Genomic DNA, 72,089 nt, shown 5'->3' with positions numbered 1-72,089 from the left:
GAGCAGCAAATACAGATTTATACCACAAATCTGTATTCGTGGGCAGCAAAGGACTTGCACAGGAATGTAACCATAATAGTCAAAACCTAGAAACAAGCCAAATGTCTATTAGCAGAAGAATTAAATAAGCTATGGTATGTTTAAGCAGTCAGAACAAATGAATTGCTCCTATACCCTGAAATCATGGATCTGTATGATTTGAATATGAGATATACCCAATTCTTATTTTTGAACTTGGTTGCCAGCTGATTGGCTTTTGGGAAGTGATTGGATACTAGGGCCTCAGATCTAATCAACAGATTAGTGCTTTAGGTACTATAATGTGATGTTATTATAGGAGAGGTAGCAAAAAAAATAGGGCCTATGTAGAGGAAGTAGAGTGTTTAGTTCAGATATTTGTCATGGTAATAAAGCCTCTTTGCATGAATCATGGAAATAAAATAAGCAAAGAAACCAGACAAAGATGATGGATGGGTGGATGGGTGGATGGATAGATAGGTAGATAGATAAATGTGTCTATTGCTTCTGTTTACTCAAAGTTCAAAAACAGAAGAAACTAATCTATAGCAAATTAAGTCAGGAAGTTGCTACTTTTGAGAAATGATGGTATCTAATAAAAATAAGAAGAGCTGTGAGGGCCCCCATTTATCAGGATCTACTATTCCTCAAGCTGTTTCCAGTATGTATATTTCAACTAAAAGGTGTAAGGGGAGAAAAGTAATTGTTTTTTTCAACTCTCACAAATTCTTAGTTTCAAAAGAAACATTTTTTTGGAGTGAACCTTTTATTTTGACAAAGAAAACAACTTCAAAATCAGATTCTACATTTTTAAACTTTGAAACTCTCAGTCACAAAAGTGAAAGAAAAGGCAACAGAAACTTATTTACAAGAGAAAATAGTTTATTAACATTTATTTCACACACATACACACATATGTGTACGAGTAATTATTTAAAAAGTGGGTTTGAATTCAAACTTGAGTATTATCTTCAAAAAGAAGGAGAAATATTTAGAGAAGTATCAAAATGAAGTCTCCAGGGACAGCAACTTTAAGAAAGGAGAATAACTGGTATATTACAGCTAATTAGTAAAGCTTGTTTGTCAAGATTCCTCTGCTCTCATCTCTAGACCAGAAAGATGTCTGCACTGATTAGCCTTTTTCCTCTAGAAGGTAGGACATGATACCTCTGGGCTTTGTAAAACTATATCCTCCTTTTAGGCTCACAGAAGCAAAGAAGTCTCCTTATATTTCTCTTCATGACATATTTTGGTCTCTTACAAAAGGTAATTTAAACATGAGTAGCAAAGGTGAGACAACTACCTCTAACTTTGATTCATGGTCAGCGTTTCCCTTATCACTGCATAGTGAACAAACTCCACATTCTCCTTTTTTCCATGAATTCCCCTTGATCATTTCTTTTTTTCTTTTTTTTCTTTTTTTCTTTTTTTTTTTTTTGGCCAGTCCTGGGCCTTGAGCTCAGGGCCTGAGCACTGTCCTTGGGCTTTTTCAAGGCTAGAACTCTACCACTTGAGCCACTGCACCACTTCTGGCTTTTTTTTTCTACGTATGTGGTACCAAGGAATCGAACCCAGGCCTTCGTGCATGCTAGGCAAGCACTCTACCACTAGGCCAAACTCCCAGCCCAATCATTTCTTTTTGCAATGTTCTTTATCCACATTTCCTGGCCTTTCCCTGGTATCTATCTTCTAAAGATCTTCAACTTCAAGGCCCATGCTTTATTCTTTAAATTGTGGTCTATAAATTGAAAATATTAGTAATAATTCACTCATTAAGGTGCGATTTATATCTTCATTGAGATATAAAGCAGTATTCGGGTATAACTGGAAAGCTAAACCTGCAGTTTTAAACCTCAATTTCTTAATTTATTATTACTATTTAATTCTATTAAAATTATAAAGACATTTTAAATGGCACAGTGGAGAGAAAGTAGGTCAATTACATTTCCACTAATTAAGCCAATGTGGTACAATGGCATCATAATATAATACCAGAAGCAAGAGTAAAAGTCTTCTCAAAATACAGTGGCCAGCATCTCGAGAGCAAAAGTTTCCCACTAATTATCACTCTGTCTTATTCAGTTATCAACAGATCATTAACTTTGAAATGTTAACTTACACCCATGTAGAACATTTAGGAAGGCCATGATGTCAAAAGCATAAAAATCTTAATGTTCAAAAAAATGAAGTTAAAAGCTAGGACAATGAATCCTTAACCATAGTTGGTATCACTCTTTAAATATTTGGGGCTTACCACAGACCACTATAATAGGACTTTGTGGAGATGAGAGCCGAGCATTATTATTGTTTACCAATCACTTGAATGATTGTAATTCAAAGAGTAAGTCCCATCACAGTTCTTTCTTTCTTCTTTTTCCGTCTTATCACACAATACTACTTTGTCAACAGTTGGCTCTCTGTACCCATTGCTTTTACTATGAAATATACAGGCCTTCCTGAGTTGTTCCAAGGACCTTCTAACTGTTGTGCCAGAAGACCATATTGTCCTTAAAAGGATCATAATAGAAGAATCATTAACTCCCCCTATTTCTAAAATAAGCATGATGAGATTCCTAGATGATTAAAATATGATTGTCATCCATTTAAGATAACTTACATTTAAACTGACTTGCTTTTGAGCTTCCCATTTTTCTCATTTTCTCATTTATTTCATTGCATCTAGAAATAGAAAAAGCTTTTCTTTTTTAAAATTTACATAAAGTTTCAACTTCTGTTTCTTTTTTTTCATTTTTGGTACTTTTATTGATCCATGTTTTTCTGTTCTTCTTTCTCAGAAACACCAAATATGCACATTGGTTGTCTTCTCACTCTCATGCATTTCATCATTATAAAATTTATATTGTTCACATGTATTTTATTTTGTTAGACATTTTTCCAAACCTAGAGCCTATGCTTCTGACTTTTTCATATTTTTTATTATAATTAATAAAAGGGTTACATTATATTTGCCAGATAGAAGGTGCATTACTTCACAAATATTGATACTCTTTCTCATGTCTTGGTCCCCATTTCACTCTCCCTACTCCTACCCCTCATCTTCTTTTCCCTTTTTTCCCTTCCCTATCCTATTTCAAATAACCAAATAAGCATATCTTACAGATTGCATGACAGGAAAGTGAAGCTAGGACATGTCAAGCATTTGTCTAGTGTCCCACACTTAATTATTAATTGTGCTGGGTAAGAAGCTTTATTTAGAAGCCAGCAACTATTTATTAGATACTGACCTTGTATTGACTTTAAAACATTTATTACATCATCCAGTTCCTTTTTATGTAACCTGAAATGTGTTAAACACTTTCTTTTTTTCATATATTTTTTATCATCATTGTTTGACTTTTTATTTTTATTTATTTTTTCATATATTTTTATTGTAATTAATAGAAGGGTTACATTATATTCACCAGATAGAAAGTACATTACTTCACAAATATTGATACCATTTCTCATGTTCTGTTTCCCATTTCCCTCCCTCCTCCCCACTCACAACTTGATTTCCCCCTTCCCTCTCCTATTTCAAACAACTAATTAAGCATATATAAAATATATCAGATAACAAGGTGAAATATTGTAACAATATGAGATAACCAAGGGACAGTAAAAGAGATGAGAGATAACATAGTACATCAAGGACAGCAATCACTCATTATATGGCTTTTGTTTCTATATCCTGGAAGTCCTTACATTTAGTGTCATACACTATGGCCTTATGTATCTAGGTTTTGTTCTATTGTGAATCTCTGCTAGGAGAGCCCAAGGTTTCTACTGATTATGACAAATGAGGGAGACTATTGGGCCTATGTTCCTTTGAGTCTGGCTTACTTCACTTAATATGATTTTTTTCTAAGTCTTTCCATTTCCTTACAGATGGGGCGATGTCATTCTTTCTGACAGCAGCATAGAATTCCATTATGTATAAATACCAGATCTTGTTGATCCACTCATCAACTGAGGAATATTTGGGTTGGTTCTATATCTTTGCTATGGTAAATAGTGCTGCAAGGAACATTGTTGTGCTAGTGGATTTAGTATGTCCTTGTTTCTGGACAATTGGGTAAATGCCAAGTAGTAACATTGCTGGATCATAAGGGAGTTCTATATTTAGTCTTTTGAGGAACTGCCATACTGCTTTCCATAGTGGTTGAATGAGTTTGCACTCCCACCTACAGTGTAGTAGTGATCCCTCCTGGCCACATCTCTACTAGCATCTGTTGTTATTAGATTTCTTGATCATGACCATTCTAACTGGAGTGATGTGGAATCTTAGAGTTGTTTTGATTTGCATTTATTTCTTTTATGACCAGAGATGTCCAGCATTTCTTCATGTGTCTATTGGCCATTCTAATTTCTTCTTCAGAGTAGACTCTTTTTAAGTCTTTGGCCCATCTTTTAATGGGATGGTTGTTTCTTTGGAGATTAGTTTTGGAGTGATTCAATTTTTTGAGCTGTTGATATATTTTAGGTATGAGGGCTTTGACCATGACCTCTGTGTTTTAGGGCAATCTTTTCCTCATTGCTCTTACTCAGAGACTCATTCCAACATCAACTTCTGTTGCTTATTTTTTCCTATTTCACACACTATCTCTCCTCAGACAAAATTCTATATTTTAAGATCTTAAGCTTTAAAAATTCTGCTGCATAGGGCTGGGAGTTTAGACTAGTGGTAGAATGCTCACCTAATATGCACTAAGACCCAGGCTCAATTCCTTGGTACCACATACATAGAATAAAGCCAGAAGTGGTGCTGTGGCTCAAGTGGTAGAGCTCTAGCCTTGAGAAAGCCCAAGGACAGTGCCCAGGACCTGAATTCAAGGCCCAGGATTAGCAAAAAAAATTATTCTGCATAAAACATTGGCTTAAAATAAGGCAGTAATGCACACTTAAGTTCCTTGAATTCTAATTGTACTGTTACTCCAAATAAATTATACAGAATATTTATAAAAGTGCATAGTCCAAGAATTTAAATTGGATTTGAATCTGTGGAGGAAAAGTTCTCAGACTATATGATAGAGATAGCGATAGAGATAGAGATAGAGATAGAGATAGAGATAGATCACATCTATATGGTAGATGGTAGATGTATACATTAATGTTTAAGAGCTTCCTGGTTGCTATTTTGTTTCTTTTGTTTATGTTATGGCTCCCAAAAGGGTGTCAATTTTTTGGTGGAAATAAGTTGTTATATTGAAATAAATGATCAGAACACATGTAAAAATCAATTGATCCATTAAGAAATTCTTTTCAATAGAAAGGCAATAATCGAAGGAAGTGTGGACAGCATTAAGGAACACCTTCTTTTTGATTTGTGTTTTGTGTTTTGTTTTTTGTTTTGTTTTCTTTAATTACATTTTATGCTTTTCCTTTTTTCTTTTGCCAATCCTGGGAAAAATTAAGAGTTCAGAGAAACTTCCATTCTAAGGAGACCCTTAAGTAGACTTGTTAAGCAACTTGAAATTTATTAAAATCATGACACATTAACCAAAATAGTTTTTTTACAAAAATAATAGTTTGGAATCAAAGAAAGACAAAAACACAGTCACTGGGATTCAAGTCAGAGAAAAAGAACAGCTAAAATGAAGACAGTGAATCATTTAAACTGAAGGACAAGCCTCTCTGGGTAGAAGAAAAATCTTCCCTCCTTTTCTATCACTTGCTTTCACACCCAAAGTTTGGAGTTCTATTTTAATTTTTCAAAACCTTTGGAATTAGCTTCTATGTGAAGTCAGCCTCTTCAACAAGTGGTGCAGGCAGAACTGGTTAAGCACCTTCAGACAACTGAAGTTGGATCCTTCTTTGTCACCCTGCACCAGGATTAACTCCAAATGGATCAAAGACCTTGAGGTAAAAGCAGATACTGGAAACTTTACAAGAAGGAATAGGAGGGCTGGCAGTTTGGTCTAGTGGTTAAAGTGCTTGCCTAGCATGCATGAAGACCCGGGTTCGATTCCTCGGTACCACATACATAGAAAAAAGCTGGAAGTGGTGCTGAGGCTCAAGTGGTAGAGCTCTAGCCTTTAGAAAATCCAAGAACAGTGCTCAGGCCCTGAGCTCAAGCCCAGGACTGGCAAAAAAAAAAAAAGGAATAGGAGATACACTAAGTCTCCTTGGCACAGGTCAAAACTTTCTTAATAAGGACCCAGAAACACAACAAAAAAAAATCAGAGAAAATCTGGATAAGTGTGACTGCATTAAACTACAGAGTTTCTGTATGTCAAAGGACATAGCTAACAAGTTAAATGGAAAGCCCACAGAGTGGGAGAAGACTTCACTAACCATACAACAGACAAAGGCCTCATATCTAAAATATATTAACAGCTCAAAAAATTGAATCCCTCCCAAACTAATCTCCAAAGAAACAACCATCCCATTAAAAGATGCACCAAAGACTTAAAGAGAATCTTCTCTAACAGCTCAAAAAATTGAATCCCTCCCAAACTAATCTCCAAAGAAACAACCATCCCATTAAAAGATGCACCAAAGACTTAAAGAGAATCTTCTCTGAAGAAGAAATAAGAATGGCCTATAGACACATGAAGAAATGCTCGACATCTCTGGTCATAAAAGAAATGCAAATCAAAACAACTCTAAGATTCCACATCACTCCAGTTAGAATGGTCCTGATCAAGAAATCTGATAACAACACATGCTAGTAGAGATGTGGCCAGGAGGGATCACTACTACACTGTAGGTGGGAGTGCAAACTCATTCAACCACTATGGAAAGCAGTACTGCAGTTCCTCAAAAGACTAAACATAGAGCTCCCCTCTGACCCAACAATTCCACTACTTGGCATTTACCCAATCATCCAGAAAAAAAGGCATACTAAATCCACCAGCACAACAATGTTCATTGCAGCACTATTTACCATAGCAAAGGTATAGAACCAACCCACATGTCCCTCAGTTGATGAGTGGATCAACAAGATCTGGTATTTATACACAATGGAATTCTATGCTGCTGTCAGAAAGAACGACATTGCCACATTTGTATGGAAATGGAAATATTTAGAAAAAAATCATATTAAGTGAAGTAAGCCAGACTCAAAGGAACATAAGTTCAATGGTTTCCCTCATTTCTCATAATCAGTAGAAACATTGGGCTCTCCTAGCATAGATTTACAATAAAGCAAAACCTAGATACATAAGGCCGTATAGTATGACACTAAATGTAAGGACCTCCAGGATATAGGAACAAAAGCCATATAATGAGTGATTGTTGTCCTTAATGTACTATGTTATCTCTCATCTCTTCTGCTGTCCCTTGGCTATCTCATATTGTTATAGTATTTCAACTTGTTATTTGATATATTTAATATATGCTTATTTGGTTATTTGAAATCAGATAGGGAAGGGGGGAAAACAAGATGGGGAGTGGGAGTGGGGTGAAGGAAATGGAGACCAAGACATGAAAAAGGGTATCAATGTTTGTGAAGTGATGTACCTTCTATTTGGTGAATATAATATAATCCTTCTATTAATTGTAACAAAAAATATATGGAAAAAAAGAACTCCGCAGTGATACTCACTGGACACCATGTTAGAAATAATGTATACACCATGGAATTCTATGCTGCCATCAGTAAGAATGACATCACCCCATCGGTAAGGAAAGGGAAAAACTTGGAAAAAATCATATTAAGTGAAGTAAGCCAGACACAAAGGAACTTAAGCCCAATGGTTTCCCTCATTTGTAATAATTAGTACACATCTAGGACTCTCATAGCAGAGGATTACAATAGTTCAAAACGTATGTATATAAGGTCATGTAGGATGAGACTAAATGAAAGGATCTCTAGGATATGGAAATGAGAGCTTTATTTTGTATGATTGTTGTTCTTAATGTACTGGTATTTCTCTTCTCTTTTTTTGCCCTTATGGTTAATCTCATATTGTTACTCCATCTGCCTTTATTCTGGCATATTGTATATACGTTTATTTCTTTATTCGAAATAGAAAAGGCAAGGTGGGAACACAAGATGATTAGGAGAGGATGGGGCAAGGGAAATGGGGACAAAAACATGAGAAGGGTATCAATATGTGAGAAGTAATGAATCTACTACCTGACAAATGTAACTGTAACCCCTCTATATATTAGAAGAAAATGAGGGAAGGGGTAACACCTCAGAAGACTTACATAATTTTAACCCCTCTGTATATCACCTTTATAATAAAAAATTATGAAAGTAAGAAATATTTTAAATATTTCCTCATTTAGACATTATACATTATAACAATAGAAATTTTTAACCTTCCTCCACAGCTGTATTATGAAATATTTTCTGCTGTTATATTCTGCTAGAAACATTGACTTTTGAATCAATACATTATTCTGCTCTAAACAAATCTAATTCACTAATAATAGGACATAGAATGCAATCTTTAATTCCCAGGAAAAATGTTTAAGCTGATTTTTTTGCCAGTCCTGGGCTTAAGCTCAGGGCCTGAGCACTGTCCTTTGATTTTTCTCAAGGCTAGAACTCTACCACTTGAGCCTCAGCACCACTTCTGGCTTTTTCTAAGTATGTGGTACCAAGGAATCGAACCCGGGTCTTCGTGCATGCTAGGCAAGCACTCTACCACTAGGCCAAACTCCCGGCCCTAAGCTGATTTTTATATTATCATCCCATATAGTATATTTTTGGTGACAACATTTGCCATGACTCCAAGACATAATACTCCAGTTAGCTTCTACAAATTTGGTTAGTAGTATTGAGTTTGGTGGGGCCAAGGGCTTGCCAGTCAATTGCTTTATCACTGAGCCAGTCTGCCCAGTCTGCCTTTCTTCATACTTCTATATGTTCATGAATCCACACTGTTTTCATGTGGGTAAATATCAATATGTAGTAACATGACATGTTTTTGGATATATGTATTTTTTGCTCAAAGTTACACAAGCTCACTGTTGACCTTACATTATGTTTCTTTTTGTTGCTGTCACACTATCGTGAATAATCTACCCTGAAGAGTTTTTTTCCTGTGCCCTTGAGTTTATGAGTTTAATTTTCTGTGCATGAGTCTATTTTTAGGCTTTTGTGGGTCATGGGCATCTTTTGTTTCCTATTACTGTACTGCTTTCTATAACATTTAAGTTGGCATTTACTTCCACAGACTGATTGCTATTATTTTTAATAGCTCTATGTTTCACCAACATGATGCAATTTCCTTTTTTCTTTTCTTTTTTTGAAAATTATCTTTAAGTAGTTGTGCAAAGGAGTTTCAACTCAACATCTAAGTTTGTAAGTGCAGTGCACCCATCTTTCCCAAACCTACCCTTCCCTTCACATTACTTGATTCTATTTTCACATATGTACAATAAATATTCTGACTGTGTTCGCCCATGCTTCCTCTTTCCATTTACCTGTTTCCTGTCCCATTAAGCCCTCTTCCCTTCCTGACATAATATGTTTCAGCTACTTGATATTTATTTCATTAAATTGTAAGTTAGTTGTTCAAAGGATTTAAATCATTGGAATCCTCCTCTGTGTACATCATTTTCTAGTTACTTTTTTGGTGTATCTATGCACAATAGCACTGGATATGTTTTCATATATGTTTATAATTGAAATCTAACTTCTGCTTATAAGAAAAAACATGAACTCTTTGTCTTTCTGAGCCTGATTTATGAGAAAGGATTACAAAATGATACTGCTAAAACTGCAGAATCAACAAAAAGTTTGGATGTGTACTTATTTATCTCACCAAGTCTACTCCTAGTAATTTATCCTGAAAGAACTTGCATCATTAATATCTAGTCATAAGTGAAATATGTCTATTTCAGAAAATTAAGTGTAGCATTACATGGTAGAGCAAATTTGAAAGAAAGTTATTATATATGATTGCAGATTTATAGAATAATGTATCATACATATAGTTTTTTATATTTTTTGCCAGTCCTGGGGCTTGAACTCAGGGCCTGAGCACTGTCCTTGAGCTTTCTCAAGACTAGAGCTCTACCACTTGAGCCACAGCACCATTTCTGGCTTTTTCTATGTATGTGGTACTGAGGAATCGAACCTGAGTCTTCGTGCTAGGCGAGAACTCTACCACTAGGCCAAACTCCCAGCTCCACATATAGCTTTTAAAATTAAGAAATTATATATACATTGCCAAAGGGAAAAACATTACACTTAAGATACTTTCTAAGTGAAAAAAGAAATGTGTCAATCAATATACTTCATAATGTTTAGATTGAGAATAATCCCATCTATTATATCTTGTTTATTATATGTGTATATATGTTTAATGATATGTACTTATACCCTTGTTACATAATAATGAATAATAATAATCTTGTACTCAATCATGGATTAGATAGAAAATTGAATGACTGGATAGATAAATAGATTATATTATTCCTTTTATTTTAATCTCCTATTTTTCTTCCTTTCCTCAGTACATGGTAAATAGGTGGTCTTTGGCTAAAAGGGCAAAAGAAGAATTTATTAGAATGTGACACTTCAAAGTAATGAGAGAAATAAAAACAGAGACATATGTAGAACAGCTATACTACTGTGAAAACCTAAAACCATACATCACTCCCGGGGAAGATTTTCTGGAGATTTTCCAGTGAGAAGCAAGGTATTGCACTAACCTTAGAGTTTTCCGTTCTTTATAGTGGCTCTTTATAGTGGACAGAGGGACAGCAGTAGGGTTGATGGAATAGGAAGAAAACTAGAAGAGTGATGTCAGAATTTAGTGCAGGCAGACACTGAGCAAAGTGTAATGAAGAACTACCTTGCATCATTTTGTTCCCTTTTCTAGTGTATTTTCACTACCCAGTAGGAAAAAAGAGTTGTTTTTTTTACCCTTTCTCCAGTTTTGCAGTATACCTGTACCCTTCCCTGGATGTTATAAAGAGAACATGATCATCTCTCTGTCTGTGTAGTTAGGGAAAGAATCTGAACTGGTTCACTGAATTATTAACATCCCAGAGAACAGAATAGAGAAGATTACAGAAGTTTATCTGCTTCATTCACTTTTACACTTTTCAACATTTTTCATGTGAAAACAAATTATTGGGGAGAAAAACCAAGTATGCCCATGTCTTTTCTGATTCTGCCTTCCTTTGCAAAGTGTTGCAAAGAGATGAAGATTTGATTCTCACCATTTAATTATTTTCATCATTTAGTAGAAGAATATGTAGCATTCAACATATATTTATAATATGCATGTCACGTGACTAGCAGTTTCCTTTGAACTATAGAGGAAAAGCTCAATGCTAGACCATAATTTGGGAAAATTAGACTATATACATAAAAAATGAAATATGACCAGGAGAAAGATAATTGCATCACTTGTTGCAGACAAATATCCATTAGGGAGTTTTGAGTATACAATGTCACCAATATATGTGGAAAAATTGGCTATAGGTAATTGAAAAGGGAATGGGAAATTTTAAGTAGAAAAGCATCAAGTCTTAGTTGGGGTCAAGTGAAGAACTTCAATAAAATTCTTCTCTTCATAAAATCATAGAAATTTAACTCTGGCAATAATCTGCTCAGTGAGTCCCTCCTGTTTATATGTATCAATATACAAGACCTAGGCCTGGAGTTTGGCCTAGTGGTAGAGTGCTCACCTAGCATGCATGAAAACCCGGGTTTGATTCCTTGGTGCCACATACATAGAAAAAGCCAGACGTGGTACTGTGGCTCAAATGATAGAGCTCTAGCCTTGAGAAAGCCCAAGGACAATGCTCAGGCCCTGAGTTCAAGCCTCAGGACTGGCAAAAAAATAAAAATATACAAGGCCCAGAGAGGCTCAAAATAACTGAACAAAGGTCAATTAGCCAATGACTTAAGGCTAGAATAGAAACCTGTGAAACTGATACCACTTACAAGAATTAGTACCTCATATATTGTATATACATTTATTTGTCTATATGAAACAGGGAAGGGAAGGGGACAAAACAAGATGATTGGGAGAGGTGGGGAGGGGAGATGGGAGAAAAACATGGGCAGGGGTATCAATGTTCAAGAAGTAATATACCCAATATCTGCTGACTGTAACTGTAACCCCTCTATAAATCACCCTAACAATAAAATATAATAAGTAATTAGTTTGGATCTATGAAACCCATAAAGTACACATTTTCACAATTCTTAGAACCAATTTGATAATGAAAATAAATTTCAGAGATTACCATCAAACAAGTTATTCAGATACCTCTCAGGGAGTTCTTATCCTCCTAACACTTGGTTATTCAGAAGAGGATTAATTATTATCAGTACCTATCCTTGCTTCTACTGAGATATTCAAGGTGATCACAAGAATTTAAGAGCTTTCCATCTGCACCCATTACAATCAATATGGGAAAAGAACTCTGGTCAAGTAAAACTAAGTCAGACTGACTAACTGGCTAAGATATACTAATCCATAAATTCCCAGAGCTGGGAATGAAAATATTAAGAAAAACAGAAGCTCACACCTGTAATCCTAGCTATTCAAGAGGGTGAAATCTGAGGATTGCAGTTCAAAGCCAGCCCAGGCACTAAAGAATGTGAGGCTCTTATCTCCAATTAATCACTAGAAAATGGAAAGTGGGGTTGTGGCTCAACAGGTAGGGCAGTAGCCTTGAGTTGAAGAGCTCAGGGACAGCACCCAGGCCCCAAGTTCAAGCCCCATGACCCACAAAACCAAACCAAAACAAACCAAAACAAACAAACAAGAAAAGCAAGGCACTGAGTGAGAATCTGCATAAAGATGAGGAAGGCCTCATCTTATTGAGCTTCAGAATTCAGATGGATACTTCTCAAACAGAAGATAAGAGTAAAGAGACAGATCTAAAAGAAGCATCCTTAGAGATTTACCTCTGAGATGTGTGAGTGGTCAGGGTTCAAATTGGTCAGTCTTCAGTAAAGTCCACAAGTTAACAAACTTAGCCCTGACACAGGAGTATCTAATCATCTTGTTAACCATAAATCAAGTCACCAAATATTACCAGATTTTTAAGAAAGATTCAATTATGACAAGATAGACCAAGAAAAAATTAAGGTGCAGGAAATTCACCCGAAATTAAAATAGACAAATAAAAACTTTTTTAAACTCACAAGAAGTGATTGCCCCGTGATCTCCTCCCGCCCCCCACAAAAAAATTAGAAAAAAGGAAAACTTGTAGGTTTATAAAAGCACAGATGAAGCTCATCTCAATGTACATTCCACATAAAAACTCACACACTAAATTTCTATGTATAGAACACTATATTTAGTTAAATTTGAATTCATATATAGGAAGAAATAACTGGCCAGGACATCTCTAGCTGGTAACATCAAAATACTAGGAAACAATGACTTACTGAGTCAATTGTACTATGATGAAAAATTGCTGTGTAGAAAGGAAGAAAGCAGCATGTATCATTATGATCAGTTCAACAACTGAAGCCATAGTTGAAGCCTAAGCACATACTTTTGTGATTTTTTTTCTGGTTGTTTCATTCTCAACTCATAAATAATTTCTCAGTGGTTAATTCTTGCCTACTTTAATTGTAGATGATAGATGACCCACAATTGAAATAGAAGAAAATCAGAATCACAGAAGCCAAAAGGATTGAAAAAGTAATTTTTCTCCTGAAATAAGCAGCCTAATCCAGAAAAAAAGAATGTAGTTAAAATAAATTCTGTTTCTCTATTGCATTGAATAACTGATTTGCCCTAGAAATCATTTTGCAGACTACTTAGAGTAACTAGCTAACAAACTGTTAACAGACTGTTAACTTCAATTATTCCATTGTCACCATTAACCATACAGACCTTTGCTTCCTCCATAATATGGCACCAGGACAACAGTTGGAGTTTTAAGAAACAACTTGAAAGGATTCCAAGTTTAAGTTCCCTTGGGTTTCACAATTTCAGATCTATGAAATTAGTATCTATTGAGATTCATTAACTCAACAAACATTTGTTAAACTCCTTGGTGACAAATAATACTCTCAACTATCATACATGATGAAGCTTAGTGGAATTTTGCTGTTTGTATCCTCTAGACAAGATAGCCCTTAAAAAGGATGGTAAAATATTCACTGAGCTCAACTTTAGGCACTTATTTTAACAGTAGACCCAAAAAAGTGCCATTACCAAAAAAATATGTAATCTTCAAAATAATATTCTGGGAATGTTTTTGCCTCACAGTATCCAAACATTAAAACAAAATCACCCTTGCCTCTGCATATTCTAAGACCATAATACAAGTTCTTGTTAAGGTACTTCTCATTCCCTTTAGAGTTGCAGACAACACTGGAGTAACCAAAGCACATATTGTGCTTATTTAAATTCATCATATTGAATTCCTGAAGAACTTTCTTACTCCTCAGAGGGCCCAGATCATTTGTTAGATGGCTATCATGGTCTTTTCAAGCACTTACTTTTCCAATTACATCCACAAAATACACTAGTAAACAAGTTTCTTTCTTTTGTGGTTTAAAGTTTCTTTCTCTTTCCCTATCCCATAAGGGCTAAGAGTAAGATAGAACATAAATATTTTTAGAACTCATTAGTAATACATTTGTGCCATTGGTACACAGCTCTTCATTAGATATAGGACCCATTTTCAACTTGATTTGCATCAACACACACACACACACACACACACACACACAAACCCCAATTGGGGCAGATTCAGGCTGCACACTCTTCTGTTGACTGTTGATCTAACGCTACGGGTTTGGGCATTCTTACTGGCTTACAATTCCAAATCCCATTTCAGTTGAAGTACATACCTCTGTGTCACATCTCAAACCTCAGCCCTACATCCCATCCCATTGATCTTACCCAACACCATACCATAAGAGAGATGAGGTGACTTAGCACCCGGTGTGGGATATTCTACACCCTACACATGAAAGTCACCTATGGGCTGCCTGTCCTAAGTCACAAAATGGACATAGGGCTTAGTCCCTGATCCATCAGTGAAATTGATGATGAGAGTGGCTTTGCCCAGGAGGCACCACCATAGATGTCTGCTGACTCCTTAACCCTCTAAGCAAGGCCCACATTCTCACTATTGCCTTCTTCTAATACACTCCCCACTGCCAGTTTTCTGTCAGATTTTCGTGCTCCAATTCTCTGATGACAAACATTCTTCTACGTGGTGACACTACTACCCATCTTCACACATGCTTTGTTAATTATATGCTCTCAACAATCTAACTTCCCTACTAAAATGCTTAGTCTACTGGTTAAAATAATGTCATTTGCTTGTAGCCAGTATCGTATCTCTTACAACTCAAATTATAGTTGTGCTACAATCCAAAGATACCAATGGACCAAGGGATGGGTGGTCATGGATTTTGTTTCAGTTGCTACCTCACTATTCATTTCAGTCTAAGTTATTTGAAACCCAGTAAACACTAATCACCTTGGCCTTGCGTTTTGTTCTTCATCCCATCTACACCCCAAACTGCTTATCCTACAACTGCTGACAATGATAAACATGGAAACCCTAATGGTCCACATCAGAATTTTATGATAATATTCCCTTCACATGTTATAATAATATTCACTTCACATGCTGTCCTTTTTGTCAGGGAGGAGGGCTGCTGTTGTTGCTTTTAGTTCTAGCCCTAGAGCTTGATCTCAGAGCTTGGGCACTGTCCTGAGGCTAGTGGACTACCACTTGATCCACAGTTCCACTTGTGGCTTTTCTTCCTTCCTTCCTACCAGCCTGCCTGCCTTCCTTCCTTTCTGCCTTCCTGCCTCTCTCTCCCTCCCTTCTTTATTTTCTCTCTCTCTCTCTTTCTTCTCTCTCTCTCTCTCTCTCTCTCTCTCTCTCTCTCTCTCTCTCTCTCTCTCTCTCTCTCTCACTTTTTCTTTTTTTATCTGTAGTTAATTGCAGATAAATGTCTCATAGACTTTCATGCCTGGGCAGGCTTTGATGGGTGATCCATAGATCTCAGCCTCTTGAATAGCTTGGGTTACAGGCTTAACCACAAGCACCTAAACTGAACAATCCACCATCCCTGATAGAAAACCAAAGGAGCAATGCCCATGAACCTTAGTAAAGACACAATAATGCCACTTCTGTTTTCTCTCTCTTCCTCTCTCACTCCCTCTTTTTTCTCTTTACACTCTCCTTCCCTTCTCTCTCTCTCTTCCTCCCTCTCCCTTCCTCTCTCTCCCTCTCCCTTCCTCCCTCTCCTGCCCCCCTCCTCTTTTTTCCCTCACCTCAGTCTCCTTCCCCCCTCTCTCACTCCCCTTCTCCCTCTCTCTTTCATAATGCAACAGAAGTAGTAGCCAGCTCCATTCCAAAGCAGGGTGGGTCCCCAGATGACAGTTGTGCAGCAAGTCTGGAAAACAACAGTGGAAGTGCCTCCAGAGTGGAGGTTTGGGGGAAAGAGTACTACAAGCAATCTGGATATGAGAAGCAAATCCACGAGGTGGCAGTCCTTCTTGGGGAAGGATCACTTTAGAATAGTCACCTTCAATTGTTGAACAGATTCTGTACTCTTTCCAAACTGCTTTCACATAGGAGAATTAAATTTCCTCTTTGCTTAAATCCTTAGGATAATTGCATGATACAGAATGGGTTTAGACTAGGAAAACAGTGGGGAAATTGACCATGACTTTCCATCTTTAACTCTTATTTCACTTGGTACTATGTAAATACCTTATTTTGGTTTTTAAATATTTAAATAAAGATCATTGCTTTATTGTTACTTTAATAGGATCACTATATCATAATATTCCATGTTTACAAACCTTCCCTCTGAAACCCCTTATGTTTTCACAAGAATAATTATACTTTTCCTTCAATGGTTTTCTGAGGAAAAAAAAAATTTAACTTCTTGGAGGAATTGTCTTTGGCTTCTTTGCAGAAAATAAGGCACTGGTTACCTAATTCCTACCCAGGAAGTAATTTTTAACATAAGACTGCAACAGTCAATATTGTTGGGTTTTCTTCATCCTAAACTGAATCGCTCAAACATGCACTTAGCTTTTGATTGGATCCATATGCTGATGTCTTCAAACCTATATCTCTGTTCTTGAATTGCTAGAAACTGATTGACAGCTTCAATGCATGTCACATTGAAAGTTCACATACTGAGTTCATTACCAGTCCTTACGAAATTTTTCCTATGCTTCCAATTTCAATAAAAAGAACTTCCATACTCCTAGTCCTAAAAGGTGAAAATCTCAACAAAATATAATGATTTGGCTTGCTCATATCTCCTACCTCCCTTTGAGTACACCTTTTTTTGCATTTCCTTGCAAATGCTTGAAAACTAAAACTACACTTTTTAAAAGATATCTCTACGATAGCTCAGAACAGCTATTAAATACTGCCAACTGGAGAAGCAGACTCACGTTGTTTGGGAAGACTGTACTTTTGGATATATTACTTTTCAAATAAATAGAATGGACACACTAGGTCTGGCACATTTCCTTGTCTGTTCTTCAGTTTCTTAAGTACTGGGGGAAAAATAGTATGATAGTTCCAGCACATTCTGAGGCCCAATGATAGTTTAGTCAGTAATGTCAGTTTAGTGAACGAATCTGAAGCATGGTTCAGATTTGAAGACACAAAAAGCAGATTAACATTGGTTTGGGGTTCTAATGTAAGAACCTTTACAATGATCACAATGGAGAAATTTAAGTATCTGTTGACTTCTTCCTCCAGTGATATTTTCTGACCATACAGTGTTTACATCATGTCACACAGTAAAATAATTAGCCTCAAAACACACATTCTATTGATTTTTTTCCTCTCTCTAACAAATAAGTACAGTAGATATTCTGGAAGTTTCTTATATAACAAACACATGCAAGCATTTCTATGTGTAGAGAAAATTGATCATGGAAAAGTAGAATTTTTCCAGTTTCAGAATTTTCAGGCTGTCTAAGCATTATTAGCAGGAAGCAACTGAGGCTGAATTGTCCTGGGGTGTAAATTAAGAAGGAACAGTAACAATGATGAGTCCTGAAATACCCAATCACTTCATAGGGAGGTGGCCGAAAAGTCAGTTGTAGATATGAAGGGGCTTTGACCCTGATGAGATGAGAATTAAATCAGCGTTGGAGTCTTGGTCAGTGAAAGAAATAAACATTGGTGTCTCTACTGTTCCTGGCTGAATCAAGTCACAATGCCTGAAGACTCCTGAAGAAACAATTCCAAGTTCATAGCTTTCAGTATCCAGAAGCTTAAAAGTGGGTGAGTGCTCTGCATTTAAACAGATGAAGTAACACTAGAAGACTATAATACCTTTAACAACTACTAAAAAACAAATATACTAAAACAAAGTAATTTGACAAAGAAAAACTTGCCCCAACAAATGCTGCTAGAGCAACTGCATATCCAAAAGCAAATAACAAACAAATTAACAAGTACCTTGACCTAAGTGTCAGACCTATAGAAAAAAAAATTAAACTCAAGGTGACTTATTCACTTAAACGTAAGGTATAAAGCAATAAAATATTTAGAAACAAGTTGGAGAAAAATCTAGTGATACATAGCTAGGTAGAGAGTTTTGGACTTGACACCAAAGTTTAATTCATAAAATCTAATCCAAATTAAAATTTTCACTCTGAAAAATAGATTATGAAAACAATGACAGGCAATCTACAGCTTAGAAGAAATATTCATGAACTATATTCTTCTCAAAAGATTAATATGCAAAATACATAAAAACTCTCAAACCCAGCAATAAAATAGAACAATGTAAGTGGGAAATAGCCAAGATCTGTTCATATTTGTTCTCCCAAAGAGGAGCTGTAGATTGTACATGAAAAGATGTTCACTGTGACTAATCAAGAAAGAATGTAAATTGAAACCATTGTAGCATCAGAGATGCCTGTAAGTCCAAGCTACTCAGGATGTGGAGCAAGAGGATCACTTGAGCCCACAAGTTTAAGACTACTCTGAGCAACATAACAAGATCCCATCTCAAAAATCAAAACCAGAGAAAAAAATCACAAAAGTTTTCACTATACAATGTCACAATCAGAATGGTTCAAATAGGGCTGGGAGTTTGGCCTAGTGGTAAAGTACTTGCCTAGCATTCATGAAGACCTTAGTTTGATTCCTTGGTACCACATAACAGAAGTGGTGCTGTGGCTCAAGTGGTAGAACTCTAGCCTTGAGAAAAACCAAAGCACAGTGCTCAGCCCCTGAGCCCAAGCCCAGGACTGGCAAAAGAAAAAAAAAGAAAAAGAAAAGAATGGCTCAAAATGACAATGTAATATACTAGCAATGTAGTGGACAAACTGAAACACTCACACTGGTTAATGAATGGCCAATCTAGAAAAAAGCTCAGCAGTTTCTTCTAAACTAAAAATACATATAAACACCTGTAACAGTTATATACATGAAATGAAGGCTTAGAACTTGAAAAAGAAAAGTTCAGGGTATGCATGATTAAACAAATTGAGGCATACCTATGGTCATGGAATAAAAGCCCTGGTTGAAAAAAAAAAACTATGTGGTAATTATCTATACCGGCAGCAGGTTATGATACTGCTCTATAGTTTTAAATGCTACAATGGGGGGAATTGGTGTGAAAATTTTTCCGTATTTCCTACAATGACATGTGTACCTATAATTATTGAAAATAGCAAGGATTTTTTTAAAGTAAACAAAGAAGATTATTGAACAAAAGGAAAAAAAATCTGTTTTTACAGCCAGATAACATTCTTCATTATCTTGCAAACTTTCCATGAAAGAATTCTTCAAAACTTGAACCTATCTGAGTACAGTATTTTGAAACATAGTTGAATGAACAACACCATTGCCTTTCCAAATAGAACTGTAGCTCAGAAAGCTACAACTTACCATCAGTTGTGTGTTTGGTGTGTGTGGAGGGGGGTGAGGGGTAGTACAATGTCTGCTTCTTCAGACATCATTTGTACATCTTACTAGTATTTTGGTTTGTACTTTTTTTACTCCCATCTGTTCCATGATATTTAAAATTGAACTTCTTTCCTCATCAATAACTAGTATTTTAACTTTTTTTCAGGTTTTTACAGTTTATTAATTCCTTTGTGAAAAATCAGTCATCACTGCAGCTCAAATCATTGCTGTATCTTCATTCTTTGGCTTTTTGCCAGCTCCAACATTGGCTTTTGCAATTCCTCTGACTTTCTTCATTCTGTTTTTGCATTCCTTTCACTGTTTCCTTGACGTCTTTTTCTTTTCATACAGACCATGTCTTGCAAGACTGTGTTTGGGTTCATTTTTCTTTGCATAATCTGAAGAATCATGAATCATGCCAAAGCCAGTTGTCTTCCCACCACCAATATGGGTTCTGAATCCAAATACAAAGATGACATAGGGTGTGGTCTTGTACATTTTGGCAAGTTTTTCCCAGACTTCTGTCTTAGGTACGGTTGCCTTTCCAGGGTGAAGGACATTGATAACCATTTGCTTCCTCTGAAGTAGTCGGTTGGTCATGAACTTCCTGGTCCAGATAGTTACTGTGTCATTCAAGATGGTGGCAGAACTTCAGACCTAGTATTTTAACTTCTATGAAAACATCTTGTTCTTCTTTTTATACTTTTCCTGACTGAAGTATAAACTGTTAATGCTATAGCTTAGCTTTCCAGGCTTTTACACTGTGTATAAATGAAATTCCTCTCCATACCCCTTAAATCTGGCTCCTTTTGTAAAAGACACAAAAAATGTTGAAAAGAGCCAGGCACTGGTAGTTCACTCCTGCAATCCCTTTGAATCAGGAGGCTGAGATCCAAGGATTACAGTTTGAAGCCAACCCATGCAGGAAATTCTCTTAGTCTCTAGTAAACTTCCAGAAAGCTGGTAGTGGAGCTGTGTGGCTCGAGTGGCAGAGCATTATTAGCCTTGAGCTAACAAAGCTCAGGAACAGTGCCTAGGCTCTGTGTTTAAGCATCAGGACAGGAACAAAATAAGAATGAAAAAAGTTACTGACATAATTTCAATGTCATTTTTGAAATTCACCAAGGTTGTAATTTATTCATTTTTTTCATCTATGTATTTTCATATTGCATACCTACCCTTATCATTATTTATTTGACAATTATAAATCACATAAATTATAAACTGAAGGGTATATATATTTTGGTATGTGAATATGTTGCAAGAAAGCTAAGCTCTCTGCTAATACTTACTTTTTCTTATTCATTATCTTGGCAAAGAGACCTTCCTAAGGGATATAGGAATGATACAGAACTTGGAAATCCTAGGTAACATCGAGGAGCTTTGGAAAGCCTTCAGCTTAGGTGGGTGCCTTAGCCATCTATTCATTTCAGGAGCTTCTCCCCCTCATTTTCTTTTATTTTCATTCCCACTCACATTCTAAAAGCCATCCGTCTACAGCATATAGCATTCTTTCATGGCAATCTTTTTGGCAGAAAGAGCAGCTCTGAGTTGTGTGTTGGAAAAGCAAGTACTGTCCAGAAGCAAGGATAGATTCATTCCCTCTTTTGGCCCTCTTAAGTTTTAAGGATTTTTTTCTCCTGTTTCTCTACCAGCATCTTTTTGTTTGTAGATATGCTCCTTCAGGCTCAGCCTCTGGATTTTGGACCCTTCTTTTTCCTTTGATGCTTTACAACCCTCTTTTCCTTTGCCCTCTATTTGAACACTGTCTCATATTGCCTGAAAAACTAATGCAGAAACTCTGGGGACTCTGGAAACGCAGCTATGATGTCCTTTGAAGTCTGGAAATTTCCGGGAGGAATGTTCTTGCCAAATCCCTGCTGTGCCATTTCAGATGATGATGAACACTTCTACTGATTTCTCATTGGCAACATGAGTGCTCATTGTTCCAATAAGAAATGTCTTTGTATTGCTTGGTGATTTAATAAGAGGCGGATTAGCAAGTATACAGAAGAAAGGGACATCATCTTGGAAAGGAATTTAATCTTGAGATGAATAATAATTCCTTTTCTTTTTGAATTATATTTTTGTTATGTTTAAGTAGTTGTACAAAGGGATTACCATTCAACAAATTAGTTTACAAACATCTTAATTAATATGACCCCTTTCTTCATTCTCTCCCATCTCCCCCAGCCCAACCTAGAGGAAATTTTCATTATCATTATCATCATCATTATCATAATCATTATTAATACTTCATTGTACAAAGGGGTTACAATTCCACATGTCAGGTTATGAGTATAATACTTCTTGGTAAGTGTTACCCCTTCCTTTATTCTCCCTCATTTTCCCTCTCCATCTTACCCTCAATAGTTCCTTTTCACAGATTCATTTTATTACTCTCTAATTGGAATCTATACTGTGTCACAGTATATAAAGGTTTCCAAGTAAACTTATGGGTTCCTTTTTCACCAGGCACTGACCTCATATTTCCTCCCTAACATATATGTGCACACACATCCATTTATCTATCTTTCCTTTCCACAAAGTGCTGTGGCCCATTTAGCTACATAAAAATGTGGAAATAAAATCAACTGTCTTCTCTTTAATCATTTTCTCTATTTATGTCAAATATATATACATACACATATATATGTATATATGTACTCATATATACATACATACAGGAGTTTTATACTTCTACTTTCAATTTTAAATGAAGTCAAAAGATTCCTACTTTACAAAACATTTTTGTGTAATACATAAATACATAGTCAGTAATTTTCCAAGTCAGTCTTTCTTTTTGACTATGTATCATAAATCATGTATATTATATGCTATGGTTTGCATTTGATTTATCCCCATGACAGTTCATGATAATCTCTAGTGTGACAGTATTGGGAGGTAGAGTATTGGGTCAAGGTAGTAAAGCACTCATGAATAGATTAACCCTTTCCTTCTTCTCCTAAGAAAACAGGATGAATTATAAGCTATAAGAAAGTGAGCCCACTCTCACACTTGGTGTATTTTATATGTTTGCTTCTACTTTCCACTATAAGGGGCTTCTCTTATATTGGGTATGAGGTACAATACCGGTCAAATGCTTTTATACCGGTCAAATGCTTTTAGATTTCCTAGGCTTGCAGTAAACCTTTTCCACTTGTAGATGAGCCAGTCTCAGATATTCTATTGCAGAGACAGGAAAGAGAGTAAATTACCATATATCCTCAAAGTTCTATACATTATCAGAAGGAGGCACAATGGGTATCTGGGCAGACAGAATGAAAATTACCATGTTCTTATAAAATAATTATCATGTGCCTATCAGTTTTATGAATGGCATTTGTCTACAGTTTTCCTTGTGAGTGTGTGTTACAGGGAATTGAATTCAAAGCCTCATGCTTGATATGCAAGTCTACTACTTATGGAACATGGCTAGTCCTACAGTTTTCTTTTATGCAATAATTTTATTAGTTTTTGCTATTATGTGATCTCATAATAAATTGAAATGTTCAATTTTCTGGAGTAGCTTGAATAGAATTATAATTAGCTGTTTCTGAAAGCATCAGGTTCTATGCTTTTTCGGGAGTAATATTTACTCTTTATTTTCTTACATTGTGGCTGATTTCCTCAAATTGTAAGTTTATTTTTGGAATGGCTATGCTAGCTATGTCAGTTATGGTAGTTGGAATAGTTATGCTAGTTTATTTCTTAGCAAATGTTTTTTTACCTATATGCTTCCAAATCTGTTGCAGTAGAATTATAAATAGTACAGTACCAGAATTAGTTCAGTCATATTTTTGTGACTTTTCCTTAATCTTACAACCTTGTATAATGTTATTCTGTGTTGCTTTATCCATAATAGGATCTTTTTTTACTTTGTTAATGATATTTTATTTTTTCATATGTTTTTATTGTAATTAATAGAAGGGTTACATTATATTCACCAGATAGAAGGTACATTACTTCACAAATATTGATACCCTTCCTCATGTGATGGTCCCCATTTCCCTCCCCTCCACCTCCTGCTCATCTTGATTTTCCCCCTTCCCTATCCTATTTCAAATACCACATTAAGAATATATAAAATATAACAGATAACAAGGTGAAATATTGTAACAATATGAGATAACCAAGGGACAGCAAAAGAGATGAGAGATAACATAATACATTAAGGACAACAATCACTCATTATATTGTTTTTGTTTCTAGATCCTGGAGGTCCTTACATTTAGCAAACAAAACCTTTAATTACCATAATAGGATCTTAATGATATTCATTCTTTTTTATTTTTCAAAGAAGTATTCTTTTAAATTCTTTTGTTTTGTCATATAGGATGATAATTTCAGTAGCAATTTTTCTCTTGTTATCATCTTCCTAACTCATTTGGTGCTGAGTCTGACCCAGCACCAATCTGTAATTATTTTTAAGGGGAAAGGAAATTGGGAGAGGGAAAAGAACCCATTGCATCTATATTTGCTTAGCCAAACTGAAGATCTATTAATACTGAAACCTATTTCTTCCTATGCCTGAGGGCTCAGGATTGGCAGAAGACAGATCGAAAGTTTGTCTGAAAAGTCAAAAAACAAACTTTCTATTTATCTACAGTAAGAAGCCTTGGGGGATTATTAGCTATCACAACTCTTTGTTTTGTGCAAATATAGCTTTTTACAGTGCAATATTAGTATAATTAACAATGACATAAAATGTCATGCTAGCATTTTTCAAGGTTAGACTAGAAAGACATTCTTCTTGTGGTTTCCATCACTGGCCAAGAATTCCTGATCAGATATTGCACCTAACCTAACTGTTTAAAGCATAGATTTATACAGACTCTTGACTCATATTATATTCTTTTATTTAGTAATTATATTTCCTTGGTAAAGTTATTTATTTGCTATATAATTGAGACCTTAATTTACAGATGATGTCTTTATTTATATCTTAAGGATATTGTAATGAGTAAATGATATGATATGCTTGCATTTTATACAATACCTGCCACCCAAAAACCTCCTAATAAGTAGTAGCTGCTGTGGTAGCCAGTATTAATATTGCTACCAAACACAATCAAACTCTAGTTTTCTCATCTTAAATTGCAGTAAGTGGAAGTTAACTTAATTGCTGCATGTGTGAAAAGTACATATCCAGATTTATTCTGCCAGCCTTCCTAGCTCAGGTTTATTTGAATCTATTTTAAATGTTGTCTGACAAGGTATTGGTTCCGTCCCATACTGGCTTCCTGTGGTGCCTGATACTTAGCTCTTACTAATTACTCTAGCCCACCTAGGACTTAGAACAGCTCTCTTGTAGTTCTGCTTCAGATACAGAAGGAGGTACTGGGGGCTAGGGAGAAGGGGGTCTTTTGTTTTCTCTAAAATAAAATAAGACTTAAAAATAAACTCAAAACAAGCATATATCTTTCCCTAAGGAGGTGGTATTTAATTATTTATAAGGTATGCACAAGGAACATTTAAAAATACTGAAGTCGCACTTAACTGAAGCATGTAAAAGGAACAAGTCCCTTTTCCCACATGAACACAGAGACAGTGTAGAGCCATGTGAGGACTGAGGTAGAACTGGGAGGTGGGGAGCATAGCCCTTCTGACATCTTGTTTCAGACTTCTGTGCCTCCAGAACTATATGAGAATAAATTTCTGTTGTTTGAGCCACCAGTTTGTGGCACTTAATTGAGTGGCCCTAGGAAATGAGTGCATCACCCATTAATGATTCTACCAGTAAATCACTTTTTAAATTCATCAGTAACCATTTGTTAGGTGCCCACTGCTGCTTCTCAAGGCAGAGTATTCAGAATGCGAAGATTAATGATATGGTGCCACCATTTTTAGCACTCACAATCCCAGGAAAATTGGCAGGAGATGGAGGGACGGAGGGGCCAAGGAAAGATACATGATGTAAGACAGGTAGCTAGAAAAGACTATAAGAGAAAACATATGAACTGTGCCCAAAGTAATAGGGGAAAGTTTTGTTGAGGTGACATTTAAGCCAGATCTTAGGAACAAAAAAAAATTTTATAGAAATGGGAGTAACAAGAGTTTTTGGTAGGCTGGGCACAGTGGCACAGGCCTGTAATCTTAGCTACTCAGATCTGAGGATTGCAGTTCAAAGCCAGCCCCGGCACTAAAGAATGTGAGACTCTTATTTCCAATTAACCACTAGAAAACCAAAAGTGGAGCTGTGGCTCTGGGGGGTAGGGCGGTAGCCTTGAACTGAAGAGCTCAGGGAGAGCGCCCAGGCCCAGAGTTCAGGCCTCATGACTGACAAAAAAAAAAAAAAAGAAAGAAAGAAAAGAAAAAGAGTTTTTAATGTGTATTATGAAAGGAACTCACCATAAGAATTTGCTGGCATTCAGAACTGTTGGTGGGAGTGTAAACTCATTCTACCGCTATGGCAAGCAGTATGGCAGTTCCTCAAAAGACTAAACATAGAGCTCCCATATGACCCAGCAATTCCACTACTTGGGATATAGCCAAAGGTCCAGAAACAAGGACATACTAAACCCACTAGCACAATGATGTTCATTGCAGCACTATTTACCATAGCAAAGATATGGAACCAAGCCAGATGCCCCTCAGTAGATAACTGGAAGAAGAAGATGTGATAATTATACAAAATGGAATTCTATGCTCCCAACAGAAAGAATGACATCGCCCCCATTTGTATGGAAATGGAAAGACTTGGACAAAATCATATTAAGTGAAATAAGCCAGACCCAAAGGAACATAGGCTCAATGGTATCCATCTTTTGTAATAATTAGTACACAACTAGGACTCTCCTAGCAGAGGATTACAATAGCTCAACACCTAGATACGTAAGGTCGTATGGGATGAGACTAAATGAAAAGATCTCTAAGATATGGAAACAAGATCTTTATCTTGTGTGATTGTTGTTCTTAATGTACTGTGCTATTTCTCTTCTCTTTCTTTTCCCTTTGGTTAATCTCATATTGTTACTGTCTCTGACTTTGTTACCTGTGTATATTGTATATATGTTGATTTGTTTATTTGAAATAGGAAAGGGAAGGAAGGGGAAACAAGATGTGTGGGAGGGGGTTGGGGGAGGGAAATAGGGATGAAAATCTGAGAAGTGATATCAGTGTGTGAGAAGTAATGCCTGTACTACCTGGTGAATGTAACTTTAACCCCTCTATACATTATCTCGACAATAAAAAATTTAAAAAAAATTGCTGGCATGGCCAGTTAAACTATGATCCACATTAAATCCAAAGGAATAATTTCCTAAATAGACACTGTGAAAATAAGCTATGTAGTTTTTAACTTGTAAATATACACAGTCCCCTTAAAGTACCCATTTGCTTTCATTGCTCAGAACAGAAAACTATGGTAAAAATGACAGAGCCTTGAAAAAGCTGTTTGATCAAGTACGGTTTACCATAGCACAATTCTACTCACTAAACTGATCATCTTAAAGAACTATGTTACCATCAAACACCTTCTGGATAAACAGGACTCAAAACACACCACTGCCAGGTATCAAGTTCTAGTGCTAGGGTAAAGTGGTGCTTTTGATGCTACCAGGACTGGGAGAGGATTTCTTGTATTTCTTTTCCTCAGATAGAATGGCTGACTAGGGGAAGTCATTTGGACTAAGTGAAAGTTAAATGGTTCATTTGTGTGGTGTCAATCTGTAGCAGACTGATTCATTTGGTTTTTATGCAGAACTCCAAGAGAATGATGCCAATTACTTCCACAAATAAACAGGAACAATCCCTGTGAGGAGTGGCAGCACACTTAATAGAATGGGAACTTCGTTCTTGTTTCTTTTCTCTGATGCCCTGCTAAGTTCTGCCTTCCTTCTTGGCCTTCCTTTTTCCTTTGGTAGTTAAAAAGCCAAACGTTTAATATCAGAAGTTCACGTTCTTCCTAGGTCTTTGTTACAATGAACATAATTAGGATTATCAATCCTTAACATTCATCCCTACTTTTCATCAACTTCTACTCCTACCAACCATTTGAGATAGGTATTTTCATTTTCTGTTGTGTTATATGTAAGAAAATTGAGATGTTATGATGCTAAGCAACTCACAATAGAAAAATTGGAAGAAATAGGACAGAATTCAAAAGCAAGTCTGTCTGATCTCATAACATCTCTGCTGATTGTGATGCTAATGCTTCTTAATGGGCATGGAAACCATATGAGAGGCGGTTTAGATGCTAATGTGGGTTCTGCATGCCATGTGAATATGGGGCCTAAGATTCTGCATCTCTAAGAAGCACCATATCAGAAGAACTGATACTGGCCAGTGGCCTTCTTTTGGGTGCAGTGACTATGTGATTTACTGGTGTAATTCTGTGCTCCAGCAACCATCCACCTGTTTCTTAGTCCTACATTTGTCACATGAAGAATGTAGCTAGAATTATACAGCATAAAGAATCTTTTCAGAATGGCTTCTTCATTCTTTCAGAATGCCATATGCAAATAAGTTTTTCTCCATGTCTTTTCATAGACTGGCCTCCATTGTCTGCATCTTGAAATCACTACTCATCTTTTAAAATGTTGCCCTTTAATTTTCTGTTGCTCAATTTCTTTTAGTCAATCCTGAAATAACCCAATTTAATCCTTACTTCATTGGGAGCAGGCTGCTACAAAGTATGATACCATCATGTATACAGTGGGATCATTTTTGTGATAAAACATTGTTGAACCATATCCATAAAATATAAAATATTTTTGCAGCCTCTGACTTTATGAAGTCATCACAGCTGGATTTTTGTACTTGCTTGGTGTAAGAGGCATAGAACTGTGGACCTCAGGTGATATATGTTCATATCACTAAGGCCAACAAATAAACAGTTCTTTGGTAATTACTTCCCCTGAAATTGATAAGGTCTCAAAGGGCTCTCCTGAGATTTGTCTCTTCTGGCCTTCCACACTCTTTCCATTTCCTCAATAAGCAAAAGTTCTCAGACATTTTTAGATAAAAGTATTTGTTGGTATCTTGTACGATGGCTTTGCTATAAAACAAAGAAGAAAAGGCCAAAAAGCAGGAAGTCATTTTGAGAACTACATAGCTTAACATCAGTACCTAGTTATTAGTTGCAGAACTGAGAGCTGAAAATTGAAGTGGTACCAGAAGAACTATGACAGCCAAATCCAAACATAAAACCTCTAGAACAGAATTTAACAATTGTGTGTTGTGCTCAACAGAGCTGGTTTGCACCTACAAAGTCATTAGCATTTTACATAACAAGCTCTGGACACTGCCAGGTTAATCACCAGACTTGATTATTTTCCAAAACAGAACACATCCTCAAAGGAAGACGACTCAGAGGTACAGATTAAAGAATCACTGATAAATATTCAAAAGGATTTTCTAAGTAGATTTTTGTCTTGAATTTCTTCTGTGTTTTCCACATAATATGCATAAAATAACACAATTAAGCTATAGATATTTTGATAACCATTGCAGTTAGAGTAGTATCGTCTGTCAGTGAGGGGTGTTTTACTTCTAAATTAATATAATTGAACCTTCTTTCTGCTTTAATACCTTTGCCCTTTCTGTATCGCACTGAAGTTTACATTGTTCCTGAGATAATAAAATGAATTCCTAGGGGTGGGGAGTTTGACCTAGTGGTAAGAGTGCTTGCCTAGCATGCATGAAGACCCAGGTTCAATTCCTCAGAACCACATATGTAGAATAAAAAGCTGGGAATGGTGCTATGGCTCCAGTTGTACGGCGTTAGCCTGGAGAAAGCCCAAGGACAGTGCTCAAGCCTTGAGTTCATAGCCCAGGACTGGCAACAAAAAATGAATTCCTTACCATTCCTATAGCAAAAATTTAGACAACAAATTTGTCACTAAAGCTAAGCCAGCCTGAAAGAGCTCAAAACAGCAAACAGATTGGCTACATGCCCACATTATTAATAATGAACTATTCATTTGTCTTTTTAACTTTTGTTATGCTCAAGGTTTCTTTAGGGATTTTGACTTTTCATTATGCCTTCAGGTCCCATTGAAACTGTACTATGAGATGAATGATATATCTACCTCCATGATTTTTATGTCAAAGGCTAATCCCCAATATTTCTGTGTTTGGAGATATAAGACTTTACACATGCAATTAAGATTCAATGAGATTAGGGTTCTGGCAACTTGATCTTAAACTTGTAGTACCTAGGATGGCAAATTAGAATTTTTGTTGTTTAAGCCAACAATTTCATACAGTAAACTCTGAACTGGTTTGCAACAAAAGACTAATAAAAGCTTTAACTTTGCCTCTAAAGTTGATGAAGTCCCATTTTTTGTGAGTAATACTACCTTTTTGATAAATTAGCTTTTAGAAATGAAATGTCTAAGGCCTCAAAAGAAAGGAAATACTTCAAAATTAATTAACTTAATCAAGGGGGTGGAAGACCTCTACAGTGAAAACTACAAAATGTCAAAGAAAAAAATTGCAGAGACAAGATGGTAAGATTTGACTGTTCCTGAATTGGAAGAATTAATATTGTGAAAATGACTACACTATCAGTAACACTCTACAGACTTATTAAAAACCCACCCAAATCTCAATCTCATTATTTATAGGAATATAAAATGTAATACTCATATTCATATGGAAACACAAAAGGCCTCAAATAGTAAAAAGTAATCCTAAATAAAAAGACTAGAGATAAAGGTATCATACCTGACTTCAAATTACAGTACAGAGCCATAGTAGCAAAAAGAGCATGGCACTGGCACCAAAACAGAATGAATGATCAACGGAGCAGAAAAGAAGATACAAGAATAAAAAAACACCCAGTTATACCCATCTGACTTTTAACTGAAGAGACGAAATCATACTGTAAAGAAAATACACATGGGGGTGTGGGGGGGAGGGAAATGGGTACCAAGACATGTGAAAGGGTATCAATGTATGTGAATTAATGTACCTTCTATCTGGCAAATATCATGTAACCCTTTTACTAATTACAATAAAAAAAGAAAATACACATGCTGATATGCAGAAGATTGAAACTGACCTTTGTGTAAAAGCTGAAAGTTTGAAAGTACTGCAGGAAAACATAGGGGAACTCTTCTTGGGCAATTATTTTCTGAGCAAGATTCCAATTGCCCAGCTAATAAAGGCAAAAATGGATGAGACCTATTTCATCAAATTGAAAACTGTTTCTGGATCTCAATAGAAACAATTATCAGAGGCTGAATGGGAGAAAATCTCCACCAGCTATTTGAAGAATAAAGGCTTCATAACCTGAACATATAATTTATTTCAAAAACTGAAACAGAAAAAGAATGGCCCAATGGATGAATGAACATTAGTTGAGAACAGACAGTTCTCAGAAGAAGAAATATAAGAGAAAAAGGGAAGAAAAATAAATAATAGACACATAGGGAAGTGTCCAATGTGTGTAGCCATAAAGGAAAAGTAAGTTAAAACTACACTAAAATTCCATCTTCCTCTTTCAAAATAGCAATCATCAAGAAAATAAATGCAGATGAGGATGTAGGGAGAAGGGACTCTAATATATTTCTGGTGGGAATGTCAAGTAAAACAACCACAATAGAAATCAGCACAGTGGCTCCCACCTGTAATACTAGCTATTCTGGAGGCAGAAATTGGGGGAACATGAATTAACCTTAGCCCACGTAGAAAACACTGTGAACAGGCTCTTTTCTCAATTATTCTCCAAAAAACTAGAAGTAGAGGTGCAGCTCAAGTAGTAAAGCACTAGTCTTGAATGTAAAAGCTCTGAGATATTGCTCAGGCACCAAGATCAAGCCCCAGGACTGGCACATAAAAATAAAAACAAAAACACAGGAGTTTGGCCTAGTGGTAGAGTGTTTGCCTAGCATACACGAAGACCTGGGTTCAATTCCTCGGTACCACATACATAGAAAAAAGCCAGAAGTGGTGCTGAGGCTCAAGTGGTAGAGCTCTAGCCTTGAGAAAGTCCAAGGACAGTGCTTAGGCCCTGAGCTCAAGCCCAGGACTGGCAAAAAAAAAAGACGTATTTTATAATCCTACATCTACTCTTGGAAATATATCTGAAGGAGTGTAAATTAATGCACCAGAACATATAAACAGCATATCTGTTTATTGCAGTTCTGTTAACAATAGCCAATAGTGAAACTTGACACCATGCCCAACAACTGATGAGTAGTTGAATCACAAAAAATGTGATATGTATTCACCACAAAATTTTGCCTGGCCATACAGAAATGAAATTATGCAGGAAAAAATAATCATAAGATTATCACACTAAATGAGATAAATCAAGCTTGAAAAGCAGTATGCCAACTATTACTCATTTATAGGCTCCATGTCCAAAGACAGATATATACATATACATATATAAATATATAAACATATATACTGATATACATACACAAATAAAACATGACTGCATATATAGAGCTGCTTACAAGGATAAGAGGGAGAAAGAAAGAGAGGGATTGAGGAGGATTAATATCAAGATACCATGTGTCTAGGTATAAAGATTACATAAAGAATCTCACTGAAAGCTATCAGTCTCACTAAAAGCTATCCTGAAGTCAGAAGACATCCTCCCATACATGCAAAGGTAAGATCAAACCTTCCTCTTTCCCTGTTTTTGAGCAGGGGGTAAGGGGGAGGATTAAAACAGCGGGAAATCCAAGTCCAGCCAAATCCAGTCCATTCAAATATTTTTACCATAATCTTTTAGTAATATCTTAAAGTTGGATGGCTTTTGGGTGAGCTTGTCTTAGAAGCTCATCATGATATGCATTTTACATGTAATTTTTATTTTTACTATTCATGTAACCTGGAACTTAATTCTCCTTTCAGTTATCTAATGTGAACGGCAGCCTTCACTGGAAATGTCATTACTGTGCACAGTTATTTCTTAAAGTTGCTTAGCAACAATTATTCAAAATATAGCTCATTTCATCTTTTGTATTATAATAATTTGAAACACTGAAAAAGGTTACTATTTTCAGTATCTAGCAATGAACCCTATTATTTCTTTACTAAAACAGCACAAGTTGATCCTCTGATTTGTACAAAAATAATAATTTCTAAAAGCTTATCATAATTGCTAAGTGATCTCAATATTTCTGCATAATATCATAGGTCAGTCTCAGAAATGTCCAAACAAGTAACTAGTTGGAATAGTGAATTTATGTTTCAAAAACACTAATCTCAATAGTCAAGAAACTGAAAATGAAAGGATGAAAAATGTACTTAGATAATTTACCAGCCTCTTCAAATGCTTCAAAGTGCAGAATTTTATATGCCTCTAATTATATTACAAAAGTTTTTTCCTTCCTTCCTTTCTTTCTTTCTTTCTTTCTGTCTTTCTGTCTTTCTGTCTTTCTTTCTTTTTTCTTTCTTTCTTTTTTGCCAGTCCTGGGGCTTGAACTCAGGGCCTGAGCACTGTCCTTGGGCTTTCTCAATGCTAGAGCTCTACCACTTGAGCCACAGCTCCACTTTCAGCTTTCTTTCCTATGTATGCAATATCAAGGAATCCAACCCGAGTCTTCATGTATGCTAACCCATTTTTCTGTGTGTATTTTAAAGTTTCTAAATTAAGAAAACATTTGAACTTTTGATGATAGTGTTGAAAATAAGGATTTTTTTTCTGAAATACCATGGGTCTCTTTTTAAACATAGAAGTGGTTTTACAAAGGAGTTGCCATTCAACAGAGCAGTTTATGAACACCACACATCTGGGTCAATGTCATCTTTCATCATTCTCTTCCATCCCTCCCAATCCTATCCCTTCCTTCAATTTTCTTGATTTGGTAAAATATGCATTGGATATTATGACTGTAGTCTCCTCTACAATTCCTCCCTTCATTTATCTATGCCCCTCCCCTTAATCCCACTTGCCTTTTCTAGTACCTGTTTCCTGTGCTGTGAGTTATTCTTAAGGGATCACACTGTTTGAGCTCTATCATATTTTCATTAATACCTTTATGTATGTTTGGATACCACCCTAAAGTGCTTACTTATGTGTTTATGAATTAATTCTAGCTTCCACATATGAGAGAAAGCAGGCATCCTTTGTCCCTCTGAATCTGGCTTACTTCACACCTAATTTTATTTCAGGTCCTTACATTTCTTTGGAAATAATGCAGCATCATTCTTTCTAATGGATGAGTAAAATTCAATTGTGTATATACACACCATTTTCTCTTTATCCCTCTGTACACTGAGGGACATCTAAGCTGATTCCATACCTTGGCTATGGTGAATAGTGCTGCAATGAACATAGTTTTGCTGGTGGCTTTACTGCATTCTAATTTGTTATCTTTAGCATAAATGCTCGAGTGAAATCACTGGATTAAAGGCTAGTTCTATGTTTAATTTTTTGAATGACCTCCATGTTGCTTTCCAGAAGTGTTGAACAAGTTACATTTCTACCAACAGTGTAATAAGGTTCCTTTTTGCCTACATCCATGCCGGCATCTGTTGTTTTCTTCATGATGGCCAAGATGGGGTGAGATGAAATCTCAGAGTTGTTTTGATTTACATTTCTTTTATGGACACAGATGTTGAGAGTTTCTGCATACATCTGTTGGCCACGTTTACTTCTTCTAAGAAGTCCCTAGTTAGCTCATTTTCCCATTTATTAATTGTGTTGCTGATTCTTTGAAGGTTGCTATAGTAATGAAAACAAGCTGGAACTGGCACAATAACAGGCCTGAGAATGTATGGAACAGAAGACCCAGAAATAAACTCACAGATCTATAGCCATCTAATATTTGATAAGGGAGCCAAAAATATAGGCTGGAATAAAGACAGCTTTCTACAAATGGTGCTGGGGAAACTGAATATCCACATGCAAAAACATGAAACCGGATCCCTATCGATCACCTTGTACCAGTATCATTCAAAATGGATCAAAGACCTCGATGGGAGAAATGAAGCCATGAAACTATTACCGGCAGCAATATGAGAAACACAGGGAACCCTCAGCACAGGGAGGAACTTTCTGAGTAAAGATCCAGAAGTTCAAAAAAATCAAAGAAAGAATTGTTAGGGGCCAGGAATGTGACTTAGCGGTAGAGTGCTTGCCTAGCATGCATGAAGCCCTGGGTTTGATTTCTCTGGTACCACATACACAGAAAAAGCAGGATGTGGCGCTGTGGCTCAAGTGGTAAAGTGATAGCCTTGAGCAAAAGAAGCTCAAGGACTGTGTCCCAGACCTTGAGTTCAAGCCCCAGGGCTGGCAAAAAAAAAAAAAAAAAAAAAAAAAAAAAAAAAAAAAAAGATGAACGGGATTACATCAAACTACAAACTACTGTGTCAAAAAACACAGTTAACAAGTTAAAAGAACACCCTACAGAATGCGAAATCTTTGTCAGCTACACATGAGACAAAAGCCTAATATCTAAACTATTTGGCGAGCTTAAGAAACTACAGGACTTTTAATGATAAATTAAAATGTGTATAAAATTGAATCATCTAGTCTTTGAGCATTCAGTGCCTTGAAGTCTTCAGCAATTTTAAATGTTAAAAAGTTTACTATGTCTACCAGAAAATCCTTGGTTGTCAGTAATTGCTTAATATTTGTTGACAAAATACTTTTCTATAACTCTGCATGCTGTGTTGCCATTAGGTAGAAAAGCAGTTTATTTTGTATAGCAATATTTGCATCTAAGAAATGTACTAAACTGTCGTTCATTCAAATAATTTGTAGATTCACAAAAAAAGTCCCACATAAAATGCTATTTTCTGAAAGAGTAGTTTTAGAAAAGAAGTGATGACAAATATCTTTTCTTTGGTCTCAAAGAGAATAATCTCAAGGATTTCTTGTGGTTGGTGCAGATGTTTGATGGAAACCCTGTAACTGGATTGAAAAGTGCCTTTCATACTGAGTTTGAGTGTTTTCATTGGGCCAGCAGCCAGTGGCTCATGCCTATAACCCTAGCTAGTCAGTAGGCAAACATCTCAGGACTGAGGTTTGAAACGAGTGTGGGCAGAGAAGTCTTTAGCTCTTATCTCCAATTAGTCACACACACACACACACACACACACACACACACACACACACACACACGTGCCAAAAGTAGAGCTGTAGCTCAAAGTGATAGAGGGTAGAGCCAGTAATTTTCCATTCTCAAGCTTTATTTGGAATCAAATATTTGCTGATCTGAGCAAATGGATTAGCGATTCTGCCTCTTTATTCTATTGTCTATAAAAACTTAAATTTAGTCCAGAATATTTGATAGTATTAACAAAACAAGTTATTTAGGCTTGGAATTTTCTTATTTTTCCATATATTTTTATTGTAATTAATAGAAGGGTTACATTATATTCACCAGATCAAGGTGCATTACTTTGCAAACATTGATACCCTTTCTCATGTCTTAGTCCCATTTCCCTCTCCCTACTCCCACCCCTCATCTTCTTTTCCTCCCTTCCCTATCCTATTTCAAATAACCAAATAAGACTTGGCATTTTCTTTCTTGAAATATTTTAAATATTGACTTAATTTCTTTCATGGCAACAAACTATCCTTAAGACTATTTATTTAATCTGCATTTTTAAAAAAATGTTGATGTATCCTCATTTCTTTTTTTTATAGGTGTGTGTTCTTGTCTTTTTTTCTTGATTAAATTTTCTAGGAGTATATAACTTTTATGTGCTATTAACTGAGAAGGTACTTTGTTAGGCAGGATGCAAGTCCACAAGCACACATGTATGTTTTACTTTTTGAGGCACATTCAAACTATTTTCTTCAATGCTTTATGTTTTATAGTCTCAACACGAAAGAGCCAGGCTTCCAATTTCTTAATGTCCTTACTAACACTTGTTACCTTAGGGGATATTCCAGAAGCCAGACTGGTGGTTGTGAAGTAGTACCTTACTGTGGTTTTGATATTTTATTTCCTAATGACTGATAGTGTTGAGTATTTATGTTCTTTGGAGACCTTTTCACAGTTGACTTTTATCTGGTGTTTCTATGTGTGCTGTCTTGAGAGAGCCATTTGTCTTTTTGTTGGTGAGGTATAGCTTTCATTAAGTATATCTAGATACAAGGCTTATTACATATGATTTGCAAGTACTTTTTCTCATTCTGTAGTTTATCTTACATCCTTGATATTTTCCTATAAAAGTTCTAAATTCTATTAAAGTCCACTTGGTTGGGTTTTTGTTGTTGCTACTGCACAGGCATTTATTATCATCTCTGAGACTCCATATTTCTTTCTAAGAGTCTAAGTTTTGTGGTTTAATTGTCACATTTGTCTTTGATTCATTTTGAGTTCATTTTTGTATATGTATCTCATTATTTATTAGGAAAATACAATTTCATTCTTTTGCATGTGGAAATCTTATTTTCCCAACAAAATTTGTTGAAGAAAGTTTTCTTTCCTCCATTGAGGCATATGTGCATTTATTATGTATTTCATTTTTTATTTTATGAACTTATAAATCAATTAAGTATAAAGTTTTTAATTTCCCCAACTACTTAAACAATAGTTATAGTTTACAAAACAACTACTGACAATTTTATTTAAAGAGTTGTTTGTTCTATACATTGTGGAAACATATTTTGTATTATCCATTTTACAAATGATAGCTTAATAGTGAATCTTAGTGAATAAACAGTGGTTCAGAAGGAAATATTCTGAATGATAATACATATTATTATAGTAGAAATGATGAAAATTTCAGAATGACAATATGTCTAATAAACTATAGAAAGTTATTAACTGATGAAGTTAAAGAAAATCCATGAGGATAATAGAATAGCATTTATAACTAATTTATATACAAGAAATTATCAGGAAAATTTGTCTGTTTTTAAGCTTTTCTTGTTTAGTCCAAAAATAAATTTCCATCCAAGATCTACTGCTTGCTATATGTAATAACATGCTCCAATTGCTTACTAGTGATTCTGATCTATATTTTGCACTCATATAACCTAAAAATAAAGAAAAAATATTCAAAATGGAAATAATGAACTTCAGCAACTCACACAAAAGTAATACATTTTCAAAGCCAATGCTAATGGAAACAGGAAGTTCTAGTTTTTATGTCTTGTTGAACTTTATTGTATTTACTAACACGTCGGCTTTGAAGACTCAGGAAGACTAAATTGCCTATTGGGTTTAGTAGTTTCTTGCATCAGCTCCTGCAATTGTCCAATCTGCTCATCACTAAAGTCATCAAGTTTTTCTTCTGGGAGAGAAGCGCCAAAACATGCTTTTCCAGAATTTTGTTTGTTCTCTTTAGCTTGTTGCCATAATACTGCTGCATATGCCTAGTAAAAAAGAGAAAGGTAAATTATGATATAGATCAAATCAAAGTATGACTTATGCTCCTTAGTCGGTCAGATGAATTGAAGAGCTCTAATTTTAAGTTGGTTATTTTCCTTCATCACTATATTTTCTGCATTTGGTTAAGAAGATATCTGCACTATTCAGTGCTAATTTCAAATATGCCTTATTAGCCAGGCATGGTGGCTCACACCTATAATCCTAGCTACTAAGGAGGCTGAGATCTGAAGATCAAGGTTCAAAGCCAGCCTGGTCACAAAAGGACCTGACACTCTTATCTCCCATTAACCTCTAGAAAATGGGAAGTGGGTCTTGGCTCAAGAGTAGGGTGGTAGCCTTGAGCTGAATAGCTCAGGGACAACACCCAGGCCCAGGGGTAGGGCAGTAGCCTTGAGCTGAAGAGTTAAGGAACAGTGCCCAGGCCGAGCTCAAAACTCCATGACCCTCCCCCAAACCCCACCCAAATATGCTTTATTATCAGTACTTTAAGGGTTTTGATACATTTTTAACAATATTCTTAACCTTCAAATAAGTGACAGAAGGAACCAATGGCTTTAGAAGCATGTGGGTACTGCTAGGTCTGCCTGGGAGAAATGATTCCTTCCCTTGGCATTCTCCTGTGCACCCTGGAAATCCCTGTCCAGACTGTAACCTTGTCAAATAACATGTCTGGAAACAGTGGGAGGTCCCCCAGTCTGAAGTATTTCTTCGTCCTCTGAGGTCGCATCCGCTTCCACTGTGGCCATACTCCTCCCTCTATAAAATCTCTCACTTCCGGCCATAAGGCCCTTTTTCTTCCTCCTGACTCCATCTTGTGTGGCTGTAGGTCTGTTCTCTCTCTCTCTCTCTCTCTCTCTCTCTCTCTCTCTCTCTCTCTCTCTCTCTCTCTCTCTCTCTCTCTCTCTGTCTCTCTCTCTTTCTCTCAATAAACCTTCACCTCTTAAACTGCGTGGAGTTTCCTTTCGGCAAATCTTACAGGTACCGGCCAAAACTATATGTAAAACTGAGCATATACAAATACATATATGGTTCTGGGGCTACAGCTTTCATCAGACTTCAAAGGAAGGTCATGGGTCCTTAAGCTTAAAAGTGGTTCTCAATATTCATTAAATCTATTCCCCTACTGTTCCATTAAAAATTTTAGAAAAACTACAAATTTAGCCCTCAATATTTAACTATCATTTTCATCAAGAAAACAATCTATTTTTTCATGAAACTTTATTCTTATGCACTCATCACTCTGAATAATGCTGCTGCATGTTTTACCATTGCTATACTACCAGCATCATTCAAATAGCTTTAATTCTAATCCCAAACTATTGGAAGTGATATTTTCTTTATATTTTACAAAAATCTATTTCATAAAACAGCAAAACAACACTGTACATACCATTACCTTTCTAAGTTCCACTAAGGAATGCCTCAGATACTTAAGATTTCTCATTTCTCAGTACTGCTGCTATAGTTGGTAATTTGGGAATTAAAATTTGGGAATTTGGAAATTTGGGAATTAAAATTGTATCTACAACACTTCCTCAGTGCTGCTAACCGTAGACTTGTCTAACCACAGGCATGTAATCTATGCAAAAAAAAGCCTTCAAATTCACAGGTGAAATTTAAAAGTGACTGGATTTTAGGTGAATGGTATTTTTTTTATTTGTTTGTTTTTTGTGGGTCATGGGGCTTGAACTCTGTGCCTGGGAGTTGTCCCTGAGCTCTTCAGCTCAAGTCTACAGCCCTATCCTTGAGCCAAGCCCCACTACCCCTTTTCTAGAGGTTAATTGGAGATAAGAGTCTCAGGTCCTGTTGTGCCCGGGCAGGCTTTGAACCTTAATCCTCAGATCTCAGCCTCCTGAGTAGCTAGATTTACAGGCATGAGCCATGGCACCCAGGGTGAATGGCATTCTTACATAATTAATTCTGTTCATCTAATTTGTTTCTAACTTATGTGAGATAGGTATGTATATATATATACATATATGCATATGTATCATCCATACACATATATGTATGTGTATACACATATTTTCTTAAATCAGTGGAGAAAATTTAAATATTAATGGGAAATTTATTTAAATTAATGGGAGAATTTGTAACATATGCATATGTTCAGAAAACCTAACACTGTCATGTACCTACCACTTGGCTTAAACATCCATCAACTGGTGGCAAATCATGTTTTATCTTTACTCTTTTTTTTTTTGCCAGTCCTGGGCTTGAGATCAGGGCCTGAGCACTGTCCTTGGACTTTCTCAAGGCTAGAGCTCTACCACTTGAGCCTCAGTACCACTTCTGGCTTATTTCTATGTATGTGGTACTGAGGAATCGAACCCGAGTCTTCATGCATGCTAGGCAAGCACTTTAACCACTAGGCCAAACTCCCGGCCTCTATCTTTACTCTTATCTCTTTTCTTTTTCCAGATCATTTCAAAGCAAAACTAAAACAAATTTTATTTACAAATACTTTATAATCTAACTCTTAAAGAAATTCTTTAAAATCTACTCCTCTTCCATGATTTGTCTAAATAGAAGACACAAAATCAGTTTGCCTATTGTAATTAATACATTTGAACCCAAATGTTAATAAAACTCATTCTTTTTTTTAAATTTTTTTATTGTAATTAGTAAAACGGTTACATGATATTTGCCAGAGAGAAGGTGCATTAATTCACATACATTGATACCCTTTCACATGTCTTGGTACCCATTTCCCTCCCCCCACACACACCCCACCCGTCTTGGTTTTCCCCCCTTCCCTATCAAATTTCAAATATCCAAATACAAATAAATTCAATATATCAGATAACAAAGTGAGATACTATACCAATATGAGATAACCAAGGGACAGCAAAGGAGATGAGAGACAACATAGTACATTAAGGACAACAATCATTCATTATATGGCTTTTGTTTCAATATCCTGGAGGTCCTTTCAATTACCTTCACATTATATGGCCTTATGTATCAAGATTTTGCTCTATAACAGATCTCTGCTAGTAGAGCCCAAGGTTTTTACTGATTATGACGAATGAGGGAAACCATTGAGCCTAAGTTCCTTTGAGTCTGGCTTACTTCACTTAATATGATTTTTTCTAAGTCTTTCCATTTCCTAACAAATGGGGCGATGTCATTCTTTCTGACAGCAGCATAGAATTCCATTGTGTACAAATACCACAACTTGTTGATCCACTCATCAACTGAGGAACATCTAGGTTGGTTCCATATCTTTTTTTATGGTGAATAGTGCTGCAATGAACATTGTTGTGTTAGTGCATTTAGTGTGTCCTTGTTTCTGGATGGTTGAGTAAATGCCAAGTAGTGGAATTGCTGGGTCATAGGGGAGCTCTATGTTTAGCCTTTTGAGGCACTGCCACACTGCTTTCCATAGTGGTTGAACGTAAAACTCATTCTTTTTAAAAATGAATCTGCCTAGTGTTTGTCTTTCTTTTTTAAAAAATGGCAATCAAATGGCCCAAATGTAAGTCAGACTATTTCAGTTGCAAGAAAACATGGTATATGAAATCCAAACTCTATAAAGGGAAATCAAATGATTTAAAATTCTTCATAATCTTCCTAATACCATATTCCTCCTTTTAGTAGTGACATATTTAAAGTTATCACTTATACAAAATATAACTAAATAAAATATATAATACGTAACGCCAATACCATTACAAATCTGACATGTTTCATATTTTATAGTAATTAGTTTCCTTGACAAAGTAAAAAAGGCTTCAAGTTAGATAATAAAATGCTACCCTAAATTTTCTATATATCAGAATCAGAATTAGGCTGAAGAATTGGGTAATCAATATTACTAATTCCCTTAAAAGAATTATGCATTAAGTATTTACTAGCACTGGTAGAAAGCTAAAAATAATATTTTTTACAGTTTGGTAGGTTATTTGTACTCCTTCACATAAACACCCAAAAAGAAAGAAAAATATTTGATGTAAGGGGGAAAAAAAATCATCTTTCTCCAAAAATTTACTCAATTACTTGAAAACCCTATTTAACAACACGGAATCACCAAATTTGGTGTGTAGCTGTCCCTAGAGAACTCATTAAGAATTACCTCCTGGAAAATGGAAAGACTTAGAAAAAAATCATATTAAGTGAAGTAAGCCAGACCCAAAGGAACATAGGCTCAATGGTTTCCCTCATTTGTCCTAATCAGTACAAACCTTAGGCTCTCCTAGCACAGATTTACAATAGAGCAAAACCTAGATACATAAGGGCATACAGTGTGACACTAAATGAAAGGACCTCTAGGATATAAAAACAAAAGCCATATAATGAGTGATTGTTGTCCTTAATGTACTATGTTATCTCTCATCTCTTTTGTCGTCCCCTGGTTATCTCATATTGTTACAGTATTTCACTGTTATCTGATATATTGGATAAATGCATATTTGGTTATTTGAAATTGGATAGGGAAGGGGGGAAAACAAGATGAGGGGTGGGGGTTGGGGGAGGGAAAGACATGAGAAAGGATATCAATGTTTGTGAAGTAATGCACCTTCTATCTGGTGAATGTAATGTAACCCTTCTATTAATTACAATAAAAATATATGAAAAAAATTATTCACCAGGGCTGGGAGTTTGGCCTAGTGGTTAAAGTGCTTGCCTAGCATGCACGAGGACCCGGGTTCGATTCCTTGGTACCACATATATAGAAAAAAGCCAGAAGTGGTGCTAAGGCTCAAGTGGAAGAGCTCTAGCCTTGAGAAAGTCCAAGGACAGTGCTCAGGCCCTGAGCTCAAGCCCAGGACTGGCAAAAAAAAAAAAAAAAATTATTCACCAAAAAAAAAAATTACCTCCTGTAGGAGTAAAACAATACCCCCACTTCCAGTAAGAAATCTAGACATTGCCTGAATCACAATAACTAAATTCAAAGACACCTTCAGGATTTGAAGTGTATCTGCTCAAATTATTGACCCAGAATCTCTCATGTCATTGTGGCAAAGATCATAAATCTGGTTTCTCAGATTTTCAGATCTTTTGAACAGATTTCATGATCTTCAAGTCCTCACATACTTAAATCACGTCACTTCACAGAATACAAAACATAGTAGAGTATTACTGGTGTCAGTTTTACAGGTTCCTCAGCTCACTACAGTAAATAAAACTCAAGATTCACCTATGATTCTAAATTTCAGCAAAAGGTGTTAGTTACTATTTACAGCACAGAAAAAAAATAATAAAAGAACATGAAAAGTTCTTGGTTAAGAAAGTAGAAATGGTAAACAAGATCTGGCTCACAAATATTCTTTATGATTCTCTACTTTGAATTTCGTATGTCCTTGACATTAGATGTATACAGAATAAAATAAGCTATACCATCAGAAATGAAAAGTCACTGCAAATAAGGACATGAAATTCATCACAAAGTTCCTAAAAACCTAATACTAGCTTTGTACTTGAGGTACATTGTACTTAAGGTATAATGGATCTTACTGGTATCCTGGGGTTCACACCTGTAAACCTAGCTACTCAGGAGGCTGAGATATGAGGATCATGGTTCAAAGCCAGCCAAGGCCAGAAAGTCCATGAGAATCTTTTTTATAAATTGTGATTAATAGAAGGGTTACATTATATACACCAGATAAAAGGCGCATAACTTCACAAACATTTCTCTCCATGAGACTCTTATCTCTAATTAACCACCAGAAAATTGAATGTGATACTGTGGCTAAAAGTGGTAGAACTGGCCTTGAGCAGAAAATCTCAGGGGCAGCGCCCAGGCCCTGTATTGAAGCCCCCAAATGAAAAAAAGAAAATTATTTTTTAGTGATAACTCTTACCTTATAAAACTGCGTTCAAAAATTGCTTCCTTTATGACTCTAGACATGTTTTATTACATAGATTAATATTTATCTATGACATACAAACCCTCAGCCTAATTTTAATTATGTTCTAAAATCTAAGTGCCAGTGATTGTATATAGATTCCCTTCTTGAATACTTGTCTGTTAAACACGTCATTTGAAATATGATATAAAAATTAATATTAATAAATTCTTTAAAAAATTGCTTAATGGTTAGTTTGCTGGTCATTTTTTCTTCTTTTATTGTCATTTGTGGAGCTTGAACTCTGAGTCTGGGCACTGTCCCTGAGCTCTTCAGCTCAAAGCGAGTACTCTACCACTTGAGCCACAGCACCACTTCCAGTTTTCTGGTGTGGAGAGAAGAATATCAGGGACTTTTGTACCAGAACTGGCTTTGAAACACAATCCTCAGATCTCAGCCTCCTGAGTAGCTAGGATTACAGGCATGAGCCACTAACATGCAGCAATTTCTTGGTCATTTTAAAAATCATCAAGCTAAATGGACTATTTGTAAACTTCAGGTTTTACAGAGTAAAATCTTTCTTGATAACTTATATGAAAAAGTTTTATAATACTTCATTATGTTACAGATACTAAATCTATAATACTATGCCCATTAACACAGGGCACTGAAAAAATGTTAAGTGTTAGCCAGCATTCAGTTATCTGGGCCAGTGTTTACAGCACAGTAATGATATCTGTGCTGCCTACCTTACAGGACTGTGGTGAAAATTAAAATGGTAGTTTCCTTCCTTCTTTCTTTCCTTCCTTCCTTCCCTCCCTCCCTCCTTTCTTTCCTTTTCTTCCTTTAATCTTCCTCCTCTTCCTCTATCCCCTCCTTGTCATCCATTTTTTTTGGCAATACCAGAGTTTAGACTCAGTACTTCCTTAGCTGCACACCCGAGCCACACCGTAAGTCCAGTTTTGTATTGCCTTTTTGAGGATGAGTCTCCCAGACTTTTCTAGTCATGTTTGGCTTCAGAGTTCAGTCCCCTGAATCTCAGCCTCCCAAGTAGCCAGGATCTACAGTAGCTCCTTTGTAAGCTATCGGTGCTTGGCTGGTTGATATTTCAAAAGGTATACACAACTGTGTAAAATTCCAAGTTCTCTTGTTATTTTCTTGATGTTGTGTACCACTGTGAATTCTTGTTTATTTCCTTGGAAGGCTTCCCATCCCTCTTGTCACCTGAAATGGCTCATCCTGGCCTTCCTGACTAACTCACCTATTCAGTTTTATTACTCTTCCTCAGCATCTTGTATTTTCTGTTCAGAACTCATCCCCATCTTACATTATTTCCTTTCCCTCCTCTTTGAAGCCCATGAAAAATAGGGATACATCTATTTTCTTTTTTTAATATATTTTTATTGTAATTAATAGAAGGGTTACATTATATTGGCCAGATAGCAGGTGCATTACTTCACAAACATTGCTACCCTTTCTCATGTTTTTGTCCCCATTTCCCTCCCCCCACCCCCCCACCTAATCTTGTTTTCCCTCCTTCCCTATCTTATTTCAAATAACCAAATAAACATATATACAATATGTCAGATAACAAGGTAAGATACTGTAACAATATGAGATAACCAAGGGATAGCAAAAGAGATGAGAAATAACATAATACATTAAGAACAACAATCACACAGTAAAAGGCTCTTGTTTCTATATCCTGGGGGTCCTTTCATTTAGCCTTATCCTATATGGCCTTATGTGAGATACATCTGTTTTCTTGCTACTCAATGTCCTTCATCTAGCATAGCAATTTGGAACAAAGACAGGAATGATCATACTAGTTACAGACAAACAAATTTTGTCAAACACTGACAAAAACAATTCCTAAAGCAGCAAAGGCAATGTTAATTACTTAATTTTCATAAGTCAAAACCATGTCAAATGTTTAATCTTCTAGATTTTAATAAGGATCAACAATCTAAGATTATATCATATTTGTAAAGCTCACACTGATGGGACAGCACAATTTTCAAATTTCCAAGTGAGTTATTTACTTTATGTGAAACAGCAGGCTTACTTCATTCACTCTAGAGAAAATGTCAGATGAATAACTATCAATTTTTCTTTCAGGTGAAAATAGTATAAAATGAAAAAATGACTAATCTAGCTTTGCAAGTCAAATATTTGCACAAGCATGTTTGTTCAAGACACCTGCCATACTTTGGTATAATGCAGAATTGCCTTATGAGCTTTTTCTAATTCTCATGGGATTTTTTAAAGATATTTACTCAAAAGTCAACATTGAATAAAATTACTATTTACAGTTTTTCCAAGCATGATCTTAAAAACTGCAGTACTGGTCTTTAAAGAAACTGTAAGTGCAGGTGATGGTGTCATAGCCTCAGTCTGAGCTTAAACTTCTCCCATTTTATCCACCACGGATTTTCAACCATTGACTGATGTTCCAGAACAAAACCTTTCCTGTGGCTTTCGGGGACTTTTAGTCTCATTAAATGTTCTTCCTTGGAAAAAGATAACTTCTGTCTCCATATATAGAGAAAACAATGCATCCCATACTCTACCCAAGGGATGAATTCCTATTAGTGCATGAAACGTTCAAAAAGTTTTAAGAGAAAACAAAACTGTAAAGTTTGTATAACATCAAGCTCTCTACAGAATGTTTTAGATAGATTTTTTAAAGCACACAATTGAGAAAATGATACAATAACTAGGAATTTTCATTTAAAAAATACAACACGCTTCAGCAAAAGAACCCCTTAATCTTTGTGACTTTGCTTTTTTTGGAGGGGGGGAGAGGGAAGAAGGGGACTGGACTGGTTCTGGAAATTGACTCAGGACCTCAATGCACTGGGCTATTTTGCTCATGGTTGGTACTCTTACCTTTTCTTTTTGTTTGTTATTGTTGTTGTTGTTGTTGTTTGTTTTTTTATTGTCAGGGTAATGTATAGAGGGGTTACAGTTATATTCACCAGATAGTAAGTGCAATACTTCTCACACATTGATACCCCTTCTCATGTTTTTGTCCCCATTTCCCTCCTCCCAACCTCTCCCAATCATCTTGTTTACCCTCTTCCCTTTCCTATTTCAAATAACAAATAAATGTATATACAATATACTAGATAACAAAGGCAAATACAGTAACAATATGAGATTAACCAAATGGAAAAAAATAGAATAGAAATAAAATAGTACATGAAGAACAACAATTACACAAGATAAAGCTCTTGTTTCCATATCCTAGAAACCCTTTCATTTAGTCTTATCCTATATGACCTTATATACCTAGGTTTTGAGCTATTGTAATCCTCTGCTAGGAGAATGCTAGAGATGTACTAATGATTACAAATGAGGGAAACCACTGAGCCTATGTTCCTTTGGGTCTGGCTTACTTCACTTAATATGATTTTTTCCAAGTCTTTCCATTTCCTTACAAATGGGGTGATGTCATTCTTTCTGGTGGTAGCATAGAATTCCATTGTGTATAAGTATCACATCTTCTTGATCCAATCATCTACTGGGACATCTAAATAGTGCTGCAATGAACATCGTGGTGCTAGTGGCTTTAGTATGTCCTTGATTCTGGATGTTTGGGTAAATGCCAAGTGGCACTCTACCTCTTAAGCCACACATCCTGTCCAGCTTTTCTGCTGACTAATAGGAGAAGGTAGTCCTTGAATGTTCTTCCTGGGCCAGCTTTGAACTACAGTCCTCAAATTTCACTATCATCCATATGGTTCCTATATTTCTTAACTAGTTTTTCTATTTTACTAAGATTAGCCCTGGATTCCAAAGGGTATGTCTAATCTATGGTGAATACAGATAATACAAGATCTAATATTCATATAAAAGAACATAAACATTTTATGTACATATTCCAAACTAACTTTTTCAACATTAAAATTGACCTATAAATCTCTATACTGAATTAGTACCTATACAGACTGTTAGCTTTGTCTAAACCAACATGCTAGGATAAATGTTTTTGGTGCCTCTATTTTCAATAATATAGTCTGTAATATATCTTCCTTCTCTAGTTAAAAAGTAAGCCTTTGGAATATGAGATACACTAGGTCTCCTTAGCACAGGTCGAAACTTTCTTAATAAGAACCCAGAAATACAACAAATCAGAGAAAGTCTGGATAAGCAGAATTGCATTAAACTGCAGAGCTTCTGTATGGCAAATGACATAGCTAGCAAATTAACTACAAAGTCTACAGAGTGGGAGAAGATCTTCACTAACCATACAACAGACAAAGGTCTCATATTTAAAATATATCAACAACTCAAAAAAATTGAATCACTCCAAAGCTTATCTTCAGAGAAACAACCATCCCATTAAAAGATGGACCAAAGACTTAAAAAGAGTCTACTCTGAAGAAGAAATAAGAATGGCCTATAGACACATGAAGAAATGCTCGGCATCTTTGGTCACAAAAGAAATGCAAATCAAAACAACTCTAAGATTCCACCTCACTCCAGTTAGAATGGCCAGGATCAAGAAATCTGATAACAACAGATGCTGGTGGAGATGTGGCCAGGAGGGATCACTACTACACTGTTGGTGGGAGTGCAAACTCATTCAACCACTATGGAAAGCAGTATGGCAGTTCCTCAAAAGACTAAACATAGTGCTCCCCTATGATCCAGGCAATTCCACTACTTGGCATTTACTCAATCGTCCAGAAACAAGGACAAACTAAATCCACTAGCACAATGATGTTCACTGCAGCACTATTTACCATAGCAAAGTTGATGAGTGGATCAACAAGATGTGGTATTTATACACAATGGAATTCTATGCTGCAGTCAGAAAGAATGACATAGTCACATTTGTAAGTAAATGGAAAGACTTAGAAAAAAATCATATTAAGTGAAGTAAGCCAGACTCAAAGGAACATAGGCTCAATGGTTTCCCTCATTTGTCATAATCAGTAGAAACCTTGGGCTCTCCTAGCAGAGATTTACAATAGAACAAAACCTAGACACATAAGGTCATATAGTATGATGCTAAATGAAAGGACCTCCAGGATATAGAAACAAAAGCCATATAATGAGTGAATGTTGTCCTTAATGTACTATGTTATCTCTCATCTCTTTTGCTGTCCCTTGGTTATCTCATGTTGTTACAGTATTTCACCTTGTTACCTTGTATATATGTTTATTTGGTTATTTGAAATAGGATAGGGAAGGGGGAAAAACAAGATGAGGGGCAGGAGCAGGGGGAGGGAAATGGGGACCAAAACATGAGAAAGGGTATCAATGTTTGTGAAGTAATGTACCTTCTATCTGGTGAATATGATGTAACCCTTCTATTAATTACAATAAAAATATATGGGAAAAAAGTAAGCCTTTGCTTTGGTATAATACACTAAGGAAGCAATTAAAACTACCATGATCATACCCTTCAATTTCCAGTCTAATTATGGGCAGATTTTTTTAAGAATACGAAGATCGCCAGAGAAAAATTATGTTGAAATTCCCAAGCATTAACGAATCAGCCTATATTATATTTTAAAATACACTTTTTCAACATAATTGCTTTTTTTGTAGTTTCAAATAGTTAAAAATCCATATCATTGCATCCTGGTAATTAGCAAAGAACACTGGAATTTTTTTCATAAATTTCATAAAGTTTTATGCTTGTACAGGGCATTAAATACGAGAGAAAAAAAAGGCTGAAAACAAAAAGAAAATAAAAAATATTAGGGAATAGAAGATTAGTTTATTTGAAGTATTTAGATAATAGAAAGTTAATATTTGCAAAATGGATGTTCAAGTTGACTTAATAAATTAAAAAGTTCTTCTCTTAGGGCCAAGAGTTTGGCCTAGTGGTAGCATGCCTGCCTGGTATGCACAAAGACCCAGTTTGATTCCTGGGTACGACATACATAAAAAAAGCCAGAAGTGGTGCTGTGTCTCCAGTGGCAGAATGCTAGCCTTGAGCAAATTAAAGTGTCCAAGGACAGTGCTCACGCTCTGAGTTCAAGACCCAGAATCAGCAAAAAATAAAAAAAAACTCTGCTCTTATAGACTTGGCAGAGTGAAGAAAATGTTAACAGGAAATAAAGACAACATTGACTACAGTAACATGCCTTTAATGGTTTGATACACATTCTGAAAATTGTGCTCTTAGTTATTATACACCTCTGCAAAGATGGCCACAACATAACCAGGCAAAAAAATCTTATTGTAGTCCGGGAGTGTGGCCTAGTGGTAGAGTGCTGGCCTAGTATGCACAAAGACACAGTTCGATTCCTTGGTACCATATACACAGAAAAAGTCGGAAGTGGTGCTGTGGCTCAACTGGTAGAGCTCTAGTCTTTAGAAAGTCCAAGGATAGTGCTCAGGCCCTGAGTTCAAGCCCTAGGGATGGCAAAAAAAAAAAAAAAAATCTTATTGTACCACCATCTTATAGGTAGCTCTGAAATGACCAAAAAAATGACCATTACTATATTCAGTTCTTTCTTACTTCTTTTGGTAAAAAAATAAATGGTCTTGATAAACCTAAGCAGGTAAACACTGATGTTTTAGTTTTTGTTTGGAAGAGTTGTTCTTGGCAGTGTTGTGGTGTGAGGACTGCCTACCTGCTCACTAACTGCTATAACAGTTAAGCCACATGTCCAACCTTTTTACCGTTCATAATTTTTGAGAACCAGTCTTACTTTCTGCATAGGCACATACTTGGACACTAACACCTGGGAACCTTCTATCTATGTTAGGCTTCTTGATAGCTGGGATAACAGGCACACGCTTCCACCACAAGCTCTATATTGAGAAGGGGTCTTTAAAACTTTTCTTTCTAGGCTGATCTTGAGCTGTAATTCCCCCAAATCTTATCATTCCAGATCTTGTATTACATTAGCATTTTAATTATTCCTTCCTTCAATCGCAATTATCAGTTAACTGTGAAGCATAATCTCTCAAACTCTTCAATAAAGAAAATGATTTCTTCTTTAAAGAAAATGATATATGAAAGAATGACATTGCCCCATTTCTAAGGAAATAGAAAGACCTGGAAAAAAAATCAGATTAAGTGAAGTAAGCAGACCCAAAGAAACATAGGTTCAATGATTTTTGTCTTTTATAATAATTAGTACACATCTAGCACTCTCCTAGCAGAGGATTACAATAGCTCAAAACCTAGGTATATTACCATATATGTTGAGACTAAATGAAAGGATCTCTAGGATATGGAAACAAGAGCTTTATCTTGTGTGATTGCTATTCTTAATGTACTATGTTATTTCTCTTCTATTTTCCCCCCTTTGGTTAATCTCATATTGTTACTGTATCTGCCTTTGTTACCTGGTATACTGTATATATGTTTACTTGTTTATTTGAAATAGGAAAGGGAAAGGGAGAAAACAAGTTGACTGGGAGGGGGTGGATGGAGGGAAATGGGGATTAAAAACATGAGAAGCAGGGCCAGGAATTTGGCCTAGTGGTAGAGTGCTTGCCTAGCATGCATGAAGACCCGGGTTCGATTCCTCAGTACCACATACATAGAAAAAAGCTGGAAGTGGTGCTGTGGCTCAAGTGGTAGGGCTCTAGCCTTGAGAAAGTCCAAGGACAGTGTTCAGGCCCTGAGCTCAAGCTCACAACTGGAGAAAAAAAAAAACCCACAAAACCATGAGAAGTAAAGCACCTACTATCTGGTTAATGTAACTGTAACCCCTCTATGCATTATTTACCCCAACAATTAAAAAAAAAAGGTATAATCGAAGTTGTAGTGTAATTCAGTGGTAGAGCCTTTGTTAGTAAGCATGAATTCTTGGGTTGCAATACCAAGCACAAAACACACACACACACACACACACACACACACACACACACACACACACACACCCTATCTACGAAGAAACTGAAGCAAGTAGAAATTAATGCTGACCAAATACAGTTTTCTGCTTTACAAAAGTAGGAAAAGAAGCCAGGTGCCAGCTGCTCATGCCTGTCATTTTGAATCCAGTCCAGGCTGAAAAATCTATCGCCACTTAACTACCAGAAAAGCAGAAGTGGAGCTAGGGTCCAAAGTGAGAGAGCACTAACCTTAAGCAGAAGAGCTAAAAGAGCACCTAAGCCCTGAGTCCAAGCCTCCCAACTGACCAAAAAAAAAAAAAAAAAAAAAGGTAGAAAAAGAGAATTCCTATTCCACAAGTTTCTTTACTGACATTGTCATTAGTCTCCAAATCCAATCCCTCATCACTCCTTTGCTGTTTCTTCCAGTCACTTTCTAGTTCCAGAATTCAGCAACACAAACTCAAGAGCCTAATTTCCTGGACACTCTGCCATTCACCACAACCTCATAATTACAATTGTTAACAATGTCACCAGGACAGAACCATTCACAAACAAAAATCCTAGGACTCCTTCTGGGTGCCAGTGGCTCTTCCCTGTAATTCTAGCTACTTGGGAAGCTGAGAACTGAGGATAAGGAAGTCCCTGGAACTCTTATCTCCAATTGACCACCAAAAAGCCAGTAAGTGGAACTGTGGCTGAGATAGTAGTGTTAGCCTTAAGCAAAAAAGCTAACAGTACCCAGGCACTGAGTTCGAGCCCAAGGACTGGCAAAAATAATCCTAGGATTCAAATAAACAAACAAACAAAAACCCATATGGTAGAGCAGGGAATTTTAATGGGGTATTTATCCACAAAGCAATAAATAGTAAATTGGCAAGAACTTTAAAAACAAAGAGAAAGCTGAAATTGGGTAAATATTTGGTGAAGAGAAAAGGGCTGAATAAGAGTGTGTGATATCTTAGTCCACTCTGATCCCTTCCTATGTACCCCAGGGTGAGCAATAGTCTTCAACATACCAGCTCACTCTGCCTGAAAGAACACATGGGAAGAGATGTAAGAGAAAACCTAATGCATTTGATTTCCTAGGAACTGAGGTGAGTCATGCTGATCTGTTTGATGATTAGAAGACCAACTCAAGAGGATAGCTTTCATCTTGCATTGCCTGAAATGTTACCAATTCTGAGGTAAGAACAGTACCCAGTGCTGGTGGCTCATGCCTATAATCCTAGCTATATTTAGGAGGCTAGGATGTGAGGTTTGCAGTTCAAAAGCCAGCCTGGGCAAGAAAGTCCACAAGACTCAACTCCAATTAACTACCAAAACAACCAGAAACGGAGTTGTGGCTCAAAGTAGTAGATCACTGTTGCGCGCACGCACACACACACACACACACACACACACACACACACACACACAAAGCACACAGGCTTTGTGTATGTGTGTGGGGGGGGATGGGACTAACCAAGCATCCACATATTTCTCAAAGATCATACCCACACTACAGGTCTAAATTGCTTATCTACACCTTCTAGAAGCAATGTTTTTTGTTTATTTTTCCCAGTCCTGATTTTAGGGCCTGGGCTGGCTTCAAAACCTCCAATCTCTGCCTCCTGACTAGGACTACGGGCGTGAACCACAGGGACCAGGCCGAATTTAAAATATTTTACATAGCAAAAGCATTCTTATTAGATGCTATGAACATGAAAACTGGTTAGAATGTGAAATGTCAAGTACAAAACATTTTCTAAATTTTACACATTTAAGTTTTTCCAGACAAGGATCTTCTGCCATCCTGTGGAAATTTTTAAAATTACACAAGCATTAAAAAATATATCTGACTAGAGTGTTAATAATGTAAAAAGTCAAATCTCATTGTAAATTACTGTAAACATTATTTTAAAAGTGAATAAGGAACATGGACAAAACTGTAAGGCTATACTTGAAAGTACTAGCCAGTAAACATGCTGTTTTTTGGAAGGCTCAATTCAAAATATGTACTGTGAAACTAGAACAGCTACCAGCCTTGTTTTTGCATATGAGTCTGCTATGCCACCTGCTACAATTCTTAGCCTGGGAATGACAGTATACAAATTATATGAATTTTATATGAATTACTTTTATCTTTGAGATAATTTTTTGTCAGTCCTAGGGCTTGAACTCAGGGCCTGAGCACTGTTCTTGGGCTTTCTCAAGGTTAGCACTCTACCACACAAACCACTGTACCACTTCTGGCTTTTTCTATGTATGTGATACCGAGGAATGGAACCTGGGTCTTCATGCATGTTAGGCAAGCACTCTACCACTCAGCCAAACTCCTGACCCTTGTGAGATAATTTTTAAGAAGCTACATATCTGTTCATCCACAAGAGTGAAGAGTCACTTCCTCAAAGTGTAGAAACCTTTGATAATGAAACATAACGTGCAAACTTCTAACATGTTTTTGTTCTGTGTTTATAATGAAATCTTTTAATGGAAAATAAACCACATTGTATTTTTCTTATTGCTGTTGAAATAAAACATAAATGTTTTAGCATTTTAGAGCTCAGAAAATGAAGCATACTTTAGAAATGTTTCAAGCAATAGTCGGTTAGGAATAAAGATAGCAAAAACATGTCAACACAATATGACTTTCCCTTGGGAAATAAGCTAATTAGAACTAAACACAGTAAGAAGAATCTGAAATCTCTTGGGCCCAGAAAAAGTGAATTAGGCAGCCTCGGCTATGGATAGGCACAGTGACAGTTTCAACAGAAAGAATGTAATTAGCATTAAAACATGGGATTAAGGGAAATTTGCTACTATATGATCAAAACTGTCCAAGAACAGCAAAAGAAGCTGTGACACCCACATAAATGATTCCTGATGGGGACTAGCTCAGGCCCACCTGTTTTTCCTCATTTTGATTTGCTAAGTCAGTCTCAAAGAGAACCTGACAGAGGCCCACAAACCTTTTTTCCAATTTTCACATCAAAAGTGTTCTGAATATAAAACCTTTCAAAACTTATTTGGCAGTGAATCCTGGCACAAATGGACATACAGTCTATCTACTTCACTTAGTGTTAATAATTCCATTTTTTCCTGCAGATATACTAATGCATTTAATTATAGGTACTATCCCAGATCCTACCAGAGTACTCTTAAAAATGACTGAATGGGGAGCTGGGAACATGGCATGGCCTACTGGTAGAGTGCTTGCCTAGCATGCACAATGCTCTAAGTTTGATTCCTTAGTACGACAGATACTGAAAAAAGCCGGAAGTGGTGCTGTGGATCAAGTATTAGAGTGTTTGCCTTGAGGAAAGCCAAAGAACAGTGCTTAAGCCCTGAGTTCAAGCCCAGGACCGGCAAAAAAAAAAATGAATGAATAGTCCTTATTATTAAATGAATACTTTAATTACAAAATTAAAGTGTGATTCTATTGCAGCTCTGAAAATCATAGTTATCTGCAAAAAATGCACTAAGATATTATGAACACCCTGAAATTATATAAAGGTATACACGTTTCCAAACTTTTTCACTGTTGTTTTACAAAAGGGTTACAATGCTCTAGGTCAGGTTATTAAGTACAATGCTTCTTGGTCAGTGTCACCCTTCCTTCATTCTCTTCCATTTTTCCCTTACATCCCTACCCTCAAATTACATAGTTCATTTTTAACATATTTATTTTTTTACATAATATTCATTGAATGTAATGACTGCAATTGCTTGCCCTTCTTCTCTCCATTCCAAACATTTTAATATAATTTTATTATTAATATTAAGGGATTGTACAGAGGGGTTACCATTTCATAATTCAGGTAATGTATACATTTATCTTTTGGAAAATGTCATCCCTTTCTTCACTTTCCCCTAGCTTCCCCTTCACATCCTTGCCTACCAGTTACATAGATCATTTTCCACATGTATACTGAATACCTTGATTACATTTGTTCACCCTTCCTACCTCCCTTTCTGCGCAGCCCCCCACCCCCTTTTACCTTGCCTAAAAAGAATTAAACACACACACACACACACACACACAAACACCACCACTACCACCACCAACAACAACAACATAAATAACCCATGTTTCCATTTACTAGAATTCATTCCGATAATTATAGGATTTTAAATGCTCAGTGGAGTTATGCCTTTGGATTCCCACATCCCCGCCAGCCTTTGTTGTTTGAATTCACTACCTAGGCCAGTCTTACTGAATCTCAAGGCCGTTTTGAATTGCATTTCTGTTATGGGATTATGCATTTCCTTTATAGAGGTTTTTTTGCTTCCTTGTTAATGCCTAAATATATTTTGAGGCTACTGCAAATGGAATTACATTCCAAACTTTTGCTGAGACACATCTGATAAAGAAGTGAATATAAATATTCTAACTTGTGAGGAAGTCTTCTTCACCAGCTCTCCTCTAATACCAATCAGCTGACATCCTGGCTTACAATGTGATGCTATATAAATGTAATTAGCACTGAACCTGATTACAAGAATCTGGTCACTTCTGGGAATGTTAATGGTGATAAACCTCTACTTCCTAATGATAAAAACACTATCTCTAACTTATAGTGATAAAGTCCAGATCAGACTACATGACTGACTAAGAGGCCTTGAAACTCCAATTTCTCTCCTAAGTCTACAAGTTTCATTGTAACAAAGAAAATCAATGGCTAGCATTTCATACTACACAGATGCACTATTTCATTCACTTTGATCCCTTTTTAAGACTATTAATGCCAACATGTGCCTTAACTTTTTAACATAAAGCTTGATTTAAAGAGTATGTGACATATCATTATTCTATAAACTATGATCATTAAATAAATCTCCATAGAACTGCTACAGAATAAACAAAACAACTGAGAGGTACTGATTATGACCCACTCATAATGTGGGATGTATCACACACACTCACACACACACACACACACACACACACACACACACACAAAATTCATGTACTAAACACAGAAGTAATTCACTCCCTTTCCCCCACAATCTAAATACAAACTACAAGTCAGGATATTCAAAAACCAACAAAATGAGATCCCAAAATTAGGTACAATTATGAAACTAGCAAAATACTCATCCAACTCTAATTATACTGAGTTAAAAATACTTCAAATATGTATGGCATATAACTTAATCATATACTTTTATCTGATGATCCACTTCAAAGTCATAAAGAAGAAACTGATGTTACAAGCCAGATGTTGGTGGCTCATGCCTGTAATCCTAGCTACCCAGGAAGCTGAGATCTGAGGATCAGGATTCAAAGCCAGCCCAGACAGGAAAGTCTCTGAGACGCTTAACTCCAAAAATCTACTTAGAAAAAGCCAGAGGTGGTGCTGTGGCTCAAGTGGTAGAATGTTAGTCTTGAGCATAAAGATGGTCAGGGAAGCACCCAGACCCTGAGTTCACGTCCTAACCTGCCAAAAGAGTAAAAAATATACATATTTATGGATGTTACAAACAGGTGTCTACATGAATTCTGAAGCATTTCTTCCTCTTTAAAACAAATACAGTAAACAACAAAGCTAAATACCACATTATGATGTCTATACTGTAACACAGGTCTAAAAAATATACATAATCAAGAAATACAAAAGTATGGTCCTTTGCGAAAATTACTTTTTTTTTTTAAGAGAACATTTCCAGCATTGTACTACTACTTCACTCTGCTAACTCCCAAACGCTAGTGTTCTTGACTACCTTCTCCTAGAGATAGAGTTCTAATTCTGACCACCCGTTCTAGGCACCTGGATCCACACATTTGGACTACTATGATAATAAATTCTAAATATCTACAGCCGCAATCTGTCTTCTGAGTGTCAGCCTACAATATATGTGTCTTGTAACAACTCAAGTGTTCCAGTGAAATTTAAATATAAAGTCCTACCTGTTTCTCCTACACACCTATTCTGGTTATTAGAACCATATTCTCAAACCCAAGAGTAATCTATTCTATTTCCTTCTTTTCTAATTCCTTAACAATCAACGATTTTCATTCCACTTTAAAGAGAAAACTCAGCAATCTGTCTCCACACTCAATGTCTTTGTTTTGGTGCAGTAACATACACATTTGAGATAACTATATCTTCTAATAATAGTTCCAATAGTTCTCCAATCTGGCTCTTTCTTCAATCATTCCTCTATGTCACTTTCTAGAATATGGTCTTAAATATAACCACTACTGCTTATAAATCACTCAATGAGTCAAACAAAATCTAACCATTTAGCAGAGTATCTTCACCTGCCATTTCTTTTTGGTTGTTTGTTGTTTGTTTTTTGCTTGTCCTGGGGCTTGAACTCAGAGCCTGAGCACTGTCATGGACTTTCTCAAGGCTAGAGCTCTACTACTTGAGCCACAGTACCACTTCTGGCTTTTTCTATGTATGTGGTAGTGAGGAATGGAACCCAGGTTTTCGTGCATGCTAGGCAAGCACTCTACCACTAGGCCAAACTTCAGGCCCCTTCCCTTGCCACTTCTTTAGCTTTAACTTGTTTAAAATTTTCATATAAGACAGTAACTTTCAAACATTACTGCAGTTCTTTGAAAAAAATCATACTGTTTCTTACCTTTGTGCTAAGCCTAGGTTATTCCTTTTTCTAGAAAATAATTTTCTTAGCTCAGTTATTCTCCAGAACTACGTCCTCCATTCCTCCTTGCTTCCACAGCTTGTAAGTCACTCTTTATTGCTGTCTATTCTACTCTACTAAACCTGGAACAGTGTGAAATAAAATATATTTATTGTTTATTTTGAGTGCCACAATACCTACTACATTGCCTGGCAATATTAAGTGAGCAATACTACTTGAAGAATGTTAAGGCTTTTTCTTTCTTTTTTTTTTTCTAGAGATAAAATTTCCATTGATAAACTTCCCCTAAAAGACACAGAGTAAGACAAATATTTAGGAAAACATGATAGAAACCAAATGATATCAATAAATAGAGATGAAAAGTGAAAATTAAGCACATGGCTTCTCTTCAAAGAATCTGAGAGCACAGTGCTGTTTAGATATGTTGTAGGTAATGTTTAAATTTTAATATTTATTCTTAGGTCCTAAAAAGAATTAAGTGGTAGGCACAGAGAGACAAATAGAAAGCATTACATAAATCAACTATTTTTCAAAACCGAGTTTAGTCACAACTTGAAAACTGCCATACACCCCAAACTACCAAATGAAATTTGACTTCTAACAATTGCCTTCTGACTTGGGAATGAGATTATATTGGACATTTTATCCTGTTATCCGACATTCTCGTGAACAGCTTCCCAGCAGCAAGCCTGTTATCAAATATTCTCATGAACAGATTCCCAGCATCACTTGCTGAACTTGTATTTTATTCTCTGATAGTAAAAATTTCATAAATTCAAACTTTACCCTCTGTGCATTGACATACTCACTTTTAAGGTGAAATGAACTACTTTCCTTCCACCTTTCCTAATTGTTATTGAACAAAAACTTCAATGGAAGAACAGCTTGTTTGCTATGATTACAAATGAAGAAAACTTCTCCTAATACTGGGTCTCCAGCATTCTTAATCCTTTTTCTTTTATTCAGTGGTACTGAAACCCAAATTTCCCAACTGGTAGAAAACAAATTCATAGGTCCATAATTAACTTTACAAGATAAAAAAGATTGCTAGTGATCCAACTGCATAGACTTGTTAAAACTCTGATGGTGTTACTCTCCATAAACCCATTCTAACTATAAGCTAGTAATACTCGGGTAACATATGCCAACTTTATGGTCATCATTAAGAAAAAAAATACAAACATATAATTCCAAGCTATATCTGGTAGTAAACAATATAACATAATCAAACGTTAGATTTTTTTTTTTCTGGTCCCAGGACCTGAGCTCTGTCCTTGAGCCTCACGGCTATATTTCTACTACTTGTGCCACAGTACTCAATTTTTTTCTATTTATACGGTTCTTGGATATCCAACCTAGGACTTCATGAATGCTAGGCAAACACTCTACCACTAAGTCCACTACTCTGAGCCCCACATTAGATGTTTTTAAGATCATTTTGTTGAAGGGTATCACTCTCCAGTGATAAAATTGTCCCAGCCAAACTTTTTATTCTCTGAGTCATTAGCATCTTCTCTATCTTTGAGAAAGATCACTAACATGTCTTGATGGGATCTCTCCTACCACTTGCAATTCCCAGGCTTACTTGAGTTGCAACTGTGAGAATTGTTATTTTATCCAAATAGAACACTAGTTTTAACTTTTTTTTTAACCTAGATGCCAATTCATTAACTACAGGACCTCAGCACTACTGAATACTCTTTCATCTGAGATCTTAGGATCATGGTTTGAAGCAAGCTGGGCAAAAAAGGCCATGAAATTCATCTCCAATTAACCAGCAAAAAGCTAAGAGTGGTGCTGTGATTCAAGTAGTAGAGCATTTCCCTTGAGAGAAAGAGCTAAGGAACAACCCCTCCATCCCTGTGTTTAAGCCTCAGTACCAGCACCAAAAACAAATAAATAAACTATATACACACACACAGCTACACAAATTTATAGGTACATATATATATATACATATATAACTAGTATGACATTTAATAAATTTCACTTCAAAAGTATCTTATTAAAATAAATTAGTCTGCATTTAAAAGATTAAATTTCTCTGCTTCAGGCAAGCAAATTACTTCTAATACATATGGTTTTTAAAAAGTTATAAATTTCATCATTTTTCTAAATATTCGTTTAAAACCTTAATAATTCTACAAGTAACAGTTCTGTGATTTGGCAGACACTAGTGGCTCAGGCTGCCTGTAATCCTACCTATCCAAAAGCTAAGATCTGAAGAATGGCTGTTTCAACACAGCAAGGATAGAAGTTTGAGCAAGCAGAAGGCCCTGAGTTCAAACTCAGTATGTAGGATGAGGGACAGGAAGTGGTAGAAAAACACCCATTGTTGAATAAAGGGAAGGTGGAATGTTGGAATTAAGTGAAAAAGTTTTTGTGTTTGTCCTAACATAACTTATCCCCATGACTTTTTAAAGAAGCAGGCTTAGATTGTGTACAAGGATGTCCTTGTACAAACAAGAACATCCTCCTTTCTATGCACTCACCTCTAGCCAGGATCACAGGTGGTGTCAACCACCCCCTAATTTGGACGCCTGATCATCCCAATCTCTACCTCCAGAGTGAGCCAGCCTTTCCAATGCCTGAAAATACTCTTATCATCTCTAACTCCATTCATCTCTTGAAATTTAATTATCAGGTTTCCCAGTGGCAAGAAACATTGTTCCTGGTCCTTCACTCAAAAATGTAAAACTGTGGCCAGGTGCTAGAGTGCTTGCCTAGCATGCACAAAGCCCTTGGTTTGCTTCCTTGGGAGCACACACACAGAAAAGGCCAGAAGTGGTGCTGTGACTCAAGTGGTAGAGCTCTAGCCTTGAGAAAAGCTCAAAGACAGTGTCCAGACCCTGAGTTCAAGCCTCAGGATTGGTGAAATAATAATAACAACAACAACAACAATAACAATAGTGTCAAGTATCCAATCCCTAAAGTTCCTGTCTGTTTAAAATTTAGTGCAGACATGCAGGTGATTAAGTACCCATGACTGGAGCCTAGAGAAACAACTTCTAACCAGAACTCCCATCAGCTTTTTTTCTCCTTCATTCATGACAGCTTTATTTCTGCCTTTGTGGAAATGAGGGAATTTGAGAAAGCCCTGAGATTTAAAGACAAAAAAAAAAAGTTTTTTGCGGAAACGAGTCCAAGTCTGGAAATGTAAACTGAGGGAATCTCGTTTGTGTTTGTTTTTTCTTTTCTTTTTCTGCTTTGTGCAAAAGCAACAGAGGGAACACTAGATCCGACCAATCAGAAACTTGACTCAGCTCTAGTTTGGGGACCCGCCGCGCCGGGATCCCCGGGTTCGAGGACGTGACAGGATCTGCAGCTCGGGGAGGAAACCCAGGGGAGGAGGGGGGAGGGGGAGGGGAGGAGGAAAGGGAGAGGGGGGGCGCGGGAGGCCCGGGGTGTAACTTTTTTAAAGTAGTGTTGAACAGCTTGAACGAATCACACTGCTTCACTCCAACACAGCCGGCTGCGGCTGGGCCTGGCCTTCCGTGGGGTGGCCCTCCGCGCGGACAGGGGTCTTCGAGAAAAACAGGGGCGCCACTGAGGACCCCAAAGGTCTGAAGCAAAGAGAAGGGGGCGCCACTTGCCTCCCATTCCTGCATGAAACGTCGGGCCTCGTCAGAACCAACGGTCTTATGTCTCCTAAATTCATCCTTCACGTACTGGTCTCCCAGGGCTTTGAGGTCCGGGGGCAGAACCCGGTGGAGCAGCAAGATGCGTCTGTATAAGGATCGGACCCGCAAAACATGCGATCCCGGCATGGCACCCCGAGCATGCGCACTGGCGCCAGGGACAGCCAACTGCGCCTGCGCAGAGGGTCCGCAGGTTCCCCGCCGCTCCACCGGAAGACGGAAGAGAAGGGCTGGTGACCTTCATCCGGCTTGGTCCGTCTTCGAATCAGGTCCTTCCGGAAACACGACACCTCCTTCTCCGGTACCCGAGGCGTGTCTAGAGGCTTGTGGCCATTTCTTCCGGGCTGTGTCTGGTGGAGGGCGATAGCGGGACGCCATATGCGGACCCGTTTTCCCCTCTCTGCACCATTCCATCGTCCTTTTATTCATCTTTGTCTCTTCCTTCCTATGAAAGGCCTGAGAATAATCATCAACGTTAGGGTTCCCCCAAAAAGGCCCTCCATGGTTTAACTCAAGCAACTGGAACATTCCTGAGTTTTTGGTTTGTTTGTTTTTTTTTTAAACTTTTCACATTAGACATTTGCTAAGAATTTTATTGAGTTTTAATATACAGCCATATATCAAAATGGAAATATATACTTACATTCCTGAGTTTTGTGTGTGAAATGTCAGGACAAATGAATGTCTCCCTCCAGCAGCCCACTCCCTGTACACAGAGCTGTGATCCAGTTTGTGTCCTGGAGGTGTGAGCTCTTCCCTGAACCAGGACAAGTGAGCCAGGAATCCAAAGGCTTTGTAAAGTCAAGTTGACGCTGGAAAACAATTACTGCAAGGTATTTGAAACGTCTTGATCCCAGAGACTGTAATTCAATGGTGTGGGATGAAAATAAGGAATCTACATGTTTGCAACAGTGTGTGTGTGTGTGTGTGTGTGTGTGTGTGTGTGTGTGTGTGTGTGTGTGTGTGTGTATTCAGCCTGCTGCTATCTTTCCTTTGGAGGTTGGCCTCAAATTTGTGACCCTCCAGCCCCCAGCTTCCACATACCTAGGATAACAAACATGATCTGTAATGGCTATCTGAAGTTCTGTCTTCCATGAAAGTGACCCTGAAAGTGTTTTCCAAGGAGCTTTGCCCTCGTTTCTCTCCCATCACCCCTTTAGCCTTTCAGTGAATAATAAAGGCCCATCAATAAAATATATGCAGAACTCATCCATTTCCAGTTCACACTCTACTATAATTTTCTTCTCCTTTCTCCCTTCTCTCTCTCTTTCCTCCCTCTCTTTTATCTGTTTGTCTACACACACACACACACACACACACACACACACACACACACACACCTCCCAGATAATGTAGTAGATTCTTTATCTGTGTTTCTATCCAAGAACAGACTTGGCCATGATCTAACTAAACTGTAAATCAGATGATGTCACTCCTCTGTTCAACAAAATCCTCCCACAATGTTTCATTGTAATATTTTCAATCATTACCTGGCTTTCTCCTTAATCAGTACCAATCATTCTATCCCTATTGCCTAGTTTATTTCAGCAAATTTTTGAACCATATATCATCTGTTAATATCCCTATAAATTGAAAAACAATTTCTTGTTTCAGTTTACTTTTATCTGATTTCCTTTGGGATTAAAGTATAACACATACCCCTTTCAGAGCCAAATCTCTTATAAAATACTGCCAATAAGTTAATAAAATATTAATAATGAAAGAATTAGTTTGACTAAAAGGAACAGAAAGTCTTTAAAATTGAGAAATCACTGCTTAGAAATGAAATTGATAGGGCATAAAGAATTGAGACATAATCGAGTGGTTAGGATTTGAAAGATGAATTAAGCAATAAAATTGGAGACAGTAATAGGTGAACTGTATATTTTTAAATGAGAAACTGGACAATGAGCTATGTTTTGGAAGTAAAACTTTCTTTTCCTGACTTCAATTTAGTTTTTAAAGTAGCCATAAAGGAAAAATCAGATCTGAATGGGATTCTGGTTACTAATTCAAAATAATTCACTAATACAGGCCTTTAATTTCCAGCCTTTATGTGCTTCTTTGTGAGAGTGAGTATAGGGGGTCATTAAGCCATTCTGTGCCTGTATTTTCTCACTTATCAAGTGATCTTGATTTGGCAGCTTTATTAGTGAATCTTTAACAGTTTTATTAAATATACACATGTATCCAAATAGAAAGTAATCATGGTATTTGTACCATTGAGCAATAATTTGTTGTATAGCACACGAAAAAGAGAAGCATGCAGATGAAGAAAAAACAGCCTGCATGAAGTGTGCTGGTCAGGTTAGTGACCAGTTCAGATTTTATGTTCATTTTATGGTGCTTTTGATCATAAAATAAAAAGTGAACGGACACTGACATGCTTGTGTATGGACTATCTCCCACACAAATAGGGATCAAAGAGGCTGGAAAATAAAATAAAAGAAGTAATTTAACAAAATTATTTCATAAAGTTTCAGCTGTAAAGGAAAAATGAGCCACAAGAAAGAGAAAGAGAAGCCTGAATGGGTTAACAGCCAGCTAGCTGGAGTTCTTTGCTCTACCTAGAAAGAATTCCAGAGCAGGAAAACAATTACCCCAGTGTTTTTTGTCCCCAACCCTTGCAAGTCCATGGTCTACAGGCAGACCCAGGGGCTTACAACTCCAAGCAGAATGCAGTAGGGGCCTATTGCCCCAGGCTTTAATAACTTAAATTGGGGCATTACTGTCATAGGCTTTAACCCCAAGCAGCCCCAGCACTTGCGTGAAATTGTAATCAGAAGCCTCCAAATGCAATGAGTGGCAGCTGCGCACAGTAGTAATTAACAGCTGCCAGCACCTGCTAGTGTTGCAGCTCATGGGCCAGCCTTGCGTCATGGTGTCCTCACAACTTGTGTTACAGGCCTCAAGCACAGCATGTCCAGACTTTCAACCCTTCACAACTAATGCTACAGCGCTTAGTCCTAGGATGCCTGACACCCTTTTCTTTCAAACTTGTCAATTCCCTAGAATGCTTCTAACAACCTGAGCCCACAGTTACAAGGCATTCTAACTTACCTTTAAAAAACTCAAAACAAGAAATCAAATTTTCTCTTATCTTTCATTGGTTGTTTGGTCTGTTGCTTTGTTTGCTGATAGGATTTGAACTGTTTGTGAGAGTAGGTACATATGATGTGTCCAGGCTTGCCTCAAATTTGTAATATTCCTGCCTTAGTCTCCAGAGTTCTGAAACCCAGGATGACAACATACTAAGTATATGAATGTTATTCGTACTACATAGAAAAATATGAATATGATTAACTCAATTGTCTTCAATTGAGCTAAAAAGGAGAACAAGAAGATGCCTGGGGTTATGATGTATTTAGCACTTGAGTGCTGGATGTGGAGAAATGGGGGGAAAAAGCTAAAGTCTCCATGTTCTCCTTTTGGAGGAAAAGAAAAGTCCAGAGAAAACCTGCTTGTGGAAATGGATTTCATTTTAGTCATGTAGAATTTGATGAGAAAGCAAGGCCATCCTACATAATACTTTGAAAACTTGCCTAATGGTGTCAGTAATATTTGCTAATGGTCTAAGTCAGTGGTTCCCCAATTTATCTCTACATTATAATGACTTGGGGAAAATGGTAATTCTTAGTATTATGTGTATTATATACGATATAATATATAGGATAAAATATATATCCTATATAATACAGTAAATTATGCATATAACATATAATTGCCAAATAATTATATAATATAGTACATAGTATATAGTAGATTATAGCCAGGTACAGTGACTCATGCCTGTAATCCTAGCTACTCAGTAGGCTGAGATATAAGGATCAAGGTTCAAAGCCAGTCCTGGAGTTGGGGGGGAGGAAGAACCTGAGACTCTTATCTCCAATTAACCTCTAGTAAATAGGAAATGGGGATTGGCTCAAGGGTGGGGTGGTAGTCTTGAGCTGAAGAGCTCAGGGACAGCGCCCAGGCCCAGTTCAAGCCCCATGACCCACCAAAAAAAGACAATATATAATAGATATACATATATACAAACACATATATGGGTTATTAGGTCTCACTCTAAACCACTTGAATTTGCTTCTCTCCCAATCTTCAAGGATGGGCTGAAACATCTATATTGCTCCCCCAAGGTGATTCTAATGTGGAGCCAAAATGAAGAACCAATTGTCTAAATTTCCATCTTGGAATCATGGGGATTCTGGGAAAGAGACCCAAGATATTGAAACATTCCTAAAATATGTATGCTTGATCCTTTCAACTCATAAAACACTCTTAACAAAGAAAGTAAAGTTGTTTGTATAGTTAATTTTCTTTCATTTTTTTTCTTTTTGCCAGTCTTGGGTCTTGAACTCAGGGCCTGGGTACTGCCCTTAGGCTTTTCCCTCTAGGCTAGTGCTCTACCACTTGAGCCATAACACCACTTCTGGCTTTTTATGTATGTGATACAGAGGAATTGAATCTGGGTCTTCATGCGTGCTAGGCCAGCACTCTACCATTAGGCCAAACTCCCAGCCCATAGTTAATATTTTAAGACCTGAAAATAAACTTGGGTCTGAGGAAGAGAACAACGTGAAAAGAGCAAAGCTATAACTTTTATTTCCACATTTATAAAGCTGGGGTGAGTATAATTTACCACTTTGAAGAACTCTTTCCAGAATCTTACTATATGCTGAATGCACAATACTGTATTTTTGGGGGGGAAATGTTTTGAGCTTTCCAAATAACTAATGAACATTAGAACACAGTTCAATTATACAAGGTTGGCACACTTTGTAAAAACTCAAAAAGAAACCCCTTATCTATCTGCCTTCCTTCTCTTTCCCCTCACCAGTGTTGATTATCTTCTCATTCTTCAGAGAAACCTCTTTCTCTCAGTCATTTTCCTGCATAGTATCATTCCATGGAGCTCATAAATACTTATGATAATACTTCAGGTGGAAAATATGTCTGTACTTCTTTCCTTTAAATTACCATTCTAGCACTCTGTTCATTTTACTAAAAGACTTGAAACTCTATATTACCACTTTTTCCATTCTTGTACCTAGTCCCCATTTAAAGCCTTTTAATCTGGTTGGTCCTACTATTTTTAAATCACTTTCATCCAAGTCACTAGTCATTTTCTCTTCAGACAACTCCATTCCACCCCAACTTGTTAGAAACCTATACATTTCTTTTACTTCCACATTTTTGTGCAATGTCGGTCATCCCCCTCCAGAGCCCAAATCTGTCTGTCTTCTTAGATGGTTGTAATTCTTTTTGCTCTCAAATGTGAAAACCCAAAGGTTTAACCTAAGCTTAAACTTGGTCAGCGCTCTTTCCTGACCAGTTCTCTCCAACAATGAGTGATGCTCTGCTGCCCCCATCTGGCCAAATATACTCTTAACCATTTCAGAGGTCCTCACTGGACCCTTAGGAAGCTGCCAAGAAAGCAATGCAATTCCTCACACCTGTCCAATCCTTCATTGATAAATTTGACCATTACAGTTTCAGCTTTCTCTGTCTAACCGCTACAGTAGCCCAAATTGGACATTAGTCTGTCCCTTCCCAGTTCATGTCCCAAGATAAACTACTTAAGCATTTCTTTTGTTGCTGTTGTTGTTTGTGCTGGATCAGGATTTGAGCTTAGAATATCAAACTTGCACCGGGTGGTGGCTCATACCTGTAATCCTAGCTACCTACCCAGGAGGCTGAGATCTGAGGATCAAGGTTCAAAGCCAGCCAGGGCACAAAAGGACCTGAGACTCTTATCTCCAATTAACCTCTAGAAAATTGGAAGTGGGACTTGGCTCGAGGGTAGGGCTGTAGCCTTGAGCTAAAGAGCTCAGGGCCAACGCGCAGGCCAAGTTCAAGCACCATGACCACAAAAAAATATATAGAATATCAAACTTGCTAGGATTGTCCCTATCCCTGGTTCCATGCCAATAGTCTCTTTTTGCTAGTTATTTGGATTTTCCTGCTCAGGCAAAATGTAGGCACATTCCTCTGCATATCAGCTTCCTGTGTAGCTAGGATTACAGTATCTTGCAGGCACTTAAGCATTTCTAGCAATTAGAATGTGAATCTCTACCTACTCAGCTCTATGCCCTTGTCAGTACCTCTGCTGTCTCAGACTTATAATGCACCCTTTGGATGTCCCATTTGGATAGGTCCACTGGACTACAAATGACTCATAATACAAAAAAAAAATCTGGGCATATACAAAGATTTCCATGTCACAGTGTTTCTATTAGAGGATTTACAGTGTCTACACAAGATTTGTCCAAGGTGGATGTGGTGGCTCACACCTGTAAGCCTAGCTACTCAGGAGGCTGAGATTTGAGGATCAAAGGTTCAAAGCCAGCGTGGTAACAAAAGGACCTGAGACTCTTATCTCCAATTAACCTCTAGCTTAGCTCAAGAGTAGGGCAGTGGCCTTGAGATGAAAAGCTCAGGGACAGCATTCAGGCCAAGTTCAAGCCCCATGACCCACAAAAAAATCAATATATATCTATAATATATTATATATATACTATCATAGAGCTATATATCTATACAGATATATTTATATCATGTCAATGACCCGGAGTATCTGAGTATTGAGTCACTGCTCTTGTATTGTTTGGATCTAATACCCACATATCAAGGAGACCATGCACCTTTTGATCCTTTGGTCTAGACTTATCTCATTCAATATGATTCACTCTAGATTCATCCACTTCCCAGCAAATGCCATTATTTTATCTTGTCCGGTGGCTATGTAGAATTCTATTGTATATATGTACCACATTTTTTGTATCCATTCATCTGTAGAGGGGCATCTGGATTGTTTCTATCACTTAGCTATTGTGAATAGTACAGAGATGAACATAGCTGAGCAGGTGTCCTTATCATATCCTGGGTTATGATGCTCAGGGTAAACGCCCAGGAGTGGTATGGCTGGGTGGGTCCCTTAGGGAAGGTCTATTTTTAGTTTTTTGAGAAACCACCAAATTGCTTTCCAGAGTGGCTGTACTAGTTTGCATTCCCACCAGCAGTGCAGTAAGGGTTCCTCTTTTCCCACAACTCTGCCAGCATTTGTTGTTGTCTGAGTTCAGAACATTGGCCATTCTGATTGGGGTAAGGTGGTATTTCAGGGTTGTTTATATTTGCATTTCCGTTATGACCATGCATGATGAGCATTTTCTCATATGTTTCTTTGCCATTTTTACCTCTTCCCTTGCCACTTAGAGATTTTTGGGGGTCTGGGGGGATTAGTTTCTTGAATTCCCTATAGATATTGGATATTAAGCATTTGTCTGATGTATTATTGGTAAATAACTTTTCCCAGTAGGTTGGCTGTCTTTCTGCTTTAGTGCCTATGCCTTTGTCTGTGCAGAAACTTTTTATTTTTAGGTAGTCCCATTTGTCAAGTTTTTGCCTGTGCCTATGCGTTCCAACATCTTTCCTACTCTGTCGTGTAGCAGTATTAGGGTTTCAGGTCTGATATAGAGGTCTCTGATCCATTTTGAGTTAACATTTGTGCGTGGTGACAATCTGGTATCACTTTTAGCTCATTTTTCCAGTCTGTCCCCACAGTGTTGGACAGCTTTCCATCTCCCATTAGTAAAGCACACAGTTGTTACTCGTTTTGAGAGTAAAACATCCTGTCAATGGAAGGTAGATTTCTTTATTCTGCATAAAAGAGTACCTATCTTTCAGGAAGAATGAAGTGAATGATACTGTTGTGATTCCAAGACAAAGTTTTATATCCTGCTATACGCAAATTAACAAAAGGTGAGGCAGGGAATGTGGCCTAGTGATAGAGCTTGCCTAGCATGCATGTAGCCCCAGGTTTATTTCCTTGGTACCACATACACAGAAAAAAACAGAAGGGGTGCTGTGGCTGACATGGTTGAGCGCTAGCCTTGAGAAAGCTCAAGTGCCCAGGCCCTGAGTTCCAGCCCAAGGACTGACAAAAAATAATCAGCAAAAAGGATTTAGTTTACAGAATCAGTGTCACTGTTACATAACCAAAGATCTGAGGAGAAGAGTTTACATTGTTAGGTACAGAAATAATGGATGTGGTCAAATGTTAACTACAGCCATTTCTCAAGAAAAACTTAACTTAGACATTGACTTGGCTTCTTAACACCAAAAATAAAATAGGGGAAAATTAAAATCAAACATAAAAAACATTCTTTCATTTATGAAACTGATGGATAAGCAAGTCAGAGTTACAGTAACAGTGGACATTCAACTAGAAATAATTCATGGACAATTTGAGGGTATTTTTTCTTTAATGAACTATGACCAGATTAGTAGGTTAAAGGCAAACAGGAATCTTGTCCTCCCTGGAGCATGGATTAAACCTTTATGGATGAGCTTGTCCCAAGGAAGAGTCACAAAATAAGTCCTAAAATTGAGGACAAAGCAATAGTTCAGTGTTTGACTTTCAGGTGGAAATAAATGTCAGCACAAGACAGAAATGTGAAAAGAGAGACAACATAGGAACTGCAAAGTGAGAAATTCAAGGGGACTCTGAAAATAAGCCCTTAGAGTTCATACAGAGGAAAAAGGCACAAATGCCAGTGTCAACTCTATGTTCACTACTTTTACCTATATTAAATATGTGAAGAAAGAAGAGTTCAGAAGTGACCTTGAAGGAGAGAATTCTGGCAAGAAAGGAGTAAGCGATACGAAGTGCTTACTTGGAAAATAATAGGATAAGCAAGAATTCTTCAGTGTTATTTTATTCTCTGATATTATGAGATCAAAACAGCAGTTTGTTCAATCCTAATATAAAAGAGGAAGAAAGCTATTGAGAGAGACTGAAGGGGTTAAGATAGAAGCTAAGTGATTGCAACAGTAAACACTGGAAAGCTAAAGTTTTCACATTAACCATTTTGCATTCTCTGTGAAAGAGTTGAAGTGGATTAATAATGCACGGAATAAATCTACTTTTCATTCTCAAAAAAAAAAGATTTGTCCAGAAAGTTTTTACCCTTAATGGATATTTCTCAAACTTCAACCTGCTCCCTAGGTATCTGATACTTGTTGGAATGCAGGGTGCAGATTCTGTTAGTGTAAGAAGGGCCCTGAGATCCTGCATTTCTAACTAACACAGATAATCCTGATGCCTCCCAAAAGACCATACCAGAGGAATAAAATGTGACTCATAGCACAAGGCAACAGAGAGACATTTTTCTTCTCCTAACATACCATTTTTATTCAGATGGGCATCATGTGGATATTTTATTCATCATGTGATTTATGAACAATTAAATTGTCTCGGTTAAGCCAGCTGCGGTGGCTCATTCCTGTAATCCTAGCTAGTCAGGAGGCTGAGATCTTAGATCAAGGTTCTAAGCCAGCCTGGACACAACAGGACCTGAGATTGTTATCTCCAATTAACCTCTAGAAAATGGGAAATGGGGTTTGACTCAAGGTTAGGGTGGAAGAGTTCAGGGACAGTGCTCAAGCCAAGTTCAAGCCCAATGACCCACTAAAAAAAAAAAATGTCTCCAAAGTCCAATTTAAAATCATTAAGGAGAGGAGAAAAAAAAAGCCCTCAAGGATATTTGAATTTAAGCACTGAGACAGGAGAGAAGTAAGACTAAATCTATAGTGGCTGATCGGTCCAGCCTTAGAAGGTTGGTCATCAGGTTTGATGCTTGCTCAGTCTGGGGAGATAGCTGTTGTAGGTGGCATGGCAAGATGATTGAATCTTAAGTAGTAAAAGTTAAAAGCACTCACCAAGGCCTATAGTTGTGTAATCAAATTGCTTTTATGCCTTTGGATCATCATTACACTACCCCACAGGAAATTTAAACATAACATAAACATATATTTAAATGAAGAAAGCTTGTTGCCCTGTCTCCTGTTCTAATTAGATATGTCTTATATAAGAAACATATAAATGCATACTCTGTGGTTTTCCTGGTAAGGCTACAGCACTGAGTACATTCACTGTAGTATTATATTGTTTGCTTTTTTCCCCCTTAATTAAGTTTTTAAAGTTTCCTTAGCTCTCTGTGTGGCTGCTTTGGCTTTCTCAGCTCCTCCCCTCCTTCCCTCTCTTTTCTTTCCCCTACTCCCCTCCTTTCCTTTTCCCATCTCCTCCTTTCCTTTTCCTTTCCCCTCCTTCATCATCCCTTCCCTCAAAAAAGAGAAGCAGATATTTCTTTTTTTAATCAAGTTTCAATTAGTTGATAGAGCAAATCAGTTGTTTTTAAAGTGGTAATTCA

General features: G+C 36.8%; 1 protein-coding gene and 1 pseudogene across 1 annotated transcript; both read right to left on the bottom strand.

The window, feature by feature from the left end:
* Positions 1–20,124: 20,124 nt before the first annotated feature.
* Positions 20,125–21,299, bottom strand: LOC150063400 (small ribosomal subunit protein eS24 pseudogene; annotated as a pseudogene).
* A 16,213-nt stretch (positions 21,300–37,512) lies between these two features.
* Positions 37,513–62,031, bottom strand: Sdhaf3 (succinate dehydrogenase complex assembly factor 3). The gene is made up of 2 exons (XM_090333146.1): positions 61,837–62,031; positions 37,513–38,044 (listed from the first exon to the last, which is right to left on the bottom strand). The coding sequence occupies exons 1-2, from the start codon at positions 62,008–62,010 to the stop codon at positions 37,844–37,846; spliced, it is 375 nt and encodes a 124-aa protein (XP_090189272.1). The 5' UTR covers positions 62,011–62,031; the 3' UTR covers positions 37,513–37,843.
* Positions 62,032–72,089: the final 10,058 nt, after the last annotated feature.

This window comes from Megascapheus bottae, chromosome 5 (assembly GCF_031878675.1).
Source record: "Megascapheus bottae isolate mThoBot1 chromosome 5, mThoBot2.hap1, whole genome shotgun sequence".
NCBI lineage: Eukaryota > Metazoa > Chordata > Mammalia > Rodentia > Geomyidae > Megascapheus > Megascapheus bottae.
The sequence above is the reverse complement of the archived record's forward strand: the minus strand, read 5'-3'. Positions and strand labels throughout refer to the sequence as shown.

Coding starts and splice junctions, on each gene's coding strand:
- Sdhaf3 (XM_090333146.1), bottom strand. CDS start 62,010: ATGCCGGGATCGCATGTTTTGCGGGTCCGATCCTTATACAGACGCATC. Junction 38,045..61,836: donor GTTTCATGCAGGAATGGGAG/GCAAGTGGCGCC, acceptor CTTTTTTACTAG/GCATATGCAGCAGTATTATG.